At 39.6% G+C, this 58532-nt stretch overlaps 1 protein-coding gene across 1 annotated transcript; it reads left to right on the top strand.

Annotated features, from left to right (window-relative positions):
- Positions 1–5609: 5609 nt before the first annotated feature.
- Positions 5610–57061, top strand: TM9SF2 (transmembrane 9 superfamily member 2). The gene is made up of 17 exons (XM_043477753.1): positions 5610–5963; positions 22162–22229; positions 23929–24022; positions 26967–27094; positions 31785–31914; positions 33219–33343; positions 34232–34343; positions 35431–35510; positions 36291–36399; positions 41291–41423; positions 43778–43897; positions 46076–46133; positions 46704–46863; positions 50108–50259; positions 51325–51436; positions 53272–53443; positions 56367–57061. The coding sequence occupies exons 1-17, from the start codon at positions 5799–5801 to the stop codon at positions 56432–56434; spliced, it is 1986 nt and encodes a 661-aa protein (XP_043333688.1). The 5' UTR covers positions 5610–5798; the 3' UTR covers positions 56435–57061.
- Positions 57062–58532: the final 1471 nt, after the last annotated feature.

Raw genomic sequence — 58532 nt, 5'->3', positions numbered from 1 at the left:
AGCTGGTTATTAAAAAGGCAGAGGAACCAGAGATTCCAAATTGCCAAATCTGCTGCGTTCATCGAAAAGCAAGAGTGCTTTCCAGAAAAACATCTATTTCTGCTTTATTGACTATGCCAAAGCTTTACTGTGTGGATCACAGTAAACTGTGGAAAATTCTGAAAGAGATGGGCATACCAGACCACCTGACCTGCCTCTTGAGAAACCTGTATGCAGGTCAGGAAGCAACAGTTAGAACGGGACATGGAACAACAGACTGGTTCCAAATAGGAAAAGGAATACGTCAAGGCTGTATATTGTCACCCTGCTTATTTAACTTATATGCAGAGTACATCATGAGAAATGCTGGGCTGGAAAAAGCACAAGCTGGAATCAAGATTGCTGGGAGAAATATCAATAACCTCAGATATGCAGATGACGCCATCCTTGTGGCAGAAAGTGAAGAACAAAGAGCATCTGTGAAAGTAAAGAGGAGAGTGAAATATTGGCTTTAAGCTCAGCATTCAGAAAACTAAGATTCGATGGATCCAGCCCATCAGCAGGCAAAATAGGTTGGGAGAACAGGTGGAACAGTGGCAGGACTTATTTGGGGGGCTCAAAATCCTGCAGATGGTGACTTGCAGCCATGAAATTAAAAGACGGCTTCCTCTTGGAAGGAAAGTTATGACCAACCTAGACAGCATATTTAAAAAGCAGAGACATTACTTTGCTAACAAAGGTCCATCTAGTCAAGGCTATGGTTTTTCCAGTAGTCATGTATGGATGTGAGAGTTGGACTATAAAGAAAGCTGAGCACCAAAGAATTGATGCTTTTGAACTATAGTGTTGGAGAAGACTTTTGAGAGTCCCTTGGACTGCAAGGAGATCCAACCATCCATCCTAAAGGAGATCAGTCCTGGGTGTTCATTGGAAGGACTGATTTTGAAGCTGAAACTCCAATACTTTGGCCACCTGATGCGAAGAGTTGACTCATTGGAAAAGACTCTGATGCTGGGATGGGGGCACAGAGGATGAGATGGTTGGATGGCATCACCGACTCAAGGGACATGAGTTTGGGTAAACTCTGGGAGTTGGTGATGGACAGGGAGGCCTGGTGTGCTGCGGTCCATGGGGTTGCAAAGAGTCGGACACAACTGAGCAACTGAACTGAACTGAAAGTGAGTGAATTGCTTGTGAAAATTATACCTCAATAAAGTTAACAACAGTAATTCCAGAGAAGACCAGCTACATAAATCCAGCAAACATTCTCTCTCTATAAGCAAACTACACAACAAGCTACGTTGTGAGCAGAAATTTGGTTGGGACATAAATTCAGAGCAAGTTGAACTGACTATATGTAATTAGAATACCTCCATTTACATCACAGACACACAATCACTTCAGATGTGGAGTCTATACTTTAGTGTTTGCCTCTGTTGTTTTCATTTTTCTAGGTTCTGCTGGCCAAATAAGCATTCTTTTGGTACAATGCCACTTGTAGCCTACAGATCAGGTTATGTTGTCCTGGGAACCACTTTTCATCTTAAAACTTCAAATATCTCAGCTCTTAACTACCATGAGTTGTGTTTACAGCGTCCAGGCCAATTTTGTTTCCGAGTTGCAGTGTTCAAACAGGGAGGGAAGAGGACAATGGTTGACTTTTTGTCCCTATCACAATTTTATATCAGAAACGGAATGGCAATGAGGTGATTTTTATCTTATAAAAAAATTTCTACAGGCACACAACGAGCAGGGCAGAACTGCCTCTCTTTGCAACGTGACACGAAAGTAAGGCTGCCAGGTAAAACATATTCAAGTCCCACAGAATATTTTGGATGCACACAGACTTAAAAATTACCATTGTTCATCTGAAACTAAAATTTAACTAAGATCCTGTATTTCATTTGCGAGTAGACATAGAAGCCCTGGGAATTGCAGAAAAGCATACTGTCCAAATAACTTTGGCAAAAAAAGAGTGGAAGACCCAAACTCCAGGCTGTCAAACAGCCTTGCATCGGAGTTGGCAAAAGCTACCTGTAGCAGAGTAAAAGAGAAAAATCCGAAGTGTTACAGCCGAGTGAGAAATAGTAGTAGTCTTGGGAGGAAGGGCAGGATCACAGTCCAGGGAAGGATGGAAGGAGAACTTCATTTCTTATAATAATTTCTGATCAAGAATTCCCCACTCAGCCTTTCTACGTGGCAGCGGCCAGAGAGCAAGCGCCTACAAGGAAGGAGCTCCACTTTGCGGCCTGGGTGACGAGTCGGACGATTTTCCCACGCCAGTCCCAAGACACCTGGCAGGCGCACCTGCGCTAAGTAACCGAGAGAAGCCCGGCCAGACCGGATGCGGAAGTGAGGAGTGCGCTCCGCCACGCAGCCAAGCCCCGCCCCGCGGCCGAGCCCCGCCCCGGCCGCGCCCACCAGGCCTGGCCTCGCGGGGTGACGTGTCTGAACTGTGAAGGCGGAAGCGGGGACGAGGTCGCCCGGGTAGGAGTTAGCGAGGTGCGGCTGGCTGTTGGGTGTACGCACGCGCAGTCCTCGCAGTGGGCGGGCCAGATTGCGTCTGGAGCCGGGAGACCATTGTTACAGAGGCAGGCATCCCTTTTCCGGGTTTTTGCTGATGCTGAGCTCGGCGGATAGAGGTGGTGATGTGGGTAGGGAAGCGAGAAGACACGCCTTAGACACCCCCACTGCTGCGGGCTGGGTCTCCAGTAGCCTTTCGACGGCGAGCCGTCAGCCGCCCCCTTTCTTTCCTCTGTGAATGGAGGAGGATAAACGCGTGTGGAAAACGTCAGGTTTCTGTCAGCGCCGAAAGTCTGTTGTTTTTCAGTCGCTCAAGTCGTGACTTTTTGCTATCCCAAGGACTGCAGCACGCCAGTGTTCCCTATCCTTCACCATCTCCCCGAGCTTGCTCAAACTCATGTCCATTGAATCGGCGATGCGGTCCAACTATCTCATCCTCTGTCGTCCCCTTCTCCTGCCTTCAGTCTTTTCCAGCAGCAGGGTCTTTCCCAATGAGTTGGCTGATCGCATCAGATGGTTGAAAGTCTGTGACTGTCAATTCAGATCTAGAATTGATGTGGTCTGGCCAGTACCAATTCCAGTAGTGTTCCAGTTACTAGCTCCTCCTTCGTGTTCTAGACGCTACTGTAAGCTCCCGGGGTGTAGAGCTAATGGGGGTGAGGGGTGGGGGGTGAGGCAGTCCACAAATAACCACGTTAATGCCAGGAAGCGGTAAGTGTTTTGGAGTGTCAGCGTTAAGCAGAAGAGTGGAATTGAGTGCTTTAAAGATTTTACAAGGTCGCTATTGTCAAGAGTGGACGCTGGGAGGCTATTGCAGGAAGTACACGTCCGAGAGAACTAAGATTTTGGCTTGGACTAGAGTGTAGCTGTGGATTTGGAAAGTATTGAAAGGACTTATCGTACTTAAGCGACCCAGCCAACACAACTTGTTGAAGGACTGTATGTGGTGAATGAAGAAGAAATTTAGGTTATCTTCTAGGTTTGGGGCTTGAGAAGCAGGTGATGTGCAAAACAGGAGGAAAAGGTTGGGATGGGGCCAGTGAGATAGTGAAGATCAAGTATTTAGTGGCACCGGATAAACAGTGGACAAGAAATGTTCATTTTTCTGCCCCTTTCTAAATGTAGAGAACATTTGCTTCCTCTTATTATATTGGAAATCTCTTTGACTTCAAGTATGGAAGTCTTTTCACAGCCCAAATAAATGCAACAAATATGTTAATTGATTTGCCCAAGGGAGAAGTGACCCAGACAGGATGCCACCGCTCAGGCCCCTTCAGCCTCCTACTCACACCCCCCCAACCCCAGCTTTCTTATAAAAATGGCTCCCTTTTCTCTTTCCTCTGCCATGCGCTTAACGTATATTCTGGCCCTCTCTCCCATCCTCCCTTAATCTTCCCAACAATCTAAAGAAGATGGACAACCTTTTTACTTCCCAGTTCTCCCTATTACCTGGAACTTGATAAATTAATTTGCCCAAGGTGCACGTTACTGGATAGTAGTGTTCTAAAGCTGCAGTTCTTCGTGGGCACTACTACCTCTGCAAGCAAGAATTCTTCCATTGTTCGGTTATCCCCACAGAATATAGATCAGTGGTTCTTAGCCTTTTGCTGGGTCATAGATTCCTTTGAAAATTTCATAAATGTTATAAAATTTCCAGGGGGGAAACGTGCAGATACTCAAAGAATTTAGATAGAGTTGCATGGGGCTCCACACTTTTCTGAATTATCCTCTTAGCAAACTTGCCCATTCTTGAATTCTGAGCTGGGGGTACATCTGGGTTATAATTCCTTGCTATGTGGTCTAAATTGATGCCTTCTTCTGCAGATTTGATTGAAAGTTAAACACATCAGAGGAATGGACTTTGTAAACAAAAACTGTGGCCCATACTTCCAGTTCTGCAAGGACCAAGCCATTTGCTACTGCAGTCACCCAACAACAGTGCACCCTGAGGGGAATTCAGGATGGAGGAAAAAACAAGAATATTCTGTGCTTTGGAGCCTGGCCCTGGAGAGTTAAAATGTATATCTAAGGAATAATTTCACTGAACTCAGATGCTTGCATCTGCTCATATATACAAAAGCACTAAAGTCTTTAACTTGAGATGTCTATTCTTTGTGATTAGCAGTAACCTTTTGATATTGGCCTAGCTATTTTGTTCCAACCAAAAAACTCATATACATCCTGTCTCCTCCCTTACCTCTTGAGATCGGTTCTTCAGAGCTATCTGAGAGGGGGTTTTCTATGCTATGTTCCTCAATAAGGCCCCTGAATAAAACTAAAAACTTCCATGTTGTGTTTCCCCTTGTCACCAAAAGCAAGTTTCTCCTGGAACAATGTACCACACACACACACAAAAGTACGTCGTGACAGGCAGCGCGTCGCTTCAATAGGGAAAGTGACAAATTTGCTCAAGTATGATCATACCAGATTTCTATTTTGCATGAACTACATTTCTCACTGGGCTCTATAGAGTAGGCCCATGTCTTCTTTTGTAAAGAAATGTCAATCTCATCTTCCCCTACTTGCCTAGTCCCATGTTCCTCCCCACCTCATTTCCACTCACCCTTAAAGGGAGTCTTATTTAGTCTATGCAAACACTATGCAACAAACAAATAAATTGTCCCACGCAAGGAGCCACTGCATCCAACATTGGGAACCGGGCCCTGCAAACACCTCTGAGTAGCTACTTTAAGATTGGGGGCTGGTTTCTCCCCCCTTTTCTTCCTCATCCTGCACCTAACCGTCTCCCAAACTTCTCCTTCCCTCCGCCAACTCAGCCTTCTTCAGCAAGTACTTTGTGTAACATTCCAAGTCCGTAATGGGGGTTGGTGTGCTTCAGGCACTGAGGTGAAGAAAACAGTGGGAAAATAGGGCAAGGCAGCAAGCCTGGGGCGCTGGGCAAGTGAGACACGCTCCCCGACGCCCCAAGGGGGCTCCGGATCGGAATTTGGAATCGGAATGCGGGCGCTGGAACCTCTCTCGTAGCAACAGCCCCAGCCGGGCCGCCGAAAACATGGAAAGTGGATTTCCTCGCCGCTCCCTCCCGGAAACTCCCCGGGGCGCTCGCGGCCGCTCGCACGGAGCATGTGCGGGCGGACTCGCGCATGCGCCGTCGAGGTCCGGGTCGGTTTCTGTTGCGGAACCCGCGGCGTCTCCTAGCGCCACCGGAACTCTCCGTCGCGGGGCCGGCCTCCCTCAGCTCGGGCGGCCTGCTCGTCGTCTCCGAGCCTCCCCCCGTCCCTCCTTCCCTCTCTTCCACCCCGCGGCTCGGCCTCCCTTTCCCCGAAACAGCCGTCATGAGCGCGAGGCTGCCGGCGCCGTGTCCCCCTCGGTGGTGGTTGCTGCTGCCGCTGCTCCTGCTGGGGGCGGCCCCGGGCCCGCGTCGGGGCGCCGCTTTCTACCTGCCCGGCCTGGCGCCTGTCAACTTCTGCGAGGAAGAGAAGAAGAGCGACGAGTGCAAGGTGGGCGCGGCCCGGCGGACAACACTCCCCTCACCCTGCCCTGGGAGGAACTGGGGTCCGAGGGGAAGGGGGCGTAGCCGCCGTGGGGCGGGAGTTGGGCGATCCGTGTCCCCCTTCTCAGAAGCGCGGGGCCGTGGGTCGGAGGCGGCTCCAGAACGGCCTCGGTGAGCGGCGGGGGTAGGTTTGTGAAGGACTCGGTGGGCCTCGGCGCGCCTCAGGTCCGACGGGGCCAGGTCGAGCGAGCAGGTGTGTGTGCGTGTGCGTGTGTGTGTGTGTGTGTGTGTGTGTGTGTGTGTGTGTGTGTGTGTGTGTGTGTGTGTAATAACTGGGGGCGGTGTGCTGCGCGCGGCGGTGAGCTGCGTGCGGGTCGGCGAGCGCTCCGCGGGTGAGAGGGTGTGTTCGCTTCACAGCGCCAAGGAAGGGGCCCCCGCCAGGTCTTGCAGGAACTTTTTCATCTCATGGCTTCCTCAGTTTTCTACTTTTCTGGAACCCTGGTCGGTTATGAGGACTTGTGCTTTCTAGGACTTGGGGGTGTATTTTTAACCTCACGATTATGAGTCGCTTCCTTATTTGTGGGGTTGTTACACCCAGAACCGTGTGACTTGCATTTAATAAAGAGTTGCTCTGATGGCTGAGACCGTTCATGTCTTAACCGTTTAAGTGTTAAAAAGTTTTTAGTATGCAAAAATATGTGTATAAGATCCCACTGTTTAGTTTCTCTAAGACGGTTTTGAACACTTAAAAGGAGCAGGCGACGTTTTCTTCCTAGGACAGACCTTGAAAACTTTGTGATCTCTTAACGACCTTAAACCCAAGGCTTTTCAGTTTTAACTACTTTGTAAAAGAGACGGAAGTAACCTGCTTTGGGGTTATTCGGTGTAGGGCAGGACAGTATACCTACGCAATTATTTTAGATGGCTAAAACTTACCCTTTGGGGCGCGAGAAAAGTCTTTGAACCGTTAATAATTTTAACAATTCAAATAGTCGTTCAGCAAACTTTTACAATCTATAAATAGGTTTATTTACTAAGTTTGAATTTTTTAAGCTGGTGTTAATTTTATTACTACTAGCTTTACTATAGTTGTGAATTTTGAGCTTATTTTAGGGCACTAAAGAAGCTGTTAAATTTTTCATGGCATTTTACAGTTTCTGTTTAAAAAATTGGATCTCTAAAAATGTCTAAAGATCTTTAAGTTTCACGCAGGTTAACAGCGCTTCAGTGCTGTAACTCTGGTACCTTGCAGTGCAAGGCGCTTTCACTCAGAGAGTTCTGACTGAAAAAAGAAAAAAAAAAAATAGTGCTTCCAAGCGGAAGAGAGAGCTAGTCCCACAAGCACACTAGTTTTTCCATTAAATATTTTAGTAACCAGCCTTTAAAACTTAGTGTTTGGTCTTTAAACTTAACAGCAATTGTGTATTGTATAACTCGAGCCGTTAGAGACAAAAATATTCCTGTCTCCCAGGAAACTCAAAGGTCATAAGCTTATGACAGATTATCAAAATGTGATGTTATAAAAGATGTATGTCCAAAGTGCTCTAAAACACAAACGAGGAAACATCTGTGGATTGGAGTCTTCAGGGAAAGCTGCAGAGAGGAAGTGACATTTGAGATGGACTTCAGATATGAGTATGAGTGAAATTTACAGGTGTTCTTCCAGTTAGGTAATTTTGTTTCCTCAACAGGTCCTTTAGGTAGCTACTTTGTAAACTTTTAAAATAGTAAATTCTTGATTAATTTCAGGGAGTCCTTTTTGGTGTTTTCATTCTCACAGATGTAGGGATAAAACAGGCAGGACAGATCATGTTTGATTTCTGAGATGTTTGGATTTCTTCTGTGTGGCCAGCTGCATTCACATCTTGGTCAGTGGTAGCAAATCTCAGACCAGTACAAAGATGTACTTTTAGCAGTTTTTCCCTAGAATTTGACTAATTGGTTTAGGGAATTTAAAGTATACTTTAACATTTCTTCTCTTTGCCTCTCAAAGGAGAAAAACAATAAACAGTCTAAACTTTCATTACATCAATCAGGGAATTAATAATTTTTTCTCATCATTCCATGTTTGTTAAGGAAGACAGTCTTCTGTATACAGTCAGAAAAATGGAAAGAACTTATTTTTAAAATTGGAACTGGAATTGTGAAATGGGAATAATTATAAATAATTATAATAATTATAAATATATTAAAATACATTAAAATTATAAATATATAAATATTATTATAATTATTATAAATGATTATTTCCAGAAGATGCCATTCAGTTCAGTTCAGTTGCTCAGTCGTGCCCGGCTCTTTGCGACCCTATGAACCACAGCACACCAGACCTCCCTGTCCGTCACCAACTCCCAAAGTCCACCCAACCCATGTCCATTGAGTTGGTGATGCCGTCCAACCATCTCATCCTCTGTCGTCCACTTCTTCACCTGCCCTCAATCTTTCCCAGCATCAGGGTCTTTTCAAATGAGTCAGCTCTTTGCATCAGGTGGCCAAAGTATTGGAGTTTCAGCTTCAAAATCAGTCCTTCCAACGAACACCCAGGACTGATCTCCTTTAGGATGGACTGGTTGGATCTCCTTGCAGTCCAAGGGACTCTCAAGAGTCTTCTCCAACACCACAGTTCAAAAGCATCAATTCTTCGGCGCTCAGCCTTCTTTATAGTCCAACTCTCATATCCATACATGACCACTGGAAAAACCACAGCCTTGACTAGGTGGACCTTCGTTGACAAAGTAATGTCTCTGCTTTTTAATGTGCTGTCTAGGTTGGTCATAACTTTCCTTCCAAGGAGTAAGCGTCCTTTAATTTCATGGCTACAATCACCATCTGCAGTGATTTTAGGTTAGGAAATCAGGAGTTGGATGAACTGGGCAGGTCATTGATAACTATTTCCATCAGTTTTTTTCCCATCTGTAAAATAGAGATTATCATATATGCCTGTTATATGGTGGTCATGGTTTAGTCACTAAGTTGTGTCCCAACTCTTTTGTGACCCCATGGACTGTAGCCCACCAGGCTTCTCTGCCCATGGGATTTCCCAGGCAAGAATCCTGGAGTGGATTGCCATTTTCTTCTCCAGGGGATCTTCCTGACCCAGGGATTGAACCTGGGTCTCCTGCATTGTAGACAGATTCTTTACTGGCTGAGCCAATACAGACTGTTTATTATATATTCCCCTTGAAGGATATTTTGCCTTCACTAGAGAGAAAGTACAATATTTATCATTGTTGCAGTATTATACAATATTCATAGGTGTAGAGATGAATCAAGTTTATCTTGAGCATAAGTGTAATTTATGGAGTATAGTCTTTACATAAGCTGTGAAGTCCATGTCCTGTATCTAGCTCACTATGTATACTGAGAGACAGTCAAAAGAACCCTGAGGATTCAGTTATTTTCTCCTCTCAAAATTATTTTATGTTCACTTTATTGGCATAGAATCAGGAATCCAGTGAACATTAAAGCCTATTCATATTCTTCTAGCTTCTGATTTATGATATTCATTTACCTTTATAAATGGTATGACTGTGTTCTGTGGCTTTGTATGTGTGTGTGTGATTTTTTTTTAGCTTGCTATCGTTACATATACATTGGAACATCAACTTGGTGCACGTTTTCATGAGGTTTCTATTGAATATATAGTATTGCATTGTGTTAGTATACTATGGTTTAGTTTCTTGCTTACAGGGCATTTCAATTGGTCCCGATTTTTCTCTACTATAAATAACATTGCTAGGATGTATTTAGCAGGAATTACTTGCGTATTCACAACTTACTTGATCAAAGGCAAGAAACAATTTTATAGCCTTATTTAATATCTCCAGGTTTTTTCCAAGGAAGATAGATTTGATTTACAGTGCCTGCATGCATGCTAAGTTGCTTCAGCCATGTCCTACTCTTTTGGACCCCATGGGCTCTGTCCTTGGGATTCTCCAGGCAATCATACTGGAGTGGGTTGCCACCCCCTCCTCCAGGGGAGCTTCCTGACCCAGGAATCAAGCCTGTATCTCTGTCTCCTGCATTGGTAGGCGGGTTGTTCACCACTGACACCACCTGGGAGGACTGTCATGAGCTAAATGACTCCCTCTGTCTCTGTAGAATTTTATAGTTTTGTTTATAAATTTAATAGCTTTGTCATGGTACCCAAAACATTTTTTTAGTGCTGCATTACTTTTGCTGCTATTGACGTTTCTCTTTTTTTTCTCTTATTTTATTAGTTTTTGAAGCCACAGTATTAAAGAATTAAACCATGGTATTCCTTTCCTCTAGCATTTTACTTTCTTAAACTCAGGGGATAATGTGTTGACTACAATAAGTAGAATAAGTCCTGGTCAAGAGTGAATAGATCTTCACAGGGTAAAATGTGCAGTTAGCTTTAAACTGAGTCTTAAGTGTACTGAGTGGCATTCTAATGGCTAATAGCTGAAGATTAGTAAGCAGTTCTGGAGAAGGCAATGGCACCCCACTCCAGTACTCTTGACTGGAAAATCCCATGGACGGAGGAGCCTGGTAGGCTGCAGTCCATCCTAAGAGTTGGACACGACTGAGCGATTTCACTTTCACTTTTCACTTTCATGCATTGGAGAAGGAAATGGCAACCCACTCCAGTGTTCTTGCCTGGAGAATCCCAGGGACAGGGGAGCCTGGTGGGCTGCCGTCTATGGGGTCGCTCAGAGTTGGACACGACTGAAGTGACTTAGCAGCAGCAGTGAGCAGTTCACCCTTGCTGCCTTTAACTTTCAAGCAATTATTTAATGGCTTGTGAATATGAATAAACTCTAGAAAACGTCTGTCACTTTTTTACTGTTTGATTTATAGATAATGTTCTTAGATGAAAGATTAAGATTTTCTTTCCTGTCTTAGATGAAAGATTTAAGATTTTCTTTCCTGTCTAGTAAGGGGAAATGACCAAATGTACCCCCTAGTGGTTAAGAAAAAAAGTTTAAATTGAATTAGTTTAACAACTTTTTTAATTAAAAATCAGAACCTCACTTTTAAATTTCCTTTCTTGGTAGTTATTTTTAGAAGCTTTTAATAAATTCTGTGTCTGTTATTTTGGGAGCAGTTGCGTTTTATTTTAGAATTAGTCAAATTTAAGAAAACAGTTCTAAATGTTGCTCTGAACAGATACAAGAATGAACATTCATTTACTTGTTTTAACTTGACCATAGAGGCAGTTTGGAGCTTTTGAAAATTTAAAGAGAAACTGCTCCCGCATTTCCCTCATTGCAGGCAGATTCTTTACTGTCTGAGCCACGAGGGAAACTCCTTTTTTTTTTTTGCATAAAATTATTTTAAAGCTGTGGTTGTTCATTATAGTGGATGTGAGAGCTAGGATTAGGAAAGCAAGCATGATTGATATAGATAAAATATGGTCCTACTGTCTGGCTCTCCATAGAAGGAAGCCCTGTAAGAGGTGTGTTCTTGAACATCTGAAAACCGCAGCCATGTGCTGCACATGCAGACACACGTAAGTTCTAGAAACTGGTCTGTGCTCTTTCAGCCTCAGAGCCCAGTTCCCGAAACCCCTACTTTGACTTTCCATTGCAGTTTACTATCGCCATGTCTTCTTAGCCTGTGTTGTACTGTAGTTAATTGTAGCTCCCATGTATCTGAGCTCTATGAGGCCATTCTTTGTTGCCATGAAAATTAACTAAGTATCTATGAAAAGCTTTGTAAGAAATTTGTGAATGTATTTTTCTCTAAGAGAGTTCTTCTTACTCTCACCTTTCATTCCATTTAGTGCCCTTTGCTAATAACAGTGATAGAGACTGCAGTCTGTATACTTTGTATGTGCCAGGTATGTATTAACCTTAGTTGATCCTCAGAACAGTCCTGTGGTTTTTAGATGGGGACCCTGAAGGCTGGGTAGGAGGCAGTGCCCTCCAGTCAGGACGAACGGAAGGTGCGGCTCCAGGAGCTGTGAGTCCGCAGCCTGGGCTCTTCCCGTCGGCCGAGCAGACGCCTCTTCTGCGGCCCCACCCTGCAGGTGCCCGGCTGCTTGTGATCCTGGACCTGCACAGTTGCTGCACTTAATAACGAAAAGCTCTTCATCTATGTAATCAAATTTTAACCAGTCACATTTATGTCTCTTCCTTCCTTTGATACAGTCTAAAGTTAAAATTTTATTTTTTGATGGGGGAGCAGAAGAACCTCCTTAGGATCTAGGAGAGCAGCTTCTGGGCCCCGTTGGTGAGGTAACTCAGCATTTGTGAGTTCCAGCATGTCTGTTGGGATTTTTAAATTACATCCGCGTTAAGGTTTTCCTTCTTTAGACGTTTTCCTACTGTGGACTTCTCCATTATTAAAGTAGTTGAAGCTTCCATAGCTATGGCTATACCTTGGCTTTCCCCACTGGCTCGGCTGGTAAAGAACTGCCTGCTGATGAAGGAGATGCAAGAGCCAGGAGTTTGATCCCTGGGTCAGGAAGATCCCCTGGCAAAGGAAATGGCAACGCACTCCAATATTCTTGCCAGGGAAATCCCATGGACAGAGGAGCCTGGAGGGCTATAGTCCATGGGGTCACAAGAGTCAGAAATGACTTAGGGGGCGTGCACACACACTTGGTATCTCAGATCTTTTTGTGACTAGTCATTTATATTGGTCATTGTACAAAGTGACTTTTTTGGTTTTTTGGCCGTGCTGAGTCTTCATTGCTGCGTTCAGGCTTTCTCTAGTGTGGCAAGCAGAGCCTACTCTCTATAAATTGCTGTGCATGGGCTTCTCATTGCCATGGCTTCTCTTGCGGAGCACAGGCTCTAGGGCAAAGCGGGCTCGGTAGTTGTGGCCCACAGGCTTCATTGCTCCATGGCATGTGGAATCTTCCCGGACCAGGGATCGAACCTGTATCCCCTCCAGTGGCAGGCAGATTCTTAACCACTGGACCACCAGGGAAGTCCCCAAAGTCAAATTTCTTCCCTGAGATTTCTCTCTACCTTGAAAAACAATAGTAGGTGTAAGATGGGACATATGTGATGGCAGTTGTAAAAGCAGAATCAAAACAAAGGAACTAGGAAATTGGAAATGCGGTCCTACAGCAAGGTGTGCCTTGAAGCCATAAAGTAGGGTGTAGTTGTGACCAAGGAGAAGGAAATGACAGCCCACTCCAGTATTCTTGCCTAGAGAATCCCGTGAACAGAGGAGCCACGGGATTCTCTAGGTGGGCTGCTGTCCATAGGGTCGCACAGAGTTGGACACGACTGAAGCGACTTAGCAGCAGCAGTTGTGACCCGAGTTGGGGTCAGAAGCGGAATGGGCTGATGGGGACTAGAAATAAAATTGTACGTTTGGGAGGAGAAGGATTTAGAAGGGGGACGATAGAACTCTATAAAAATATTTTCATAAAAGATTTCTTAGGGTGATGTTTTAATCGGTCTTGTTTTGTCTATGTCTTGCTTTAGGATTTACAGTCTCGCCTAGGATTACCCTGTACCTTTCTTACGTTGTCACAACTTTTCATGCTCATAAGAACTCATCTTGAGACAGTCTGAAAGTGGGGATGTTGAAAGTAACCTTAAGACTCTTCAGAGTCATGTCAGATTTTGGAGTTGACGGTCTCTAAGGCAAATTTCCAGATGGAGATGCACTTAATTAACGTATGGATGCAAAATAAAGATGTTTAGAATGGAAAATGACCTTAAAGTTAATCAAGTACTGCTCTCTTATAGCAATTTCCATTTTAATAAAAAAACAAACTAGATCCCATAGATTTAGAAAACTAACTCCTAGTAGCTACCCCCAGAACACATAAACAGCTTTGTCACTTTTTTCTTTTACTTCCTTCAATGAATGCCCTCTCTTCCTCACCTGGATTATAAATTCTTTAAAAGGCAAAGCATTTATGTGTTTTATATTATTATAGCATTCACAGTGTCTAATACAGGACATTATGGGCTTTGAATAAATGTGTTGAGTGAATGAATTTCTCATGGTTTTTCAGGATTTGTCGTTTTAAGTATTCTTCGGTTTTCACATACATTGCAAATTTTAGTATTTCCCCCTATTTATTACTTCTTTTGAAGTCATCTTTCCTGCTTCTGACATGTTTCCACACTAAATTTTACTCTTTCGTCTTTATTTCGTATTGCTTTCATTTGGCTTCTGTCACTTGATAATATGACTGAAGTCCACTCTTTAAAGCCTTTTCTTTTTCCAACTTTTAACTGCAGCAATTTTCAGAATTCAAGAGCTGAAAGAATAATGATCAGTATATCCACTGCTTAGCCCGCTAGAACCAGTGTCTGTTTAAATTTTCTTCTATTTGTTGTATCTGTGTGTGCACTTAACATTTTTTAGAGACAAATGTCATGTCTGTAGTGTACTTTTGCCCTTCATGAAACCATGTACGCTCACTAGCAGTCTTAACTTCCTTTCTCCTTTCTTGCGATTTTTAACATTTATCCTACTGTCGTATTATGAAGATCTAGTAATACTATTTTTATGATACTTATAATACTTTTGAGATTCTTTTTGATTGTAGCAGTCAATATTTAAAATAGAATGTTATAAATGTAGCATATTTACAAATATATTGTAAGTTGCTATATTCTGTGTGAAAAGGTCTCATTAATTTTAATTTACAGTTCTTATCATGCTTTATTTTTTGATTTTTTAAATTAAAAAAAATTCTTTTGTCATGCCCAGAGCATGTGGGATCTTAATTCCTCCACCAGGGATTGAACTTTCACCCCCTGCCATGGTCTTAACCACCGGACTACAAGGGAAGTCCCCTTAGTATGTTGTAAATGAGATGTCTTAAATTTTCAAAATCTCACAACTTAAAAAAGGGAGAATGAATGAAACTGTGGCAGAAATAGCCAAGATGAACTGAATATCCAAGGTGTGTTTTGATTAGTTTACCAGATGACAGGGAAGGGTCCATAATTTAGTGGTGATATCTATGATGGACCAACTTTCCTATAAAAGTAATTGTGGGGAAAAAAAAAAGTAATTGTGGAAAAGTGTCAGAAGGAGAAAAGTGGAGGACTGAGAGCAGCAGAAATTAAAAGTGGTAGCAGCAGTTCAGTTTACTTGCTTTTCGGCAGTCCAGTTTTTGAACCTTTTTCTTTGTATTAAAGTAGAACAAGTAATCCCTAGGTCATAAGGTTATTATGAGAGTTGTGCTTGATAATTATTACCTTCCCCTTCCCTAGACTAATAGCCAAGAAGGGAGTAATGAATAGGCATAAACAGTAAATGAGAAGCCACTGTCCTTAGTATCCTTTAATGAGAGGGAGATGGGACAGCCTCTCCCAGAAACCCTCAAGGTTATCCTTACACTGATAGGTATTCAAATTGAAGAAGGTCCAGTTTCTCTTAAATAATAGATAATAATAGCTATCTTTAGCTTATAGTTAAGCATTTATTGTTATAGTTTAGTCATTAAGTCGTGTCCAACTCTTTTGTGACCCCGTGGACTCTAGCCTACTGTCCATGGGATTTCCCAGGCAAGAATACTGGAGTGGGTTGCCATTCCCTTCTCCAGGGGATCTTCCTCACCCAGGGATTGAACCCCTGTCTCTTGAATTGGCAAGCTAGTTCTTTGCCGCTGAGCCACCAGAACCCCCAGTTAGACATTTAACTTACTAGTTATTGTGTGACAACTATGAACCTGTATTGTTTTCTTTTTTGTTATTACATCATTCATTCTTCACGTTCAAAATTACTGGCCCGTAAGCACGTGTTTGTTAACGGTAGACCGAGGATTGGAAACGAGCCCAGAACTCTAGCCCTATTCTCCCTCCCAAACTGAAGTCTTGTTCTCTGTTTGTATGTCGTGTGTTAATTTTTGTTTTTAGGTGAAAGATTTGTGGGAAGGATTTTTTTTTTTTTTTTTTTTGCTGTTTTGGAAAATTGTGTGGACAGCCCTCCACAAATTGTAGACATCCTTATAAATCACAAACCAAGAATGAAATATGTTTCTTAGGTGATGTTAACATTTTTGTTATTAGGAGTAGAATTCAAAGCTACTTTAACAGATCAGGAAAAATTGATAGGTACATTTAATGGGATGTTGATACTAGACAAAATGCCAAATGTTAGATGGATAAAAACTAGTAATGTACAACTAAGAAAATAGCAAGGGAGAGTGTGTGAGTCTTTGGACTCTAGCCTGAAATGCAGTAAGTGTGGTAATAATCAGTTTAAATGATGCTAAGTTTTATAATCACAAGACTGGCAGGATGTCTAGAAGAGAAATTTTCCTGACTTCTAGAGTTTGATTCAGAGACTTAAAGTAGAGGAAGCCAGTGAATTTTATTTCTAAATTTGTGACAAGATAGTTTTTTTAAAAGGTTAAACTGGAATTTAAAGTGTTGTGGGTTTCCTAAAGGCGAGTGAAGTAGGGAGTAAACCATCAGTTCAGTTCAGTTCAGCTCAGTTGTGTCCGATTCTTTGCAACCCATGGACTGCAGCACGCCAGGCCTCCCTGTTCATCCAGCTTACTCAAACTCATGTCCATTGAATCGGTAATGCCATCCAACCATCTCATCCTCTGTCATCCCCTTCTCCTCCTGCCTTCGATCTTTCCCAGTATCAGTCTTTTCAAATGAGTCAGTTCTTCACATCAGGTGGCCAAAGTATTGGATTTTGAGCTTCAGCATCAGTCCTTCCAATGAATATTCAGGACTGATTTCCTTTAGGATAGACTGGTTGGATCTTCTTGCAGTCCAAGGGACTCACAAGAGTCTTCTCCAACACTTCTCCAACATCGATTCTTCAGCACTCAGCTTTCTTTATAATCCAACTCTCACATCCGTACGGGACTACTGGAAAAACCATAGCTTTGACTAAACGGACCTTTGTTGGCAAAGTAATGTCTCTGCTTTTTAATATGCTGTCTAGGTTGGTCATAACTTTCCTTCCAAGGAGTAAGCGTCTTAATTTCATGGCTGCAATCACCATCTGCAATGCTTTTGGAGCCCAAGAGAAAAAAGTCTGTCACTGTTTCCACTGTTTACCCATCTAGCCATGAAGTGATGGGACCAGATGCCATGATCTTAGTTTTCTGAATGTTGAGTTTTAAGCCAACTTTTTCACTCTCTTCTTTCACTTTCATCAAGAGACTCTAGTTCTTCTTCGCTTTCTGCTATAAGGGTGGTGTCATCTGCATATCTGAGATTATTGACATTTCTCTTGGCAATCTTGATTCCAGCGTGTGCTTCATCCAGCTCAGCATTTCTCTTGATGTACTCTGCATATGAGTTAAATAAGCAGAGTGACAACATACAACCTTGACTTACTCCTTTCTCGATTTGGAACCAGTCTGTTGTTCCATGTCCAGTTCTAACTGTTGCTTCCTGACCTACATATTTCTCAAGAGGCAGATCAGGTGGTCTGGTATTCCCATCTCTTTAATAATTTTCCACAGTTTGATGTGACCCACATGGTCAAAGGCTTTGGCATAGTCAGTAAAGCAGAAATAGATGTTTTTCTGGAACTCTCTTGCTTTTTCGTTGATCCAACGGGTGTTGGCAATTTGATCTCTGGTTCCTCTGCCTTTTCTAAATCCGGCTTGACTATCTGGAAGTTCACGGTTCATGTATTGTTGAAGCCTGGCTTGGAGAATAAACCATGGGGAATGGTAAAAGTGGAGACACACTTCCAGAAGTATCTGAGGCTAATTTGGATATTAAATTTAGCAAAAAGAAAGATGTGAAATGTTTTAATTTACTAGTAATATTAAGCTCTTGTAGTAATAAAAAGCCACTGGGAATATGCTTCCAGAAGCTCTCTTAAAGTTATGTGAAACAAAGAGTAGTAAATTTGGTCATGGGTAAGATAAGAAAGTATATTTGAAGGAAAAGAGTTAAAAAGTATATCTTTGAGGTGATGAGATCTAAATTATCAGTTATAAAACATAAAAAAGAGATGAAGAGTGTCATTGAAGAATTTATGCTTTTGGCCAGAAAGGCTAATGAAAATTAACAATGTCATCCTATACATATGTGAAACTTTGATGTCTGTATCTTGAATTCTGCCTGTAATTCTCAATGGTACACCTTTCAAGAAAGATAAGAGAGTAGGGCAAGGTCCTGTGAAAAGCAGCTAGCATGATCAAGGAGATAGGAAATTCAGAAGATTAAGACCTTTCCGTTTTGAAAGATTAAGATTCAAAGGAGAGATGAGAGAAGTCAGAAAATGAGAATAGGGTTTTCCTTCAGTCTTGCAATCCTACAGCCAAGAGATGTACCATGAAACTTCAGAGAGTACACCACAGACTAGGAAAATATCTTGCTTCATCCATTAGGTGAAATGGAAGAAACTTTTCCTCTAAATTTATATGCTCTTCAACAGTGTCCTCATTTTTTTTTAATGGCCTCAGATCTCTGAACCGTTTGCCCTGTTTTGGGTTTCCAAAGGTGGGAATTGAGAGAACGTTGAGAACTACCTAGCAGACAGAGCTCCGAGATGAACTTCAGGAGTCCTGTCCAGCGTGCTGTCTGTTTTGTAGGGTCCTGATCTAAGAATGGACTTTTTACATTTTCAAGCGATTAGAAAAAATTTTTAAAAAGAGTATCATTTAGAGATGAGTGAAAATTACATGAAAATCACATTTCGGTGCCCGTGAATAGTTTTACTGGACTGCAGCCAGGCTAATTCGCTTCCGTAATGTTTGTGGCTGCTTTAGCACTACGATCGCAGAGACTGTTTGTCCAGAGAAGACTAAAATATTTACTCTCTGGCTCTTTGGGGGAAAAGATTTGCCAACCTCTGGGATAGACTAACATTTGAGTTATTTTTCCAGGTAAAGAAAAGTTTGTAATGACTGAAGTAAAATATGAAGTGTTTGAAAAGGCTATATAAAGGGTACTAAGCAACATTTTATTTTTTTTTCCCATTACTATGCTGTCCTGTATAGAAGCCATTAGTCTCCTGTAACCTCTTAAATGTAAAATTAAATACAAATTTAAATTCAGATCTTCAGCTGCACTGACCACATTTCAAGTAACCGATGGTCTCGTGTGACTGGTAGCTACTGAATTTGACAGTGCGGATAAGGCTGTTTTCTTCATTGCTTAAAGTCTCTTGGACATTGCTGCATAATAATACTTACATAGTACTCTGTGACAGGCTCTGTTTTTGAATCTTCTCAGAAACCACTTGCAGCAGAGATTATTATTACCTCCATTCTACAAATGAAAAAACCAGGGCCCTGGGAAGTGAAACGACTTGTCCAGGATCACACAGCTAGTAAATGTCAAGAGTCAGGATTTAAACCCAGGCAGCCTGGCTTCAGAGTCTGTGTTTTTAATCACTTTGTAGTGAACAAGGTCGAGAGTAAGGAGTGTACTTAATCATAGCACAAGGAAGCTAGCTTCTGTGGTGAAAATGTGGCTCTGTGGATTTTGAGACTCAAAATATAAAAAGTTGTGTAGAGGGACTTCCCTGGTGGTTGAGTGGCAAAGACGCCGCATTCCCGATGCCGGGGGCCCGGGTTCAGTCCCTGGCCAGGGACTTGGGTCCCACATACCACAATGAAGAACCAGTACAAACAAATAAATAAAAATAAATATTAAAAAATAGTTGTGTAGAAAAAAACAAAAAAAACAAAAAAAAAAGAAACAAACAAAAATAGTTGTGTAGAGTATAGTAGCTACATTCCTTCCTGGAAAGAAATGTAAAGATGTGAACTGGATTAACTTTTCAGGAGCTTTTGTTTTTCATAAGATAATATATTAAGTATAGTGCTTGGATTCTGGTGTATCTTCATAGCAGTGTTGACCTCCTTATAATTAGTGAAAATTATTTTGGCAGAGTAGGCTGTCACCTGGGAATTTTGCCTTCAAAACAGTTACAAATATTTGTGATAATTACTCAAACAATCTCTAAGGTTAAATATCATGCCCTAATTGTCTTCTTAGCCAAAATGAGCAGTGGTACATTCTTGAGAATTTTATACAAGGAGACAGTTAAACTTTTTGTGTTTGAGACAGTGTTGCCATTGAGTTGTCATTTTATTTGAGTATGGTTTTAGGGGGTTATGTGCTGCTGTTTCAGTACCGTGTACGGAGGCCGATGTCTTCCGTCGTTGATCATGAATACTGGAAGAGCGTTTTAGTGGGTGAGCAGTGTAGATTGGTCATTCCCTATTCTGAGTATCATTACATTTATTTAGTTTTTTTAATATAACAGATTCATGGCACTTCATGTATTAGGCACTGTTTGATGTACTTTATAAATGTTAACTCATTTAATCCTTATACCTCTCTGAGATAAATAACTATTATCCCCACTTGGAAGATAAAGAAACTGAAGCACCCATGAGGAAACTGAGATGTTAAATAATTTAACCAAGGATAAATAGTGGAGCCTGGAACTTGAACCCAGGCAAAGAGACCCCAGAGGTCTGCTCTTGCCCACCGTTCTGGTGTTTTTCCAGTGATAGAGTACTGTTAGCTTTTGCACACTGAACATCTTGTCTCACCTTTGAGGTTCTGACAGGTGTAGACGACTGCTGACTAGTGACTAGTGACTGAGTCAGAGTGGGAGATGTGGCTTCATGCACTTGCAGGGAGCGTTATGGTCAGAGTTCAGAGGCCGCCATGGTGATCGGACCCTATGAAGTACAGGTAGACAGCTCCTGTTTGTTTGTTTTTGATTAGCACCCAAAGTACTTCAGGGCACAGATTACTTACTGACATTTTCAACTAAAGAATTCTGTCTTGAGTAGCAGTGAGCCACTATTGGGAGAAGGGTTCATGGGGTTCTAGGGAACTTCAGATATGCCTTGGAGAATTTTGGGGAGCTTCAGTAGGCAGGCATGGCTTTAAGTTAGCCCAGGCTTCCTAGGAAGTTCATTCAGCTTTGCTCTCTCTGCCCTGTTGTTGAACTTGATTTGGTCTTCATAAATTTCTTCTCTGTTATTACCTTTGTAGTTAGCATTCTCAAATTGATCAAAGCTGTCCTCCAAAGCTAAACCATGTTGTTGTTGTCCGTCTGCTGTCTGCTTAAGAGCATGAGATTGTATTTCTAGGACAGTTGTTCTGTAAATTTCTTACCTACCTGGCATTTCTTTTTATTTCTTTAATAGTCCGATGATGTTTAATAGCTAATTTTTTATCAATAGGCATACTCTGATATGTTTCTAGTTTTTTAGTGGACAAGTCTGCAATACACATTCTGATATATGGTCTCTTGGGCATGGATGATTTTATTTCTAGGGGGTAAGTTCTCCTAAGTAGGATTGGTGGGTGGAAGATTTTATGTATTAATATTTTGCTTTTCAAAAGGCTGTAACCACTTCACATTTCAAAGAGCCACAGGTGTTATATATAGCTTTTGCAATTTTTTGACCCAAGTTTACTAGTATCTCAGCTTAGTTACAAATGTGTCTCAAATTCATATCTCCAGATTTTTAAAAATAAATGCCATGACTGTTTATCCTCCTACACTTAGATATCTCGAAGGCACTTCAAACAAAACATATCTAAAGGCAAACTCATGATCTCTTCCCCCAAACCTAATCCTCTTCTGGTGTCCTTTTTTCTTTGACTTGTCCAGATCAGAAACTTGGACAAGTAATTCGTCTCTCGTCTTTAAACTCAAGACATCTTTAAACTCTTACCTTTACTCTCTCTCTGACACACACACACGCACACACAACAATCAAAGTCTTGTCAAGTTTATTTTCAAAATATTTCTTCAGTTCAGTTCAGTCACTCAGTCGTGTCCGACTCTTTGCGACCCCATGAATCGCAGCACACCAGGCCTCCCTGTCCCGGAGTTTTACTCAAACTCATGTCCATCGAGTCGGTGATGCCATCCAGCCGTCTCATCCTCTGTCGTCCCCTTCTCCTACCTTCAGTCTTTCCCAGCATCAGGGTCTTTTCCAGTAAGGCAGTGCTTCGCATCAGGTGGCCAAAGTATTGGAGCTTCAGCATCAATCCGTCCAATGAATATTCAGGACTGATTTTCTTTAGGATTGACTGGTTTGATCCCCTTACAGTCCAAGGGGCTCTCAAGAGTCTTCTCCAACACCACAGTTCAAAAGCATCAGTTCTTCGGCGCTCAGAATTATTTTGTTGTAATTTAAATGCATATAAATCTACTCAGTGCATGGATTTATAAGAGAACTCTTTATTTAAAGTGAGTTGGATATCATAAAATTTCACGTTTCAAAAGTCAAATTCCTTTTCAGTTCTAGGCATGACCTAAGTTTTGGTCTCCAGTTGCTTATATTCTTATTATTTTCTCATTTTCAGGCTGAAATAGAATTGTTCGTGAACAGGCTTGACTCTGTGGAATCTGTTCTTCCTTATGAATATACAGCGTAAGTTTCTGGGCTTGGTTTTCATACGAAATTTTGTGATTCATCAGGATTTTGTGCATTTAGAACTTTACTTTCTCCACAGTTACTGGTAAGTTCACACACATTTTAAAAATGTACAGGGCCTGAAAACATTTTTAAAGGGGGTATTCTTTATTTCTAAGGTAGGTTTAAAACATGGATGTAATCTCTTGGTGTTACTTTGCAACAGCAACTAAAACTATGGACCATGGATTTCCTTTTTTACCTGATTGGACAAATAGCCATTTTGTTTTCTTTAATTTTTTTGATTATTAAAAAACCCACATAGTTTTAAACAAAATCCTTGTGTCCCACATAATCAGTCCCCAGAAAAAACTGCTTTGTTGTCTGCCCCCTGCATTTTTTTCTCTGCATATTCTAATGTATCTAACCACATTTTTGTTTTAAATAAAGTAGGTTTATGTATTTTATTTGCAGCTTGTTTTTCTCACTGAATCTTTTGTGGACAACTTTTCTATGTTAATACACAGCTGCCTAAGTCTTTTTAGTAGCTGTTTATTATCCCTTTTTAGAGATCATGTGGCATCTATTTATGCTTTGTTTCATTAATTCTTTATGAACATTTCATTATTTCCATTTTTGATATTATAAAAAATTCTGCATAAATATACTTTTTTAAATTTGAGCACTGTATATACCATATTGGGTGTAAAATACAGTTTCTAAATTTTCGTTGGGTTCTAAATTTATGTATTATCTAAGTTTTGAAAAAGTTTACTGTAGAAAAATACACAAAAAATTTAAGACGATCCTATGAGAATCCGTATTCTTAAACATGTATAAGAGGAGGATACAGAGTTCATGAGCGAATAGACCATAATTTATGTAACTGTTGGAGACTTTTTTCTAGTTTTTGTTAAGTAAACAAGTCCCTGTCCTTAAATCTTTGTGAATATTCTTGGGAAAACTCAGTGGATCTCTTACATCCAGTAGATGGAAAATCTTCATTAGGGGACTTCTAGCTCTAGTTTTTATCACTCAAGATTCATCTTCCTCTTACGGCTCTAACTAGTCTGTAGTCATTGTGCTGGTCTCAACCGTAGTGAACACAGTACTGCCCTTTAATGTTCTATAGCAGGACTGAAATTTGGCTGTAGTGTTCAAACAGATCTGATTAGTAATATCAGGAAGTTATAGAGAAAAGCTTGTAGCTGACTGGTCATGGCTTCTGCACGACTGTTTTCTCAGAGGGTCTGTCTGGCCATGCTTTTCATGTTGGCTGTCATATCAGGATGAGACAGATAAATTTGACACATGTAAATGTAAATTTGACACTCTTGAAAGGTCATTAAGTGAATATCTGGATTAGAAAGATAACAAAGGGAGATAAGTTATGCAGAATTCCCCTGAAGAATAGGATGTAAATAATTTTATCATTGGAATGAATAATAATAAATTATACTGTGTCCATTTTTAAAATTCTGTAATTTATATCTTAATAAAAGTATTTGAAAATAGAAGTGTTATAAAGCATAATTTTCTGAGTTTTGTTTTGTTTTGAGGAGATGTGGTACATGGAACTTGGAGTAGGAATATATTTCTTATTCATCTGCTAGAGCTGCTGGAGTGATAGTACCTAATCTGTCCTCTAGATTGGCTAGGGGTTTGGTATCTCATTGCTTCCTTTTTTGCTTAAAACCTTAAATATTCTTGTCTGCAGATTTGATTTTTGCCAAGCATCAGAAGGAAAACGGCCATCTGAAAATCTGGGTCAGGTATTATTTGGGGAAAGAATTGAACCATCACCATATAAGGTTTGTATACAGTGTTATATAAACGTCATTTAGTTGCATCTTTCCCCCTCCCCACCTTAGAGAAAGAAAGGCCTGTGGTAACTTAGCTAAGAAGGAATTCATTTCTCTTTTGCATCCAGAAATAACTTCTTAAAGTCACAGTTTAGAAAGATCCTTCCCCTTTCACAATATGTCATGAGTAAGTTTGTCCTAAGGAACTTGCCTGCAGTCAGTGTTGTCAGTGATGAGTGCTCAGACCCCCTCGCTCACATTGCAGAGGGATCCAGAACCCTGCTTCCAGGCACGATTCTCCGTACTCCCCTCCTCCTCTTTGGGAACAGTATCCCTAGATTTTCCCTGTTCGCACTTAGAGCACTGCTGCAGCTTTCCCATTGGCTTGTGCGGAAGCGAACTGTTCTATTTTGACCAGTGAAAGTATATTTGAAGTACATCTTTGATGCATTTTTAGGACTTCAGTTAAACCAAGCTGTAAGGACAATATAAGATACTCTTTTTCAGTATATGTTCTTCATCATCCAGAATTAGTCTGCCCTTTAAATCTATTATCTTTTAAGCCTGTTATCATTCTGAATTCACAGTCCCTGGTTCATTTTGTATATATATCTGGTCTCCTGCTGCACAAAGAATAATGGAGCTCTTTTAGAAGAATTAAACTCATTTATAATAATAATATATCACCATATACAAAGCTAAATGGTACAAAGAATATAAAATGAAAAGTTTCTCTTCTCTCTTTTGCCCTGTTCTACATCACAGTTTCTTATTAACCTTTCCTGAAATTTTCCATTTTTGCAAGCACATATAAATAGAATTAAATGTGTGTATTTATGTTTTAAAATACTGTTCTGCACTGTCATCTTAAAATATTTTGAGATTTTCTACTGTAAAGATGCCAGAAATTTAAAAAATTTTCAGACAGATTTGAAGGCCTGATGAGATGAAGTCACTGGGAGAGAAGGAACTCAAAATATATGGACATGAGCGATAGTGAATAGGGCAAGTGTACTAACTGTGTAACATTTCCCTGCTGTGGTATGTTGAGATTACTTTGGAAATTGTCGCATTCTTTTTATAGCAGAGAGTGGTTTTATATAAATTGTATAACTGCCCGAAAATCCTTCCTTAGTCTCTCAGCCCCATCTTTCTGTTTATATGCCTTGACCTTGGGAAATGATGGAAGGCGGGAAGAGCATCAGGAAGTAACACCGTCAGTGAACTTGAAGGGCAGCGGGTGTCTCTTGACAGTAAACAGTAGAATATTCAGATCCACAGAGGAGTTTTGTTCCCTTTGGTGCAGATTTTAAAGGCAAATTACTTCTTTAGTAGGATTCTACTCAGGGTTCATTTCTTTGTATATAAAGACTATGCCTTGCTTATGCAAAAAATCCTTCTTTTAGGCCTAATTGCTTTTCAGGTTTAATTTTGTCCTAGGAGTTGAGGTAAAATAGAACAGAAGGAGCATTTTAAAATGGAGAAAGAATATGCACCTAACATTTTCTATGAGTTTTCTAGAATTTTTTAGGATCAAGATTTGTACTAAAACAAATTTTTTCTTAAAGAGACAGAGCAGGCATTTCTTAAGATCAAGGCATAGGTTAACAGAAACATAGACTAAAAATATCAGCTATTTTACCCCCAAGCCAACCATAAATGTATTGCCATATTTTTCAGTGTTGATTGTTTATCTTTTATTTTCAAAGAATTTTGCCTTATTTTAGATCTGTAGTAAGAGCAATGGTAACAACCGGCAACAGAACAAACCTCAAACTGCTTTGCCGTCTTTTATCTACGACTTCTGTTGAGGTCAGGAAGAAACAGTGCAGGACATTGTGTGCATTAGGTGAAGCTGGAACTCCCTATCATAGGATCAGAAAGTCTCACATCTAACCACTCTTATTCACTCAGTTAACACAACTGCCGATGCCTTTCACATGCTGGGCACTGTGGTAGGTGTGAACAAGACAGAAATCTCTGTCCTTGTAGATATTGTGTTCTGATGGGGAGAAGGAAACAAAATGAATTGCTGAAATACATAGCATGTCTGTTGCTGATGAAAGAACTGTTGAAGATGAATCAAGGAAGAAGGTGGATGGAGAATTTGCAGTTTTAAATAGGCCAGAGAAAGTCTCACCTGATAATGTGACATTTGAACAGAAGACTTGAAGCAAGTTAAGGGAGTGAACCCTGTGACTACCCGGGGACGGTGAAAAAAGCAGCAAAAGCAGAGTCCTAAAAACTCAGAAATAGATTTTTAAAATTAAGACCTAAGTAGCCCCTGGTAAAGTAAGCCTACATGATATAATATGTTGTGAATAATATGTGTGTATGTGTTCATGCTCTCAAATAAGTCCTCGATCCCAAAGTTGGAGGACTCCTTAGTTTTTAAACTTTGTTTTAAAAAATTGAAACATCTTGAAAATTGACAGTCTTTTCAGTTGTGAGTAAAAAGAATCACATTCATAGTGATTCTCGACAGCCAGATTTGGCTTTTTCTTGTGTCATCACAGTCTGTTATTCACTGCTGAACCTCCCATCACCTGGTGCATAGGAGGCACTTAACAAATATCCACTGAATGAATGTATAGACAAAAAAGCTTGTCTGTTTATTACTTGAAAGCTGTAGGAGACATTACTATGGAGAGACAGGTGTTGTTTTGTTCTTCATGTGGGTTTTTTCCTCTCCAAGGATTCATTTACATTTAAAAAATCGGTAAGTTGGAATTACCAAAGATAAAAACTTATTATCAAAAGAAATATTGATGACTTAGGTTTTTAGAGAAACAGATTGAAATTTAAATGTGATTGAGCTATGAGGAACTCTTATGTTTGTTATCAATATTAATGCTCTTAATTTAATGAGAATGTTTTGCTTTTACTCTACTTATGTTATAGATGTGAAGGACCTGGGTATTTTAATTTGCTTTCCACTTTATTTTTAATACAGTTTACATTTAAGAAGGAGGAGACGTGTAAGCTTGTTTGTACAAAAACATACCATACAGAGAAAGCTGAAGACAAACAAAAGTTAGAATTCTTGAAAAAAAGCATGCTACTGAACTATCAGCATCACTGGTAAGACATGGAAGTCTGGGATTTAGGGCTGTTTCCTTCACAGGAGAAGCTTCTGTTTCATTGAATGTGTAAATTACTTCATTGACTAAATAAAATGTAGCACATTTATTTGCCAGAGGATTACTAAGGTTGACAGCTTAAACTGTTGTCTTTGGACTGTGCTTAGATTATTGTGCTGCCTGCTACTTGTTTTGGCACATAGACCTGGTACCTAGAGCACTTCTTTTATTCATGTGTAGTTTAAAGGAGCGTATTTATGCTTGGCAAAAGGACCTGAATCAAACTTCTAGAAAAATACCATTATTTTATACTTGTGGACCATGAAAAAGACCATAGGGGGGAAAATTTTAACTTTCATTTGATTTTTGAGAAATAGCATCTGTTTCAAATAAAAATACTTGTATTTTGTGTAATTTTTTTATTTTATAAGCATGATGTAACATTAACAAGCTGTTTTAGCAGTTTGCATCATAATAAAAAAGCATTTAAAACTTTTTTCCTTCCCATGTACTATTTACCTACCATGCAGTATTCAAACAGTATTAAAAAAGAGTTTCAAAAATGCAGCTTTTCAAGGATAACCAGTTGTTATTCTTCCAGATAATTTTTCAGCAAATGCCTGTATTCTGTGGTCTACATGGTTTACATATGTTTTACCTTTTCCAAAAAGTATATGATGCTGGAAGTGGTGAACAGGATACTGTCTTGAACGTTGGTCCTGTCGCTATCTCAGATTGACCCCTTTGCCCTCCTTCATTGATCTCAGTTTGGACATGACCCGATTCCGTGATTCAGTAGGATAGTTGGTACCTCTCATTCCCTCTCGCATTCCTCCCCATCATCCCCTCCATACAAATAAAGCAAAGAAGTCCTGTAGAGGGGCAACCCAGCTAGTTTATGATTAGGGGATTCACTCTGATTGGCCGGACCTGGGTAGACTATACCTGAACCACATAGAAATGAGTTTCCCATAGCAGAGCTCCATTAGAAGGAAGGAAACTCGCCCATTACACCATGTCAGCTTCTTTCTCATCTTGAACCTCAGTACAAACAGCAACTTGAAAGTGCCCTCCATCTCCTCCTCATTTCTTTGGTTTCTGGTAAGCCAAGAGCATTTTTCTTCTAAGCTACTGTTAGATTACTGCTTAATTGCTGAGTTAATGTAACTTGGGATACATTTCTTACTCAAAAGTTTCCCTTGGTGTTTTTGCTTCAAAGTGTTCTTTACAGCCTGCAGAATCATATTTAAGGCTCAGATTTGCCCCTGTCACCTCCATTTTCTCTGACAGCTGATCATTTGTTGAATGAATGAAAGAATGACTCTTAATGGCGTATGGGTGATTTTTTAGCTTTCTCCTTTGCCCTCAGTTCTTAAAGTACTGTTAGAGTCTTGCTCCTAAAGATAACAGAGGCAGCTCTTCCTTCATAGCTTCCTGATAATAAGGTTCTTAGAAATACTCTCAACTTATTTATAATGCAATTAACATAGACACTGTTTTAATTTCAGTATGCTTAACAGCAAGAATAAATAATGTAAAATAGTTGCAAACTTAAACTATTCTTCTTAAAAAAAATAAACTGGGGAAGTACTGGTGAATAGTGATTTTTGTTGTTGAGTCAGAAAAGTTTATGATTTCAAGTCTGAAGCCGTTAACAAAAAATTCTAAGCCATGTCACAGATATACAGTCTGGTAAATCTACGCAATGGGGCTTAGTCCTCAAATCAGTTCATTACACATTTGGAAAATACTGATTCATATTGATGAATTCATGTGAACCATTAGTTGAGTATATTTCTGTCCTTCAGAGTTTTTTACTGTGTGATTTGATTTTAAGCACAGGTAACAGTTGACAGAGATGAAATGGCACGACCCTTTAGAAATAGGAAAGGTGGGCGATTGAGTGCTCACTACTGCTCGCAGCTGCTTTTGTCCCGCTCCCCGGGGGCAGCACTGTTCATTCCTCATGTGTGTCTCCAGATGTCTGTGCATATGTAGGTGTATAAAAGAGTGTGTGCCTTTTAAAATAACAGCTGAAATACTGTACACAGTATTGTACACAATTTTGCAAATTGGTCATTTTAAGAAAATACAGGCAATTTTCCATGTAAAGCATGTCTGTAGATCTATGTCTACCTCATTCTTTTTGTAATCGTGTAGTATTCCATCATATGACTGATCCGTAGTTCTTCCTCTGTAATATTTTAACCGTGCTACCTTTTGAATAATTAAAATGCCTGATTATTTGTTAGTGCACCAAGTCATTATTCTTGTTATAGAGAACAGTTAATTAACAGTAGTTAATATTCATATCTAAATTGATGAATACTTTTAATTCTTATTTGGGCTTTTAGAACATAATTTGAGGGTTTCTTGGCTTGCTCTGTCAGTAGCCTAAGCTACTTCTTGATTCTTGAGACTGAACAATAAATATTTTGATACCAGCAATAGACACTTGAATCCCTGTTCTCTTCATGGCCTGTGATTATGCTTTTTCCCTAAGTTTTGCCAAAGACTTGGGTCTTTGTGATATTTTATTTATAAAAGCATAATTTGTTTAGTTATCAAAGTACTTACATTTTTTTTTAGTATCATAGAATCGCCAGGCTCTGGCTTATTGGACAGAAAGGGGTCTTTGAAGATATTTTAGTCTAGAGAGTAGCAATCCTGGATCTCAGTTGGCTGGCAAAGAGGAACATTAGAGTGGGTAGCCATTGCTCTCTCCAGGGGATCTTCCTGACCCAGGGGTTGAACGTGGGTCTCCTGCATCGCAGGCAGATTCTTTACCATCTAAGTCACCAGGGAAGCCACAGAAGTAACCTAAATGCCAGGTTTCTTTGCTTTTTGCTGCAATTTTTTGGGTGTATTGTGGCAACATGGCTTATTTCATTTTGGTCAGAAGCTCTAGAAGTTTTTAAAAAAGGAAACTCTAGGCATTAATTTATTGGGAAAAGCAGTTATTAATAAATGAAGCTTGACTGATAGAAGTGTTTCAGATGGAGCCTGTAAAGGTAGAGAATAATAGAAGGCATCCCTTAATAATGAAAAATTGGGGCCAGTTATTCGAGCTTTAATTTTCTGAGTTGTCTTACATATTCTTTTTCACTAGTTGAAAATAGTATTTTTAATATTTTTGGTGTTACAAATTTCAGTAGCTACAACTTTCTAACTTAAAAAGGCAGTAATTGAAAATTACATTCTTTGAAACTTATACATTTATATCCAGGGATTTTGGGGTGTTTTTTTTTTGTTTGTTTCCAACCAGTAAAAGATTATATCAAAGCATTATATAAATGGTAAATTTAGGATATTCACCTTAGTTTCTCATTTTCTAACTAGCACTATAATTTTATACAGTACTTTCTCTGATATGATAGCATAAAGATATTACAATTGATATATTACAAGTATATATTCATTGATTGAACTTCATTGTCTAAAAAATTGAAGCAATTAACTGATTCTTGAGGCCTCCTGAAAATTTGAATTATTTATATTATAAAACATAGTTTTCGTGCGTCTAATATTTTATAGTCTTTTCATGGGAACTGCTAGCCTGCTGGTTATAATAATAAGCAACTTAATAGTATAGGTGATTGTTAAATTTAGTACATTGGGTACTATTAAATAGCATTTAAATGTGACGAGATGTGTTTTATTAGGTCATGAATGTATACCTTGAGTGAATATAGAATCATAATTTTACTTCCTAAGGCATATGTTAATTAACAAATAAAACATGCCCTGGAGTGTTGTCTTATGATTGTAATAGAGCTAGTATATTTTTAGTAATTATTTTTATTTGTATCCTGTGGTGTGTTCTGGGCATTGGGAACACCATGCTCAGACTTTAATGTGGTTATACAGTACTACAGAATTTTATTCTTAAAAAAGTTTCTTTTCACTATAGAACTTGAAAGATTTATTTCTTTAGCTTTATAGCAGCCTTTCATTTAGACATAAGTTGGATTTACACAGTTTTAATAGATACTATAATTTTCACTTCTTCACCTGACCCTTAAGTTGAATATTTCCCCATATCTTGCAATTATATTCTTCTCCTTTTTTATTGAAGTCACTCAGTCATGTTCGACTCTTTGCGACCCCATTGACTGTAGCCTACCACACTCCTCCGTCCATGGGATTTTCCAGGCAAGAGTACTGGAGTGGGTTGCCATTTCCTTCTCCAAAGGATCTTCCCAACCCAGGGATCGAACCTGGGTCTCTCCCGCATTGTAGGCAGATGCTTTACCATCTGAGCCACCAGGGAAGTCTTTTTTTATTGAACTACCTAACTAATAAAAGATTTCTTTCTATACTGTTCCATAAGCTGCTCCCAAGAAACTAAACATACTGTTTCATACCTATTTAGAGCTTTTGAGTGTTCTACTGAAGACAAATTATACTTAGGTATCTAGATAATGACATTGTTAAGTCAGTGATTGCAGTAAATTAACTTTTAAAGCTCCCTTTCAAAAAAGCTATATAGATTTTTTTCTCACTATAATGTTTCATATATTGGCGTAAAACTATCACTTATGAAATACCACATTCTATGTAATCTGTGTGTGTCGTTTTGACACCTTAAGGCATTTCTAGACATTTAAATTTTACAGAGTGGTGACAGATTTGATGAGTAATTCCTAGTCATGTTTAGTGGTTTGTAAGTTGACTTTCATTTCCGTGCACAGGATTGTGGATAATATGCCTGTAACGTGGTGTTATGATGTTGAAGATGGTCAGAGATTCTGTAATCCTGGATTTCCTATTGGCTGTTACATTACAGATAAAGGACATGCGAAAGATGCCTGTGTTATTAACGTAAGTTTCTGATAAACTAACTCAGCTACTTTTAAAAATAAGCTTTTTGGTAGAAGGATTCAGTCCTTATCTAGACACAAATTGTTGTTTTCATCAAATGAGTACTGTTCACATGTTCTGAAGGACAACTAGCTGCTCAGTCTTTTGGGGGTTGGGGGTGCTGCGACACAAGGCTTGTGGCTTCTTAGTTCCCAACCAAGGATTGAACCTGGGTCACCACAGTGAAAGTGCCAGGTCCTAACCACTGGACTGCCAGGGAACTCCCATACTTGAGTTGCAGTTTATAACTCTGGAACTAAATAATTCAGATGCAGTTCAACATTTACTGGCATTGTCTCTTACACGCTAAATACTATGCTACGGGCTTGGACTTTGTATGTTCTGACTCTATTAAAAAAATGTTCTTATTGGACTGCCAGAAAGACCTCATTGTAAGTCCATGAAATTTGTATTGCAAAGTTAAGTCTATAGAATATTATTTTGCAAAAGTTTGGGTATTGTACCTTTTTAAAAAGGTATCAATCTTTGAGGCCATTCTTTTATGATTAAAACAACAAAATAAGTGAAGGCATTAATTGAGAAAGTAGTCAAAATTATTGGAGAATATATATCAAATTTTGTATAATGAGGTCAACCTGGTTTAATCTCTTAATGAATATAACCTGAATATCAACCTCAATGATAATCAGACACACACACACACACACATAATGAGATATTATAATACTCAGCCATGAAAAGGAATGAAATAGTGCCATTTGCAGCATGGACCTAGAGATTATCATAGTAAGTAAAGTAAGACAGAAAAGACAAATATATGATATCACTTATATGTGGAATCTTAAACAATGATACAAATGAACTTATTTACAAAGCACAAACAGATTCACAGACACAGAAAACAAAAACTTATGGTTACCAAAGGGGAAGAGGGGAGGAGGATAAATTAGAAATTTTGGATTATTTGATACAAACTACTAGGTAAACAACAAGGTCTTACTGTACAGCATAGGGAACTGTATTCAGTATTTTGTGGTACACTATAATGGGAAGGGATATACATGTATATATGACTGAATCACTGCTGCATACCAGAAGCTAGTACAACATTGTGCTTTAGTTAAACTGTACTTCAGTTTTTTTAAAAAAGGGAGGGGAGTTTAAGCTTAAAACTTACTCATTTTTATGGAAAAGATGAAAATTCTGTCTAGGTTCAAATTTTCCTACATGCTGTGGCTCATTATAAAATTTTATGTTTTGATTCTTTCATAGCCAGTGTTCTAACACTAAGTTCTGTTCCACAGTCAGAATTCCATGAAAGAGATACGTTTTACATCTTCAACCATGTTGACATCAAAATATATTACCATGTTGTTGAGACTGGATCCATGGGAGCAAGATTAGTGGCTGCTAAACTTGAACCAAAAAGGTAACCATAAAATAGATTTAAAAAAAAATTAACTGTAAGCAAAGTTTAGACCCAAGGAATAAATATTTGGGGCCCAGTTAACTTTTAATCAGTGTTCTGACATATAATTTGATATTTTAATTGTTTTTACTAAAACTCCCTTTAATATGATTTGTTATTGAGTAATGGGTTGTCTAGAGAAACCATATAAATATTTATTTTCCTGTCATGGTAGCTGGTAGGCAAACCAAGGTGCCTTTTTGTTTTGTTTTTCAGTCACTTTTTGACAGCTTTTCCATGTCAGCCTGGAATGGAGAACATGAGTGGTCAGGACCATGTTCCCTTTTACAGTGGAAAAGCAGAGCCCCAGATGAGCTGCTTAGCATGTCGTATCGAAAGTCTTCGTAAAGTGTCAGATGCCAATATGTGACAGGTCATTGCAAGGGCACCTCTTCAAATTATCAGCTTTTTTAGTGTGAACGTACCTGTCATTTATTTGGGAGATGCTTTTTTGGTTGAGTATTGTTTTTTTTCCCCTCATGATTCCCCCCGCCCCCAACACCAACTGATTTAGCCATTTTCTCATGCCACTAATGGTAAAGAAATGCATATCATAATAAGATGGCAGTTAATTTACACTCCCTCAGTGTTTGTTTTGATTTCTTTGAAGATTCTTTAGTGCTCTTAAAGTAATGTTTTCAAAAGTTTGGTTCTTGTTTGAGTAACAGTTTGAGTAATACGTATGTATAACTAAGCCCTTTATATGAAGTAAAGATTTGTACAGTTCAGTGTGATCGGAATCACTTTTGACTGTCAGCAGCGTTGTGAAATACGTGCAAGATCTCTAACCTTTACTCCATTTAAAAAAACTACTTCATCAGCATCTTCCCAAAATGTTTCTTCTCACAGCTTCAAGCATACCCATATAGATAAACCAGACTGCTCTGGACCCCCCATGGATATAAGTAACAAGGCTTCTGGAGAGATCAAAGTTGCCTATACTTACTCTGTTAGCTTTGAGGTGAGTGTGATTCTATCTTTAGTATAAACTCAGAAATGGATTTTAAATTCATATTACTTAAACTAATTAAAAATATTAATGATCAGGCTTGTCAAGTGGATAAGCTTTTAATGAGCTGATTTTTGGAATAGTGTGTCAGTGCACCAGGCAACATAATCGTGCTCAAAACTAAGTCTTCATTTGAACAAAAAGTATAGAAAATTGGAGAACTGAGCCTCATTTAAAATGTTAAGCCATAAGAGATACAAACAAGGCAAAAGGTAGAAAAGAGGCATAAAGGATGGTATGAAGATATCCAAGATATGCAACAAGCATTGGTATGTGTGCTGCCAAAGCGAGCACTGTGGCAAGCATTTGGGAAAACAACACCATTTTTGAAACCAGAATTTGAGTGTGATTGTAAATGAAGTTTCCTGATGATAGATGATTTATTATACATTCACTGGAGGGTTTTATTAGGAGGAAAGTAAAGTTTATTGTATGAGAATCTTGGGCAATATTCCACCTCTATTTTTAATAAACTATTTTGGCAATCCAATATAGTTGTGACGTTTAATGTCCCTATATAGTGTGTAATTTTGCAAGCCTGGTGCAGTAAATAGTATGCCTTTCCTTCTGGATATTAAGAGCTCAGTGTGGGTGACACCTGCTAGAGGCTCAGGGTGCCTAGGTTATGACTTTGGTCTGGTTAAATGTCCCAGATATAGATAGATAGCATCAAAGAGAATCAAGAGTAAGCTATTCCACTCAATTTTCTGAAAAAATTAAATACAGCTCCTAAATCATAACATTTAAAGTAAGCCTTTGCTAATTAAGATTTAAAACAAGACTTTAAAAAATACAAGTAACTAGATACTGTTAGGAGCCCTTATTATTTTTTATTTACTGCTTAAATTCATCTTGATTTTCCTGAGTCTCGAGTAAGTCTCGCTCAGTCAATCTTACGACTGACTCGAGTTACGGTAATGAGAAATTGTATCTGTTGGTTGGAAGGTTAAGCTCTGAATGGAAATCTTTGGATTTCTAGTACACTTTGTTGGCCCATTCTTATTCAAAGAGTTGTTTGTTTGTTTTTTTGTCTGTCTAGGAAGAGAAGAATATCAGATGGGCATCTCGATGGGACTACATTCTGGAGTCCATGCCTCATACCCACATTCAGTGGTTTAGGTAAGACTACAGCGTTAATCTCCTTCATGCTCTGTCCTTATTCTGTTCTCTGTCGCTTTGAGCATCTCATTCACTCTTAACTCTCGCCAGTTACTCAGAAGGCTGGACTTTTGAATTAGGTAGACTTGGATTCAGTCCTGGATTTTGGTCACTGGTTGTGAGTCAGGCCAGATCACCCAGGTGCTCAGAGTCCATTTCTTCATCTAGAATTAACCTGTCTCACTGTACTGTTCTGAGGGTTGAAGGGAGGTTATGAAACAGAGCATTTGCGCACCTTACCTGGCATGGAAGAGGGCTCAGTATCCAAGCTGCTACAGCTGTTAGGACTGTTTTTGATAAATAATAGTTAGGGTTAGAGTTATTATTACTGTTATTCTTTCTTCAGAACATGACCCAGAACTTTTATCTAGAGAACTGTTCAAGGTGCCATTACTCTCCTTTTCCTACTTCACTGACTAATCTTTTTGACACTCATTAATTTACTGAATGGCTTGTTTTTCAGTAGACTTCTTGAGGGTAGAGACCAGTCCATTATTGATTCTTGCAGCTTGTGGTGTGTTAATTTGGGCACAGTAGTTATTAATGTTGACCATGGACAAAAAACTCTAGTTCTCAATAGGCCATGAAGCAGAGCACAGTTCATTGAATTTGCTTGATTTTAGGTCAGTTTTTTAATTGATCAATGCTGTTTTAATGTTACTCAGTAAATTGTTTTTAAAAAGAGTTCTGCTGATCCAATGATTAAGCTCTAAGTTAATCCTGACGTGCTTATTTCTGCAGCATCATGAATTCCCTGGTCATTGTCCTCTTCTTGTCTGGAATGGTGGCTATGATTATGCTACGGACGCTGCATAAAGATATTGCCAGATATAATCAGATGGATTCTACAGTGAGTGAAACATCTGAACTGTTCCCTGGTCTGCCATGGATAGTCTTTATTTTTTTCTTTGGAAAATTTTTAAGTAATACCTTTAGTCAGAATCTGCTTTTAAAACATTTCTTCTCACAAGTGATCCTGAATTGACATTTTCAAAGAAGAAAAGGATCGCTAAGCGCTGGTTTTGCTGGTAGAGACTTGGCGCCTGCAGCTCTGAGAGCTGAGCTGCTCACAGCCTCGTCTGCGCCCGTGGGGGAGAGGACAGCGCGGGTGCAGCTCTGAGAGCTGAGCTGCTCACAGCCTCGTCTGCGCCCGTGGGGGGAGAGGACAGCGCGGGTGCAGCGCTCAGCGCTGAGCTGCTCACAGCCTCGTCTGCGCCCGTGGGGGGAGAGGACAGCGCGGGTGCAGCGCTCAGCGCTGAGCTGCTCACAGCCTCGTCTGCGCCCGTGGGGGAGAGGACAGCGCGGGTGCAGCTCTGAGAGCTGAGCTGCTCACAGCCTCGTCTGCGCCCGTTGGGGGAGAGGACAGCGCGGGTGCAGCTCTGGAGAGCGAGCTGCTCACAGCCTCGTCTGCGCCCGTGGGGGGAGAGGACAGCGCGGGTGCAGCGCTCAGCCGCTGAGCTGCTCACAGCCTCGTCTGCGCCCGTGGGGGGAGGACAGCGCAGGCTGAGCTGCTGAGAGGACAGCGGTGGTGCAGCTCTGAGAGCTGAGCACAGCCTCGTCTGCTCGTGCGCTCTGAGAGCCTGAGGACAGCGCGGGGCAGCTGAGAGTGAGCTGCTCACAGCCTCGTCTGCGCCCGTGGGGGAGAGGACAGCGCGGGTGCAGCTCTGAGAGCTGAGCTGCTCACAGCCTCGTCTGCGCCCGTGGGGGGAGAGGACAGCGCGGGTGCAGCGCTCAGCGCTGAGCTGCTCACAGCCTCGTCTGCGCCCGTGGGGGGAGGACAGCGCGGGTGCAGCTCTGAGAGCTGAGCTGCTCACAGCCTCGTCTGCGCCCGTGGGGGGAGAGGACAGCGCGGGTGCAGCGCTCAGCGCTGAGCTGCTCACAGCCTCGTCTGCGCCCGTGGGGGGAGGACAGCGCGGGTGCAGGGCTCCGGCCTGCCCTCCTTCACTCACCTGCCGTCGGCTGTGTCCGAGTTTGTTTCCGGCAGATGTTCAGTTCGGGAAGCAGCAGAGTTAGAGTAGTAACTCCCAAGCAATTTTCATATGTGTGTATGTTTGATTTTTTAAATTAATTTTAACTGAATTTATATCATTTCAACCTTTTGTTGTATTCAAAGTAATTTAATGTCTTAGCTTCATTTATTCTCATTTTAAGTTGTGTAATGTTTTGCATTTTATACTTTTTCATATCCCAGCAATGATTTGTAATGAATATATAAAACTCAGGTTTTCATTGTTTTCTCTTCCCTAGCTTCTTAGCCTCCCCACCCATCTTTCTGTCCTGTTCTAATTAGAAAAAAGAACATGTTAATATTTAGAAGCTTTTTAGCACTTACACGCTGCAGTTTCTTTCCCATGATATTATGATTATATGCCTTATTACATATTTTATTGAAATAATTTCACGATACTCTGTTCGTAATTGGTAATTCCAAATAATTGTTGAGTTAATGGAACTTTTTCCTTAATTTGTGTAGAGGTGTTTTGGGCTACAGGACAGAAAGCCCCATCTCCAGTCTTGCTCCCGTTCCCTGCTTCCTGCCAGTCTCTCACGGTAGCTGTCAGAGCGAGTCTGTCCCAGAGTGTCCGGTCATTCCCCTCTGGATCACAGCCCTCCAGTGACTTCATCCACTGCACTCAGAGAAGCCAGAGTCGGCTCTCACAGTGACCCGCGAGGCTCTGCGGCAGCCCCTGGCGCTCTGCTCCAGCCGTGCTGGCCGCCTTGCTGTTCCCCAGACGCATCGGGCATGTTCCCATCTCCAGGCTCTTCCTTACAGTTACTTTTCTGCCTTCCTCAAGTGTCCTCCCTCAGGGAGCCCCTCACGTTCTTCTGGTCTTTACTGAGATGTGATCTTCCCAGTGAGCCCTTCCTCACCATCCCATTAAGATTACGTCCTCTGCACCCACACCCTACATCCATAATTCCTAACACCATCTCATGTACTATGTATTTTGCTTATTTTGTTTATTGTCTGCCTTTCCAATGAGAAGATGTGCTCACAGGAAGTTATCTGTTATACTCACTGTAGGATCTCTGGTATTTTAAACAGTACCAAGCATGTGGTTCGTGATCAGCAAATATTTGTTGGAACAAATGAATTAGCCCTTGATGTACCAGACATGATGCATTGCTGGACTTAAAACTGGTTAAAAAAAAAAACAACAAACCGAAGAATTTCCCCAGATCCACCCGGTCCCCCCAGGTTGAGTGAGGCTAGAGCAGGAAGCATTGCAAGCATGAGAGGTTGAAGTTCTCCTTTAGGAATATGCTTATATCAAGTTTCTAACCAATTGGGCAGTTAAATTGAGTCAGTGGTGAACCTCTATCTCCTCCTGTTTATTAAGCCTGGATTGTTGCAGCAGGCAGAATGATTCTAGGTTAGTAAATGCCTTCTGTTCTCAGCAGAATTGAGTGGAAATTGAAGGAAAGTCTTCCAAATTTGGGTTTGCTGGATTCTCCGCGTTTGAGGTTCATAACATTTGATCTAGAAATTCCCAAAAATTTACAATAAACAAATTGGTACCAGGTCCCAAATATTTCAGATATTAGGATTATTAATTACAGAGTAAAGATATGTGAAAAAGTAACAGCTAGGGTTTTCTAGCACAGAGGAAAGATGAGAATCTGTAGATAAAGAGTACGCAGTGTATCCAAAGTGGAATAAATAAAATGAAATCCATACCTCAATCAGTTAGGCAAAACCATAAACACCAGAGAAGAGAGAAGATCTTTTCTTAGAATCAGCTAGAACGGAAAAAGACTGAGCTTTCTGCAAAGGAAAAACAATGAAATTGGTGATGGAAAAATAATATCTTTAAATATATAACCAAAAAATAATATCTTTAAATCAATGAAAAAAATAAATCAATGGTGAGAGAAATTAACTATTTACATAGAATCGTGTACTCAGAGATGCTGTCTTTCAAAAATGAAGGTGAAATACCTTTTTCAGACTAACAAAAACAGTTGACCACAAACAGACCTTCTCTAAAGGAATTTCTATAGAAATACTTTGAAAAGTGAAAGTGAAGTTGCTCAGTTGTGTCCGACTCATTGCAACCCCATGGACTGTAGCCTACCAGCCGCCTCTGTCCATGGAATTTTCCAGGCAACAATACTGGAATGGGTTGCCATTTCCTTCTCCAGATAGAAATACTTTAGTAGAAAATAAATAATAATCCTAAAGAGAAGTTTAAAAGGATTAGTGAACGAAGAAATTCCAAGTGAATATTTTCTATCTATAATAATAATGAGTCTAAATATGGATGTTAACAAAAGTGTATCAACAAAGGTAGCTTTGAGGGATGATTGTAGGTGAGGTGGGTGGCCATCTGGAAAAAAAAGGTAAATTCCAACTTCATTGCTTATATTGAAATGATTAAGTGAAAATGTGGAACTGTAAAATACTAGACCACATGGGAAGTTATTTTTAAATCTTGTCTACTGCTGCAAAGATAGAAATCTGAGTGGGAATTTGGGGGAGGGCTACAGAAGTACCCTGGACAAAATGTTAAGAGAGGAGGCTGAAGAAATAGCAGGGGCCACATTTTGAAGGACTTTCTAAGCTGTGCAGTCAGAAGATCACCGAGAAGCTGTTGAAGTATACAAAACAGTGTTGACATGGCCAGGTTCATGTTTTAGGAAAATCACTTTTAACAGTTCGTGGACAGTTGTCCGGAGCTGGGCAAGATTGGAGGCCCAAAGACCAGTCAGAAGACTGTAGGGAATTTCCAGAGTCAGGGTGGTAGCAGGGAAGAAGTAGGGCAGTGGGCAGATAAACAGAGGGTGTCCGGGAGGTGGGGTGGAATGTTGAATGCCCAGTTGAGAGGGTGGAAGAGGAGAGAAGCCAGTGAATGATCCCATGTTTCTGATCTGAACCACCCGATTAGTTAAAAGGATCTTTCTGGTTCTGTGTTGAGATTCAGCTGAAGGGTAGAAAGCGGGACCAGTTTAGTGCACACTATGATAGCCAGGTGAGGGGGGATGGCTAGAACCAGGGGCTCGTGGTGGAGCCTGTGGGTGGATTTTAAAGCTAAGCTGTAGGAATTGTTAAAGGATGGTATGAAGTGTGGGAAAAAAAAAAGACAGGCATAAAAAAAAAAGACGGGCATCAAGGACGACTCCAAGGTTTTGGGGACTGAGCAGCCGGAAGGCTTGAGTTTTTATCTACTGGGGTAGCTGCAGGTGGAGGTGGGGAGAGAATCAGTTCCCTTGTGGATGGTTCTGTTCGAGGTGTCCACTGAATGCCAGGTGGAGCTGTTAATTAGGCAGGTATATGTGTGTGTCTGGAGACTGAGGAGCAGTGTGAGCCGGTGACACAAGCTTACTAAAATTTTCACAGCCTACTATGCATGCAGAGTAGCTTTGAGAACTGATACCATTTGCTTGTTTTGGAAATTAGTTAGTGTGGGTTAAAAAGGATATAGAGTATGATTTAAAATTGTCATCAAGTTGGATCATAAAGCTTGACTGACTAGGACACGGTATCCCATTATCTTTGTATTTCTTTTAAAGTATCTCTGTAACTGTTTGTAGACCTTAACACACACATTTCTTTAGAAACGATTCAAGAAAGTTATATAAAGCTCCATGAGTCAAGCTTTCGTACTTCAAACCTGAAATAAACTAATATCTGTAAGTTTTTCTTTAAATTTCTGTATATGCATATGCATATCAACAATGAACAAACTGCCTAGTGTTCTTGACGATCCCATGGTGATGAAACTATTTCCTTCCCTTCTCAGGAGGATGCCCAGGAAGAATTTGGCTGGAAGCTGGTTCATGGTGATATATTCCGTCCTCCAAGGAAAGGGATGCTGCTGTCCGTCTTTCTGGGATCGGGGACACAGATTTTGATTATGACTTTCGTGACTCTATGTAAGTGTTAAGTGAAAACTAAAAAGTAGAAAATATTTTTTAAAAATAATTATTTGAAATCCAGTTTTCCTAAGTTGTAGCTAGTCTAGATTGTTGGTTTGAGAGTTCTTTTGGTTCTCAGAATCTGTGTTCTTTGACCATAAGTGGCCAGGGGCGGGGTTAGCCGTGCCCAAAGCTGACTCTTCAGATGGCTCTCTTAGCTGCATAGAGACCAAGCGCTTGTCGTGGGAGCACGGGAGCTGCAGATGACCGGATCCTCGTCTGGGCGGCCTGGAAGCAGGGTCACGCGGGTTGGCTGTCCTGCCTCACTGGAGCATATGATGAAAATCCCAGGACATCTCTGGCTTCAACTGAGAGGGACAGAACAGAGAGGAGATGGGACAGAACCCAGAGGGGACGAGACAGGAAGCTTTTGGAGACCTCCTTGGCTTTTTGCCACCTTGGCAAAATTTAGAAAGCAAGACCTCTTTCTTTCCCCAGCAACGTTGAGGAAAGATCTTCCTACACAAAAAAAATATCTCTTCCTTGTGACTCTTGAAAGCCTTCAGAAATTTTATTATTTAAGGTTTTGTCAGTTAGGTCAAATTGTAAATTTTTAAACTGTCAATTTTGTCAATTAGGACAAATTTTTAATTTTTCATTTTTAAAAAATAGAACTGCCTTAGAGGTATTCATCAGCTGCAGGAGTGGCCCTGAGACTCCTGTCTCCAGACAGGAGTTTTAATGCCGTGGTCTTTGAGTTTTCCAAGTTATCAGAGAAAAATATATTTATGAAAAGAGTTTCCTGAATTTTGCATTTATTTCCTCATGTTCTCTTGTTGCCTGCTACTGGTGAACAAGTAACACATGAATGTTACTAGAAAAATTCAGAAACCACTGACTTTTCAGTGATTTTCTTAGCAAACACTTGTTCTTATGTTTGTCTGCATATTAATATGTAATACTATAATCATTTTCTGTAAGTAAAATTGTCCCAAGTTTTTATGATATAGTTAACCACGTAAGTGTTTGGAAAGAGAATGAACCGATTCCAGGTGTCTGGCACCTGAGTAAGTTTGGGGTTGACTGATTTGCACCTTCCGGCTCGGTTGAAGACTAACTAGAACATATTTATCTACTAACAACTTAGATAAGGTGATGTCGGTGTGATGGGTGAGGCTAGCTAGCAGTGTAAGTTTATTACACTGAAGAGGGGAGATTGGGAAAGAGGTTTGGACACAGTCAGACGATTGATTGCAGAGTCCCCAGAGAGCCGAGGTGGAGTTCCAGTGGAGTGGATGCTTGAGGGTGAAATTCTGCTTTCAAATTGGATCGAGAGTGGCCTTCTGCCCCTCTCTGATCTTTGTTGGTGTCAGCTAGAAAGCGACCTTGTCATGAAGGACAGTTTCAGAGAGCCTCAGTTAGAAAATGATAGGGAATGTTTCCTTCAGGGCTTGTATATGGACTTTTTGCTTCAGAACAATCCATGGCTCAGGCCTGAGAGGACTGGGGGAGGGTGCGTCTTAACTAAAATTTCAGTAGATCCTCTAGTTACCCTGTTTGGTTTCCTGTGATCGTGAGTTTCTCCTCTCCAGTCGATGATGCTGGGAAAGTGTTTACTTGGCTGTGTACTCCTAGGGGGAGACACTGCAAATTTCGGTGCTCCTGGGCTGAGAGAGCCACGTGCATCTGTTCTTGGATTTCTTTCTGAGAAAGTCATAGTATCTGACTTCCAGTTTAAAGCTCGGAATCGCTATAAATATAAGATGGTGTTTTTTTTCTTAATTAGTTGGGAGGGTTATATAGTGAAGAACAAACAAGCTAACCAGCTAAGTAAGAGTAGGAAACAATTTCCCAAGTTACTGACCAAGCCCTTCAGTAGCTAGTATTCACAAAGCTAATGGTGCTGTGAAATCTTTTTTCCTCTCTTTTGTCCTTTGACTAGATTCTGCCTCATCTCTGATGTTTGAATGTTACAAGGTTTTTTTTTTTTCACCCCAGAGGACTCAGTATTGTTTTTAAAAGGAACAGAAAGGGAGAATATTTTACAGTGGGAGTATTTTTATTGATGTTAATGTAAAAGCTGTACTTGAATCTCAGAAGAGCTGAAAGCACTCTTGAGCTTGCAGTCAGCCTCCATTGATAACAGAAAAGGTAGACCCTGACAGGAAATGTCCAGATTGGAGCTCGCCTTACGTGTGATCCTGTTGATGCAGTGCCTTAGATATTACTAAGATTCAGTGTGGCTGCGTGGTAAGGGAGCGTATTTTCATGATGTTGTATTTAGTTTATTGTTTAAAAAATGAGTGGGGTCTTCTGTCACTTCAAAGGAAACAGTAATAAAATTCATAACTTTAAATTACTTATTTTTTTAGTTTTTGCTTGCCTGGGATTTTTGTCACCTGCCAACCGCGGAGCTCTGATGACGTGTGCTGTGGTCTTATGGGTGCTGCTGGGCACTCCTGCAGGCTACGTCGCCGCCAGGTTCTACAAGTGTAAGTAGGAGCTGCCCTGCCGGCTCTCAGACCAGGAGCCTCTAACCTGCCACGTCGGGGGTCTGAGCCTTGGTGTCTGGTAGTTGAGGCTCTTCAAGCAGTGTGTTTAAAGAAGCTTGTGAAATGGATGACTGTCCCTAGATGTGCTTGTTAATCATGCTTATTAAACAGTGGCTTCAGCAAGTTTAGGTGCTGCCTCTCCATTGTCCCCTCTCTTCCTTCTTGAGTTTTGATTTAATAGTTTTGGCTGAACAACTTAGCTTGGCTACATTCATAGAAATATATTTAGTCTAGTAAAGGGAAAAAAGTTATCAGTCATTTATTAAAACGAATAGCATGTATATATACACACACATATATATAGGAATACTTTATGTGAGAGCGGTCATACTTACATTGATTTAATATTTATGAAAGTACACTGTACTTAAATTCAGATCTCACTGTTTTGAAGAGCCCCCAAATAAGTTACTCTTGTAGCAGGGTTTAGTTGCATTCTCTTGTTTTCCTGCTTTCCAAAAGTAAAATTAAGTTCAGTGAAAAAAGAATTCAGAACCACAGAATAAGGGTGGGATAGGATTAGATGACTTAGAAAGCAGCTTTTCTTGGTCAGTAAATGCCAAAGTTTGCCCTACTTAGGAAGCCTGTGGTCCAGTTGAGATGATCCTGTCGGTAATCTGTGATTGAAAATGCCAGGGAGATGATGACACAGGGCTAGGGTTCCCCAAGGTCTTCTGATAGATCTAAGGTTTCAGCTAAAACACATAGGGTTACTTAGGTGACCTTAAGGTGTGGTTGGCTAGACTCAACCCCAAATAGAAGTATTAGATTTTGCCAGATGTGTAGAGTATGTGAAGGTCTGTGTGCATGTGTGAGTGAGTGAGTGTGTTTTCTTGCTGTGAGTTTTGTCAGCCTTCTTTTTTCCTTTCATTCTTTGCTGACAGACACAGGATTAGGCTGGTCATAACGTATTTTAGCACAAAGGAGATGTGGCTGGAGCCCGGCCTGCTCCCCTTTCTCACAGTCTCTGTGCACGCGCTTTCCGCCCGTCCCTCAGTCAGGCTTTGCGCCTGCACACCTCCCACCTGCTGCGTGGCCCTCTGGCCTGCTGTTCCCTCCACCTGACTGCCCACCCATACTCCCTGCCCGACAGACACACCTCCCCTCACCTCCCCTCTACTTCAGCCCTCCTTGCTGCAGATTAAGGAGCACATTCACCAGGCAGAACATTCGGAGACATACTGTCACACAATGCTTCATTGTATAGATTCATTTTTAATGTTTCAAATAATAATATTTGAATTTTGATTGGAATTGTATTAAACCCCCAAAATTCATAATTTCATAGTAGTCTTGTCAGTAATGCTATGAATTCAAATCATATATATAAATTATTTTAGACCAAGAAGTACTTAAACTTATAAATTGTTAAAACTTGTTTTAAAAATCAAAGCTGTGTTCAGATCTCAGCCAGTTTTATCGCCAACTTTTAAACTAGGAGTGGAGGAGTACTTTCATTTATTTTACTCTAGATACTTTACGTTTTTAAAGTGGGGGAAAAAATTAAAAGTAAAGAAGAGTAAAAAGTTGGTAAGTAAATTGTTCCGTCAGGTGGCCGCACCCCTTCTGTTCTTAGTCACCTGATCCTACACGCTGACCTCCCCACCCCCGACTGGAGAAGCTGCCCTGCTGGAGGTACCCTGGCGATTCAGACCTCTTGTGGGCATTCAGCAGTGCTGCCTGTCAGGCCTGAGGGTGCCTAGTTTTATAACAGATTCTGAAACTGACCTCAAGGTAAAGGAGCATTTCCAGGGTACCCTTTCTTCATCCAGTCCCAGTGATTGAAACTGGGTTAGAATTTAAGGGTTTGTTTTGTTTTGAAGTTAAAAAAAGTAGAAGAGAAAATTGTTTGGATGACTTTCTTTTGATACTAGATTTATTTTGTGCTGAAACAAAAGTCTTTAGAGGGAGACTTAATCCAGGCAGTCCTGGGATGTGTGTCTCTGGGTTTGGATCATTTGATGAGGGAGTATTAGGAGCTTTGCTCATGTCATTTTTCTAGGAATAGGCACCCAGTGCTGTGTGTTCATTTGTCCAGCGCCAGACCTGAGGTATGGACATTTGGTTTGCTTTGAAGGTACGTCTTTGTGTTAATGCCACTTTTGTTTTCTCCTGCAGCCTTTGGAGGTGAGAAGTGGAAAACAAATGTTTTATTAACATCATTTCTTTGTCCTGGGTAAGTGGAGTTTTCAATAAGAACTTGCTTAACATAGTTATATTTTAGTTGTCCTGTAAGTCTAATCTTTTCTGTGTGTATCCAAGAAAATGAATTTAATTTTTAAAAAGTGAATGTTCAGTGAACATTTGCAGAATGACTACTACCTGTTTTACCTGGAAAAAATTGCCTTTAGACAGGAGAGTTTTTTATGTATTCCTTTTCTTAAAAGTCTGTTTCTTAGTCTAGCAGTCCCGAGCATGATGAAAATATGTTAAGGGGTAAATTTCATAAGGTGCTGATAGGAGTTTAAGTCAAGCAAAGCCAATTTGAAGAGCAATTCGGTTTTCTACTAAAGTTTTTTTATTTTTTAATTTATTTTTAATTGAAGGGTAATTGCTTTACAGTATTGTGTTGGTTTCTTCCAAACATCAACATCTACTGAACTTTTAAATTCACATACCCTAATGACCCAGCAATTCCACTTTACTGTGTATAGCACAGAAATTCTGATACTTACTGCATATGATTGCCACTATATCATTTTGCTTCTACCTCAAATGTTACCCAGATGCCTATTGTGTCTTTTAGGATTGTGTTTGCTGACTTCTTCATAATGAACCTGATTCTGTGGGGAGAAGGATCTTCAGCAGCTATTCCTTTCGGGACCTTGGTTGCCATATTGGCTCTTTGGTTCTGTATATCTGTGCCTCTGACATTTATTGGTGCATACTTTGGTTTTAAGAAGAATGTAAGTTTATAGATGTTAACTTATTTGAATGAACCTCAGCCGTGGCAATTAGCATATGCCACCTTAAAGATGCAAGTGTCTAGAAGATAGAAACTAGCCCTGTGGGATCTGAATTTCATAGAAAATTGATGACTTCTTAATTTGACTGCAGTCATTCTTAAAATAGTACTCAGAAGTATGCGGTTAGAGAGAGGTTATGGATATAAACTTAGATTTCAAAGTTTCATAAGGAAATGTAAATGGAAACTGAAATAGATTACAGGGAATGAAATATTAATTTAAACTAATGAAAAATATGAATTTATTACATTAAAAATAAATTGTTCCTTTTTTTAACTTAAAAAGTACATGTATCTTTTTTTCTTAGCAACAAATGTTTCTAATCTATATAACTTAACTAAGTAAACAGGGTAAAACTGAGTATGGGTTAGGAAGTAAAGCTGTAAAAAAAAAAATCAGTGACCTTACAGTAAGGATAGCAGCCTTTTTAATATGTAGTTTTGGGATAAATTTTATATACTTAGCTGCTAGTATTTGATTTTTGGAAGGATTATAATCAAGGCTCAGTCCCTCCCTCCAGTCTGTCTGTCTCCACGTCTGCTGCCCGCTTTCTACCCACAGGCCAAGAGGAAACTGAGAATCCATTCTTGTGTCCTTCTCTAACTCCGCTATCTTTGCTCTTCTCTGAAAATGTCTCCACAAGGTTAAAAGAAGTTACATAGTTCAGTACACCTTGTGAGGGGACCTGGAATACCTTGGAAGAAACTTATGTACTTTTAAGAGACTACAGAGTTTCCACTGCACCTACCATGCCAGGCTACTAAAAGATTTCTCAGTTCTTTGACATTTTGTTTATGACTTGAAATGTGTATAGCATAAATAGTAAACTGACATGATTTGAAATTTTTAAATTACATGGATGAAATAAGTACTTAAAATTCTAAAAATATAAAATTTGAAGAATGGTATAGTGATTCTCTCTGCCTCTATACATATACAGTGACATATGAAATAATTGAGTTCACAGAAGTATAATCTCAATGAGAATATCAGGTTTTAACTTTTGCTGTATCATAACGAAAACTATAGAAGTAGGTTTTGAACTTTTTTTACATAGGAAGTGAATTTCTGCATGTGTACTCTCCCCCCCTCCCCCACGTTACTGTGTTTAGGTACTTTAGGCTCCAGTTGTTTTTATACTACCATGTAGTGTGTTATAGAAAAGAATCATTGAGAACATCACCAATAATTTATGATCATAAAGCTTCATATAACCATTCATTATCTTCCTTGTGTTCTTAAGTCTTAGCAAAAATTGAGCAATTTTAATAGAAATGCCATTGTCCATCTCCAAAAAACACATTGACAACAATTTCAGAACCAGCCCATTTCTTTTTTGTTTTTTGGTTTTTTCATTTATTTTTATTAGTTGGAGGCTAATTACTTTACAATATTGTAGTGGTTTTTGCCATACATTGACATGAATCAGCCATGGATTTACATGTGTTCCCCATCCTGAACTCCCCTCCCACCTCCCTCCCCATCCCATCCCTCTGGGTCTTCCCAGTGCACCAGCCCCGAGCACTTGTCTCATGCATCCAACCTGGACTGGTGATCTGTTTCACGCTTGATAATATACATGTTTTGATGCTGTTCTCTCAGATCATCCCACCCTTGCCTTCTCCCATAGAGTCCAAAGTCTGTTCTAATATAATCTGTGTCTCTTTTTTCTGTCTTGCATATAGGTTATCGTTACCATCTTTCTAAATTCCATATATATGCATTAGTATACTGTATTGGTGTTTAACTTTCTGGCTTACTTCACTCTGTATAATGGGTTCCAGTTTCATCCATCTCATTAGAACTGATTCAAATGTATTCTTTTTTTAATGGCTGAGTAATACTCCATTGTGTATATGTACCAACTTTTCTTATCCATTCATCTGCTGATGGGCATCTAGGTTGCTTCCATGTCCTGGCTATTATAAACAGTGCTGCGATGAACATTGGGGTGCACGTGTCTCTTTCAGATCTGGTTTCCTCAGTGTGTATGCCCAGAAGTGGGATTGCTGGGTCATATGGCAGTTCTATTTCCAGTTTTTTAAGAAATCTCCACACTGTTCTCCATAGTGGCTGTACTAGTTTGCATTCCCACCAACAGTGTAAGAGGGTTCCCTTTTCTCCACACCCTCTCCAGCATTTATTGCTTGTAGACTTTTGGATAGCAGCCATTCTGACTGGCGTGTAATGGTACCTCATTGTGGTTTTGATTTGCATTTCTCTGATAATGAGTGATGTTGAGCATTTTTCATGTGTTTGTCAGCCATCTGTATGTCTTCTTTGGAGAAATGTCTGTTTAGTCTTTGGCCCATTTTTTGATTGGGTCATTTATTTTTCTGGAAATTGAGCTGCAGGAGTTGCTTGTATATTTTTGAGATTAATCCTTTGTCTGTTTCTTCATTTGCTATATTTTCTCCCAATCTGAAGGGCTGTCTTTTCACCTTGCTTATAGTTTCCTTTGTTGTGCAAAAGCTTTTAAGTTTCATTAGGTCCCATTTGTTTATTTTTGCTTTTATTTCCAATATTCTGGGAGGTGGGTCATAGAGGATCCTGCTGTGATATGTCGGAGAGTGTTTTGCCTATGTTCCCCTCTAGGAGTTTTGTAGTTTCTGGTCTTACATTTAGATCTTTAATCCATTTTGAGTTTATTTTTGTGTATGATGTTAGAAAGTGTTCTCGTTTCATTCTTTTACAAGTGGTTGACCAGTTTTCCCAGCACCACTTGTTAAAGAGGTTGTCTTTTTTCCATTGTATATTCTTGCCTCCTTTGTCGAAGATAAGGTGTCCATAGGTACGTGGATTTATCTCTGGCCAGCCGATTTCTTACAGTAAATATATAACTAAAAGGAGAAGCTTAACTCTACCTTTGTATTAACTGCTATTTTCTGAGTCCTATATTGTTTCCTCCTGTGTGTTTCTTAGTTTAAAGCCATTAGTCATTGGATCACTGCTGGAAATGGTGGTGGCTTGTTCCAGTAGACAGACTGACTATTGTACCTGGTGGTATCTGGTTTGGGGCTTCTAAATACAAGTTTCACTCTGATGACCTAGGTAGACTTGTATTGCTGTTAGTGTCAGCATGGATGCTGAGAAAAAGCTGACAAATAATCTAGTACAGAGAAGAATTTCTTAAATAGATAAATAATTATTAACCCTTTCTCTTTCTTTTTTTTTTTTACTGAAGGCCATTGAACACCCAGTTCGAACCAATCAGATTCCACGTCAGATTCCTGAACAGTCTTTCTACACAAAGCCATTACCTGGTATTATCATGGGAGGGATTTTGCCCTTCGGGTGCATCTTTATACAGCTTTTCTTCATCCTGAATAGTATTTGGTAAGCTGGGCACCAAGTCCTCTTGTTCTCATTCCCATTGTATGTATTGCTAGCTTTCTCTTTTTGTTTATACGGCTTACTGTTTATACCTTTAAATGTCAGCTGTTCTCCAGTAATCAGAGATCTTAAGAGATAAAAAGTTGTTTTATCTTTTCAGTGTTAGAAGAATTGTGATAAGAATTATTATTAGTCAAGGGCTTATTATTTATTACTTAATTCTTATAGCTCTATGAGGCGGATATTATCCCATTTTACAGAGATGAAAATGAGATTTTGAAGGTTAAGTAATTTGCCTGTGTCACCCAGCTACCATGTGACAGAAAATTCACCTAAATCTCTCCAGTGCTGTGTTTTAATAACTAATCTGTACTGCTTCAGAGGAGTGTCTTTGAGCTCTTGATGGGAGGGGATTCAGGCAAGCATTGTTGAACTAGGCAACCTTCAAAGTCGTTTCTTATCCCAAGACCCCTTCATTCTCTGGTTTCTTGTTCAAGTAGAAAAATGCACCGTGGTAATTTTGAGCCGCTCATACACTACAGTATGTTGTGATCTTTATTTGATCACATTGACATATGCTACAGAAAGTATCAGGGTTCCAGGTAGCATTGTGAGAACTAAATTTGAATGTTTTTAGTTATTAGAGCCTGTCTTTCCTTCCTGTTTGTTATAGTGTTTTCCAAATTCAGCTGATGCTATCATATATGATAAGAAACAGTCTGTACCCAATATAACCTTTTCTTAGTTTGGCTCTGTCTTTACATTAATTTTGGCGGGGGGAAGGGGGAGTGTCAAATTTTTTCTGACTCATCAGTAGACAGACAGACTAAGCATATTTGAATAAATAAGAGTTTCAAGTCCTCCTGGAACAGGAAGACAGTTCAGCCCATTATTGTGTCCTGCCCTGCCCTGCCCTGCCGCATACATCACCGTCTAAACCTGTGAGAATTTGTCGTCGATTAGACGGGAGAAAAAGCAAACATTTTCAGTTCAAAAAAAAAGGAATGTGTCATTTACTGTGTCAAAAAGAAGCTGTTGATCGATTCCTCTTGACTTGTTTGATTGTAGGTCACACCAGATGTATTACATGTTTGGCTTCCTGTTCCTGGTGTTTATCATTTTGGTTATTACCTGTTCCGAAGCAACTATACTTCTTTGCTATTTCCACCTATGTGCAGAGGTATGGATTAGCAATATTCGCTTAATGTTAATTTGCTAACAGTATTTATAATTTTGGCATAAGGTAACCGTGAATACTATTAATTGAAGTAAATATGTGTTATTAAGGTAGAAATTGACCTATATTCCTAAATCAAATGCAGCCGTCTTTAAGACTCAGTTAAGATAGTTTCCCAGTGCAGTATATTTATTATTTATTTAGAACTTAACTTTTAAAATGTTAATTTCCTAAGAATAGCATATTATGCTGAATTTTTAAAAAACTGTTGGACTTTAAAATTACTATTCTTACTGTGATACAGACACTTACAGACTGAAAATTTAGTGAGAGCAAACATTTTACGTGGAAAAATTTATTAAAACATATCAGAGATTTTGTTTCAGTGAGTTATATACTTGGCAGCAAGACAAAATGATGATGTCCTTGGGTGACTTTTAAAAGATTTAGATTGTGTTAAATCATTATTTTATAGTTGTTTTCTATACAGGAGATAAAATCTTTTTTTTTTTAGGAGATAAAATCTTAACTTAAATTTGATATGCTTTTTTAGAAAATTGAAGTTCACATAACATGAAATCAACCATTACAAAGCGAACAATTCAGGGGCACTTACTACATACACAGTATTGGGTAATCACTGTCTCCGTCTCAGAATAGTTTCCTCACCCCTAAAGAAAATCCTGTACCCACTAAGCAGTTGCTTCCTGTTCTCTCTCCCCTTCAGACCCTGGCAGCACCAGTCTGCTTCTGTCTCTGCAGATTTGTCTGTTCTGGAAATTTCATATAAATGGAAGTGCACAATATGTGTGCCCTTTTGTGTCTGGCTTCCTTCAGCTGGCAGTGTTTTAAGGTTCATCTCACTATAGCATGTGTCAGTGCTTCGTTCCTTTTTATAGCTGAGTAGTTTTCCATCATGTAGTTACACTCCAGTTTGTTTATACATTCATTCATTGATGGACATTAGGTTTGTTTCCACCCTTTGGCTATTGTGAATAGTGCTGCTATGAACATCCATGTACAAGTACTCATTTGGGTGCCTGTTTGCAGTTCTTTGGGGTATATATGTCAGAGTGGTATTGCCGCGTCATATAGTTACTTTTTGTTTAACTTTTTGGGGAACCATCAAACTTTTCCACAGTGGCTGCACCATTTTATATTCCTACTAGCAATGCACAAAGGTTCCAGTTTCTCCACATCCTTGCCAGTTACCTGGTATTTTCTGGTTTTTTAAGTTATAGCTACCATAGTGGGTGTGAAGTGGTGTCTCATTGTGGTTTTGATTTTCATTTTCCCAATGACTAATGATGATGAGCATATTTTCTTGTGTATCTTGTTTGGAGAAATGTCGAATTCCTTTGCTCATTTATAAGTTAGATGGTTTATAATTTTGTTTAATTGTAAGAGTTCTTTTTATATTCTGGATACTAACCTTTATCAGATTATGATTTGTAAATATTTTCTCCCATTCTGTAGTTTGTCTTCTCACTTTCTTAATAATATGTTTGTCACGAAAGTTTTTGTATATTTCTTTTCTTTTAGGGAATCATACATTTTAAAATACAGCCTAATGCTTAATTATTCATAAACCATTTAAGATTTTTCTACATGTTTTTAGCCAATCTTTTAAGTAGCTCCATCAAAGATAGAAGGTGCTTCTCAGCACCTTTAGTGAAATTGGCAAACTTCAGTATGAAAAGGGACTGGAATCAATAGCAAAAACTGGGTTTGGGGGGCTATTCCATTTAGCTATGTTCTCTATATTAACTTTCTTCAGCTGCATTACCTTTTAATTGGAAAGTAATTCTTGATCCTGAATTTTTTTCTCTTCTACCCAGGATTATCATTGGCAGTGGCGTTCATTCCTCACCAGTGGCTTTACTGCAGTGTATTTCTTAATATATGCAATACATTACTTCTTCTCAAAACTGCAAATCACAGGGACCGCAAGTACGATCCTGTACTTCGGGTATACCATGATAATGGTTTTGATCTTCTTTCTTTTTACAGGTAAGATTTAGAATGATTTATTTTTAGTTAATAACATTATTTATAATTATTTATTATTTATAATTATTTTGCTTTTGTAAAACCCATGAAGGCTTCTACTACTTGTTGCTCCTATTTTTAGTTCTCAGTGCAACTAAGCATAGTTTGGTCTGCCCCCCTGTGAGGGTGAGGTGAGTGCCAGTCAAGCAAAGGTGAGAAGACAGGACGTAGGGGAAGAAGACCACCAGGGACCATTGTTGTGTTGAAAGTACAGGGGCGCCTTGCGCAGAACATCTCAAGGCTTCCGCCTGTTCATCTCTTAATGGAACAGTCTTGCTTCTGCTCATTTCAGAAATAGAGTAAAAAGCTCTAGCTACCTAAATTGAGGAGTAAGTAGAAATTGGAGGTTAGAAATTTAAGATGAGATTGAGAATAAATGATACCAAGAAAAGATGAGCATAGGACATCTCTTATTCTGAAAGTTTTAAACTGCAGGTTTATATCTCCACTTCCAAACCCATTTACCTAGTGGGATAAAGCGTGCTTTACATTGGTATTTATATATGTACACCTTCTCTGTCGACCTAGGAAGGTTCTCTGTATCTCAGTGCTTGGGTGCTTGGGGATGCTTAAGCCAGAATAACAAATGGAGGGACAATTTCTTTTATCTTAAGATTGTGTTGCATGCTATGTGAGGAAGTATAGGAGTCAAAAAGAAAAAGAAACTTGTTAAAAAATTAACTTTTCTACTTTCTACTCATCTGTTAGCATTTAAGAGAATTAGGTAGAGTTTTGAAGTGCCCCTGTTGTTATATCAGTGTATATAACAGGATTCAGGCACTTAGATCAATTCTGTACATCAGGTCATTCATTGGTCAGACATAGTGGTGTAGGTGTGATCATTTATGCTCCATAAATGATCTGTGAAACAGTCATAGCCTATGAAACGAGGATTACTGTTTGGGGGCATCTGTATCCGTGTCTGTGAATACATATACAGTTTATTCCTTGTTACACACAAAAAATCATGGTCTAGGTGAATGTCTTGTTTTTCCAGGCACATGTTATCATGATCATTCAACCATCACCTCAACTTTATTGTTCTTGACTTTTAAAGCATTTTTATTTATTTTGAATAAAACAAATTTTCTAATCTAAATTCTGGAGCCACATCAAATTTAAATCAACCAATGAAGCCAGTGACTTTTAGTGTATTTCAGTTTGTGGGAAAGGGTCTCTGCATGGGAATGCTGAGCCCTTTCAGTGTCTAGCATTTTTCTAAAGTGGGAATACCCACATTTATTTCAGGACTCTGCACTGACACCGTTTTTTTGTCTATCTATTTTACAAAACAATAATTACTATTCTGCCACATTAGGAAAGATGCCACTTTTAGTATGTACACTGTACCCATTTAGTATTAAGAACAAATAAAATACTAGAAGTACTTGAAGAACAAAGTACACAACTTTCTTGGAGTTGCTGGTATGATGATAAAATGTTTTTTCTCATCTTGAAATGCCTTCTATTATCTTGAAGTTCTTGTTTCACATAAAATTATTTCAGTGTATTTTATGTTTTCTCCTTTACTTTTCTGGAATTAACCCCAACCTCTTCTCATGCCTTAATAATGACCCTTTGAATATCCAGAAGGTACATCTGTGTGTCCTCGAAAAAGCACATAGTGCATGGCATGTGCAGAGCAGGTGCTTGGTTACATGTATGATGTAAGAATGGGTATAATAACATTCATAACTTCTGTGGTAATGTCCCAACTATAGTCTCTTGACTTATAAAATCTTAAAACAATGGTGAAAACCATTGGAACTTTAAATATAAAACTTCCACAAGGGGCATGTGTATCCCCTTCTATATTCTTCTATAGCCCTACCTATTGACTATTTCTTAGGGAATAATCTTGGGGGAAATGCTATGCATCAATTCTAAAGTGTGGTAGGCAGTTTCATAATTTAGTACATACTCTCTTGCAAAACAGGGTCTCTGAATTTACATTTATTGCATGTAAGTATGGTACAGTTTAAAAGGATGCTACACTTGAAATCAGAAGAAGTAAATCTGAATCCTGGCCTTTCTTATTAGTCACAGGCTCTAAACAGTTCCATAATCCCTCAGAGCCTCACTTTAATCAACTGTCTGGCATTCAAATTTTTTGGACTCTAAAGTGATAAAAATACCTGAAAATCAAGGCCTGTATCTTTTCATGAGTCTACTCGTTTATTCTGTGTAACAGTCTGTGGAGGCCGGGAGGGCAGATAAAATTCTCTCTCTTTAATGAGATAAATGGGGTGGAGATTCCAGGTGACTCATCTAAAGATGATTCACACAGCTCAGGACAGCGCTGCTGTGTCCTCCAGTTCTGTGCCACCTCTCATCTCAGAGGGCGTGTGTCATTATTCTTTATCATATCACGTTAACACTTAGTAAAATCTTTCTGAGTTATTTTGTAATAATAATCTTGGAAAACTGATCATTCCCAATAACTGTACTTAGAAAATATTCCCTTTTAATTCTGTGAATCTGATATTCTGATTTTTAAGCTGTTCATATCACATGTTGAATTAATAGCATTTTCCATTTTGTGATAAGAGTATTTTTAAATAGGAAAGTAAGATTGGCATCCTTTTTCTCTTCCAATTTTAGCCTTTTCCATGTAATAAGAAAAAGAATATATTATAGAAAGCTTTAGATAATCTTATAGCATAAAAAGTTTTTTTTAATCAATTTCTGTAAGAAATTTGATTTGAATTAGTTCTGTATTTTTCAGAAAAGTTTAGGGTCTTTGGTGTATTCCTGGTAATGGCTTATAGTTTTGGTTTATAGTTTTATGGCTTTTTTAAGGAACCAGTCATTTTAAGCCTGTACTTTTATGTAAATCATGAAGCTGCCTTTGAAAGGAGGTTGACTTTTGTTTTTTCTTTTATAGGAACAATTGGCTTCTTTGCATGCTTTTGGTTTGTTACCAAAATATACAGTGTGGTGAAGGTTGACTGAAGAAGCCCAGTGTGTCCAGTTAAAACAGAAATAAATTAAATTCTTCATCAACAAACACCTGTTTTTGTGACTACCTTGAGTTTTACCAGACTTATTGGCCTAGTAATCCTTAAGAAACAACATGATTCTAAATACACCTCTCCCGGTACACCAGTCCCCGCAGAATGTGTTATCAACACTAAAACATTTGTATCGTGATTTGATTAAGTATATATTCAGTTGTTCTCAATGAAGAGAAAATTTAAATATTATGTGCATTTGTAAATATAATAGCTATAAAATTTTCAGTACTTCTCATGGCAGAATAGAAGAGGCCATATTAAACAATACTGATGAAATACAGGACAGTTCATTGTAAATAGGATTTTCTAGGCTCGGTAGGTGGAAAGAATTATTTTTCTTTGAAGGAAGTAACTTTTTATCATGGTAATTTTGAAGGATGATTCCTATGATGTGTATTGGGGTGGGGGGGATGCTGCTTTTAAAAAAATCTTGTATTGGTTGTAACTGTTCATATCTTCTTTTCTGTGTTGACTTCATTATTCCCATGGTATTGGCCTTTTAAACTATGTGCCTCTGAGTCTTTCAATTTATAAATTTGTTATCTTAATAAATATTGTAAAAACATCTTCAGTGCATCATTACCTGTTGTATATTCATGGGGATTCTGTAAATACAGATCTAATTACCAATGGTGTTTTTAAGTGATTTATACTGTTTTATCAGATTCTACTGATTTTCGCTAATATACTTTCTGAGCTTTGAGCTAAATGAAATTCCAATTTCCCAGTCTTTGTAACAAAACTAAACTTTTCACTATTAGGCAGTAACAGACATTTTAGTCATGCATATCTAGATGAATTATGTAAGTATAGTAGTTAATATGAGCCTACTGCATTGCCGTTAAGGATTTCATATTTTTTTTTACCTGTTTTTCAAAATACAGTATTTTTTATTTTTTTAAATCAGTTTTTATGATCTATACATTAACAATGACTAGCAGCTCTTCTTCAAACATATGATTACATTTGTCTTAATTTGGATTTCCTGAACTTAAGAAATCACTGTGTTGCAGCGTGTTGACTGGGACTGTCTCCTGGACAGCAGGAAGCTAAGCGGGTGGGGCTGGATCAGCCGCACTGTGGACATTCACCTGTCAGCAGAGCTGGGGTGGAAGGAGCTTGGGCGCTCAGCATCCATCCCATGATACTGCCGCTGAGCCAGGACCCAGCCACAGGGTCCCCTCTTGGTGGCTGTCTCCACCGTGACCCCTCTGCTCTGGACGATGTGGCTTTGGAGAACTGGCCAACCCCTTGAGGAGGGACATGTTGAGAAACTGATGAAGCTGCAGAACCAAGGTCGTAGACTCTTCTCTCAGGACTTCAAGGAAACAGATAGTAAGGATTGGACCCCTGAGTGCCATGGGAAAACGCGACTCAGTAAGTGTGATTGTGCAAACCAGCTGCCATCAGAAACGACTCTTCCCCTGCCCCCCTGGTTCATATGACCTCCTTGAGACCCGTTACATGAAGCTGTCAAAGAACTGGGCAGTCAACCTGTGTGGAATGGGGCCTCCGGAATCTGGTGTCTTTTGACAAACACATCCTGGGAGGCAGTGGTTTCCTTGGAGCCACAGGAGAGGCTTTGAACTGGCACCAATGCAGTGATGCCTCATTGGGCTTTTGAGTGTGTGTGTGCATGCACGCTTGTGTGAAAAGGAGAGTAGAGGTGATGCGGAAGGGACCCAAGTGTTAGATGGGATTGTTTCAGCCCTGTTCTACCACTAATGAGCAGATCCCTTCCAATATAAAGCCTTTGACGAAAGTATTCCCTTTCCATCCTCAGAACTCACGCTACTTTGTTCAATACTGATGTCTGACAGTTCTGTTACTGTCCTAAATATTAATATTACTCAAGATTATTGTATAACTTTGCAGGCTTATCCTTCCAAATAGATCACAGGCCTTTCAAGGGCAGGAACCACTGCTGCTTCTTTGGTTCAGGCCTCAAGGGTAACAGGACTTTGCATTTGGTAGGTGTGTATTTGGGAGTGAAAGAGGATGAGACGGTTGGATGGCATCATCGATTCAATGGACAT

This window comes from Cervus canadensis, chromosome 9 (genome assembly GCF_019320065.1).
Source record: "Cervus canadensis isolate Bull #8, Minnesota chromosome 9, ASM1932006v1, whole genome shotgun sequence".
Classification (NCBI taxonomy): Eukaryota; Metazoa; Chordata; class Mammalia; order Artiodactyla; family Cervidae; genus Cervus; species Cervus canadensis.
This window is presented reverse-complemented; position numbering and strand designations above follow the sequence as displayed.

Excerpts from the sequence above, each read along its gene's own strand:
- TM9SF2 (XM_043477753.1), top strand. The coding sequence starts at position 5,799 with ATGAGCGCGAGGCTGCCGGCGCCGTGTCCCCCTCGGTGGTGGTTGCTG. Across the intron at positions 22,230-23,928 it reads CTTCCTTATGAATATACAGC|ATTTGATTTTTGCCAAGCAT; the intron begins GTAAGTTTCTGG and ends TCTTGTCTGCAG. Across the intron at positions 43,898-46,075 it reads CGCCGCCAGGTTCTACAAGT|CCTTTGGAGGTGAGAAGTGG; the intron begins GTAAGTAGGAGC and ends TTTCTCCTGCAG.